The sequence below is a fragment of the Dendrobates tinctorius genome, unplaced genomic scaffold (genome assembly GCF_039654945.1).
Source record: "Dendrobates tinctorius isolate UK_male_01 unplaced genomic scaffold, ASM3965494v1 ptg000011l, whole genome shotgun sequence".
NCBI classification, from domain to species: domain Eukaryota; kingdom Metazoa; phylum Chordata; class Amphibia; order Anura; family Dendrobatidae; genus Dendrobates; species Dendrobates tinctorius.
The window spans coordinates 8,349,495-8,421,583 of NW_027361679.1; the positions used below are offsets into that span (position 1 = coordinate 8,349,495).

Below are 72,089 nucleotides of genomic sequence, written 5' to 3' on the forward strand. Positions count from 1 at the left end.
GTCTCGAGAGCCCGATGTAAGGTTGTGTGTTCAACCCCACATGTTTGAACAGAGGGGGGAAGTATGTGGTGTAGTGACCACTGTGTCCACTAGGGGGCGCTGTATGGATGTCCCAGGAGAGTGGATGAATGGCAAGATACTGAATGACCGTTATGTATCTCAAGGTGGGTGGCCTTGAGATGGAGATTTATGTGTGTGTTAATCATAGAATCATAGAATCGTAGAGTTGGAAGGGACCTCCTGGGCCATCTGGTCCAACCCCCTGCTCAAAGCAGGATTCGCTAAATCATCCCAGTCAGATGTCTGTCCAGCCTCTGTTTGAAGACTTCCATTGAAGGAGAACTCACCACTTCTCGTGGCAAGTGATCAGCAGTGATACTGCTGAGGTGTTGGTTCACTGTGTCAGGTATCATGATCCTGACAGCGCCGGCGTACAGCCTCCGCTGAGCAGGGACTCACCCACACTGTAGGGACCCCTGGGGACCAGGATAGCTAGAAAGTATAGGTGCACAGGACCTTAGTGATGAAGTTAAACAAGCTGGCACGGGACCTACGGTCATGTGACTGCCAAGGAGCGGGGCTTAGCGTCTTGCTTTCAGAGAAGACAGAAAACTCAGTCGGGCAAAACGGAGGTCATTCACAGTACGGACAGCGAGGTACAGGAGGGATAAACAGACGGGAGGTCAGACAAAGCCAAAGGTCATACACAAGAGGGCGACGCGGTACCAAGGGGACGAGCAGAGAGATGTCGGGTCACAAGCAGAGAGTCATACACGAGAGGTAGCGCAGTACAAGAGGGACAGGCAGAACTCGTAACAGGGACAGAACCGGATCAAAACTAAACAAGCACGATATCAGGCACAAGGCACACGTACGCACAAGGTCAAATAACTCAGCCGAGGGCAGGAGTATAACTGACACCGGACCTAGGTCCAGTGAGCATTAAATAGCCGACCTCTGCCAGGGAGAGGCGGAACAATTAACCCCCAATCAGACCAGGACGGGCCAAAGCGAAACCCCATCCTGGATCATGACATCTGGGACTTGTTACCTACAAACCCACCCAGGGGGTGTGTTTAATAACGCAATTGTAAAGTGTATATGTGTGGTTGAAGGACCTGTGATGAGGTCATAGTCATGTGACCCGGTGGGCGTGGCTATGGACCATATAATGTGGCCAGGGTAGGTCACATCGGGTGAATGCTGGGACCTGGTTGGTCCAGTGTGGAAGGTCCCGCTGAGATGGGGCTTCCTGGCTAACAGCCTGTGAAGTGGCTGTGAGTAATGGTGACGTGTGCCTGTTAGTTCCCTGGAGGGAATGAGCGTGTGCAGCAAGGTGAAGCAGCATGAGGAACTCTGACGGGTGAGATAACTTGGGGGTAGGAAGCCTGCGCATTGAACAGTGCACAGCTTATATGACTACAGGATAACAGAGGGAAACTCTGTAATGGACGCTATGCTGTTTATATGCTATTTTCTGTTGCTGTGATGGTTTATGATGCTGAATAAACCGAAGGGACTATGATTGTTTTGTGGAAAACCCGTGCCGAATCTGGTTTTTTTGTGGCTGCAAGCGAGTATCCCCTACTTAGATAACAGTGCTACCTCACAGTATGTTCTGTATGTTATATGTTGGGTATTCTGTATCTTATATGTATGTTCTGTATCTTACATGTATGATCTGTATGTTATATGTTGTATGCTCTGTATCTTATATGTATGTTCTGTATGTTATATGTTCCTTTTTTTTTTTTTACATTCAACACATTACCCGGATGATGGGACTACTACTGTTCCATCATTGGCTAATGTGTCACTCACTGTCAGGGTAGCAGGCATAGTCCGATGGGACTCGTAGTCCCATCGGACGATGGCTGCATACACATACAGCACCGCAGACCCCCCCGCCACAGCCCGGTAGCCCCCCCTGCTCACCCGCCGGACAGACCGATGACCCACTGAGAGCCCCGCAGCCCGCCTTGCAAGACCCTGCCAGACCCCCCCCCCCGACAGCCCGATGACCCCCGCACAGGCCCCCCGACAGCCCGATGACCCCCACAAAGGCCCAGTAACCCCCACACAGGCCCCGCCAGACCGCCCCCAACAGCCCGATGAACCCCGCACAGACCCCCGACCCCTACACAGGACCCGCACAGACCCCCAGACAGCCCGATGTGCCCCGCACACACACACGAACAGTCACCGCCCACACACCATACATGCACAGTCACCTCCCACACTCTTCCCCCCTCCCAATCTGCAGTGTTTCAACCGCAGCAAAACCCCAGATCTTTTTGAGACCTGCGGTTTTGCTGCAGATCAATGCAAGTCAGTGGGTGCAGAAACGCTGCAGATCCGCCCAAAGAATTGACATGCTGTGGAAATGAACCCACAGCTAATCAGCGCAGATTTTTCTGCAGCATATGCACAGCGTTTTTTTCAAATTCCATTGACTTTAATGGTACTGTACAACGCAGCAGAAGCTGCTGCGGACCCGCAGGGCCAAATCCGCTGCAGATCCGAGGTAGACTCCGCAACGTGTGCACATACCCTTACACTCATTTATTAGAAGACCTAATTACTTTCTTGGCCGTGACCAATTCAAGGATAACTTTTTGAAGTGAGGGGGGACATGCTCAGGTAGATTTAAAGTGCAATCGTCATTTAATTTTTTTTTCCATAAATCAATAGTACACATGAAAATTAGCAACTTTGTAATATATCTTATCAGAGAAATCTGCTTTCTCCAAGAGATCTGAATTTACATTTTCAAAGTTTTCAATTCTCGGGTGAAATCTGTATTCAGTTTAGATTGTTACATAACTGCAATAGATGACAGTTGGTGCTGGTAAGATTCTATACAGATGGGAGGTGAGGGGCTATAGGTAGAGCTCCTCCCCCATTCTATATATATAGAATCTTATCAGTAGCAGCCACCATCTCCTGTTGTGAATTCTCTTACTTCTGAGTCAGGGCTCCCTCTGGTGGTTACTGTGGGTAGTGGAGCTGGCCTGATTGACAGAAGTCTGCCACCTGATGATGATGGTTGGAGATCTGTGGTTACTGATTGGAGTATTTAAGTCAGCAGGCTTCCTTCAATCCCTGCTAGTGATTAGTTTTCCTGTGCATTCTGAGGTCTGATGTCTCCTGCCCTGATCCTGCATTTTTCAGTTACGTTGTTCATTTGCTAATCCCTTTGCACCTGATCTGGTTTTGCTTCTTTCTGCTTGTTGTGAGGGTTCAGCGAGCTCCTGGCTGGGGGCTGTGCTGGACCCCGCTCCATATGTTACAGCTAGTCAGTTTGTTCAGTCCCCTGTTATATTAGTCTCTTTTGCTTTGCTGCCAGTTCATACCAGAATGCTGATATAGTGGGGGCGAGGTCGTGAGACCTCAGTGTTTTTGGTACATCAGACGTGTTGGATTATTTAGGGTTTTTACGTGATTACAGTGTGTTTCCTATATAGTCAGTTCGGGCCCCATCATTTGCTCAGTCTATTTACTGCCTGCGTTTGTGTTTCATCTTGTCTCACCGACAATATATGTTTGGGGGCTATTTCTTTGGGGTTCTACTCCGGGGCAGTTTAGATTTCACCTTTTTTGCTTTAGGCCTAGTTAGTTCTCCGGCTGTGTCGAGGCATCTAGGGCATCGTAGGAACGCTCCACGGCTACTGTTAGTTGTGTCGTTAGGATTAGGGGTCTGCAATCTGCTAAGTGACCAACCTTTGTGGTTTCCTGGTGGCCTAGCCTATTCCTACCATCCTCCTCGGTGACCTGTTCATAACAATCTCCTATCTCAGTAATGTAAGAGTCTGTCTTCACTGAATACAGATTTTACCTGAGAATTGGGAATTTTAAAAATCAAAAATCAGTTCTCATGGAGAAAGCATGTTTCTCTAATAAGATACTGTATATCATAGAGTTGCTTATTTTCACATGTACTATATATTTTTTAAAATTAAAATGCTTACTCTTTAAGTGCATTCATAGTGTACAGAAATAGAAGTTGCAAAAAGAGGAACATAGCAGAGTATAATTAACTAATTCCTAATTAACCCATTAAAAGCAATAATGTACAGAAGAGCAAATAGTTTTACTACCGTCAAGTAGCTCCTGTCAGACTGGTCTAGGAAGATGACAGCAAACCTCTATGAAACCAGGTTCATCTTTCCAACTTGTAATTATGCAGATCTTGCTCACTTGGTAATCTTTAGATGCTGCATAGCATACGTTCTTAACTATGTTTATTCCCCCGAGTCAGCAAAGTTGCAATCAATATTGAGGAAGGAAAATCAATCAATGAATTCATAGTAAAGAAAGTAAAGAAAAGCTAGGCTGATTAGTATACAAATGAAAGCATGAAAAACAGTATTATTAGGTGAGACTGCAGAGCATAACTTCTGTTAAATGACACAGGCAGTTTAAAGGGAACCTGTCACCTAATTCATGCTGTATGGTTCAGGGGGGAAGATTGAGTGAAGTGCCAGGAAATCAGTCAAGATGGAGTCAGGATCAGGAGTGATAGCAGAACCATGTCAGTTTTAGAAGACAGGTCAAAATTAAGGACTGAGCATACATCTAGCAATTCCCAGCAGTATGCTGGAAATTTAAAGAGGGTGTGGTACTGTCCTATTGGCAGGAAGGTGATTACACTTACTGAGTTGTTGGGCGACACACACCTATTCTGACTGGGTGGTAGCACAGGTCCAGCCACACCAGTATACCAGGCTGAACAGAGCCTGTATTGCCCAGCGGTATTGGCTATAACGTCTCCATCACCAGTGCCTTCCGCCAGATTAATATGGTGGTGCCTTGTGACATAGGCAGGTTAATGGAGCTGATCAGGGGTAGAGATGTAACCATGCTGATGTCATACTCATTTTACTGCTGATACCTATACTTGCTGATATAGATAGCGGTCTCTTCCTGCATCTTCAAAAGGTCATTAGCTGTTATTTTGGATTGATTTGTATTTTTTTTTTACACCAATGTACATTCATCTCTAGATGACAGAATACATCTTTCTGAGCTGTGGCCTGGCAAATTTAGTTTAATTTTCCCATGATGACAAATAAAGAGGAAAGTAGGGCTTGAAGATAGACTTTAAGAAAACAAACAAAACACATATACACCTATAATTAAGGATGGGTTCAGAGAACTGTATCAAAAACAAGGCCAGTCATGTTCGCAAAATGTGTGCAGCTTCATGTACCTGTCCACATTGCAGACAGATTCTAGAACATCCCGCACTAAACCTTTCCTGTACTGTGGGATATTGAAGGCACTCCCCGGGTCACGGCAATGGACATCTTTTATGCAGGAAGAATGGCGTGCGAGCTGAATGAAAGAGGCAGGGGAAAGAAAACTGAGGGCACCAAGGTATTAAAGAGGACTGCACATGAAAAATATGTAGTCAGTTTTTAGTCTTAAAATGGAGGGTTGCAATATTGTGTTAACAGTAAGAAAAATGGGAGAGTGTAAGAACCTTAGTTACTTGGTCAAGGGGCAAATTGTGATAGCTAGATGATCCACAGGGTGAAAACATCACCAAATAACAGGTCTTGTGGGGTGTTCCCTATTTATTATGCTTAGGCCTGTTTCACACTTCAGTTTTTTTTGGGTCAGTTAAAATCTGCCAAAAAGGCAGAAAGCGGATCCGTTCCTAACTGATGTGAACGGATGCCACCGGATCTGTTTTTTTGACGGATCCGCCGAATGAAGAATTTTAAAGGAACCGCTGCCCGAGAAGGAGAACTTTTTTCGTCCGCCAGAAAGGATTTCAGGGTAAAATTTCCGGCAGACTTCCTTTCTCCGGGCATGCGCACTGTAAAATGCGGATCCTGCAGCAAAAAAACCGTTGCAGGGTCCGCCCAGGTATGCCGGCGGACGCAAAAAATTTGGCGGATCCGCAAAAAAACGGATGGCCATCCTTCAAGATCTGCCGGTAATGCAACTCAATGGGGAAAAAACGGATCCGCAAAAAAAAAAATGGCGGATCCGTTTTTTTCAAAAACCGGTGGATTTTGACTGATGGTCAAAAACGGAAGTGTGAAACAGGCCTTACATACAGCTCTGGCAAAAATTAAGACACCACTGCAAATTTTTCTGTTTAATATTTCTCTTTATAGGTATATTTGAGTAAAATGTAAATTGCTCTTTTATTCTATAAACTACTGACAACATGTCTTCGAATTCCCAAGCACTAAATTTTATATTTATTTTCAGAAAATAAGAAATGATCAAAAGAACAAAAAAGAATGAAGTGCTTGCAGACCTCAAATAATGCTAAGAAAACAAGATCATAATAATTTAGAAACAACAATACTAATGTTTTAACGCAGGAAGAGTTCACAAAACAATATTTTGTGGAATAACCATGATTTTAATCACAACTTTCATGCGTCTTGGCATGCTTGCCACCAGTCTTTCACACTGCTTTTGGGTGACCTTATGCCACTTCTGGTACAAAAATTTAAGCTGTTCTTCTTTGCTTGATGGCTTGTGACTATCCATCTTCCCCTTGATTACATTCCAGAGGTTTTCAATGGTGTTCAGGTCTGGAGATTGGGCTGGCCATGACAGGGAATTGATGTGGTGGTCCTTCATCCACACATTGATGGACCTAGCTGTGTGGCATGGCGCATTGTCCTGCTGGAAATACCAGTCCTCAGAGTTGGGGAACATTGCCTGAGCAGAAGGAATCAACTGATTTTCCAGGATAACCTTGTATGTGGCTTGTTTCACACATTCTTCGCAAGGATTAGCCTGCCCATTTCCAGCCTTGCTGAAGCATCCCCAGATCATCACCGAACCGCCACCAAATTTCACAGTGGATGCAAGACACTGTGGCTTGTACGCCTCTCCAGGTCTCCGTCTAACCATTAGATGACAAGGTGTTGGGCAAAGCTGAAAATTAGACTCATCAGAGATTACCTTACTCCAGTCCACTATGGTCCAATCCTTATGGTCTTTATCAAACTTCAGCTTGGCTCTCCTTTGCTTCTCATTGATGATGCAGGATAGGAAAAAAGTGGTCAGACAATCCACGCTGCGAATCACTATGAACAATTATTATTACAGTGGTCTTAAAGACTTTTCAACTCCTTTGGCATGGTTAAAAGTTATTTTTTCATTCCTGTTACTTTTGTGATATTACTAGCACTTGTTTTGCTATCCAGCTTGTCCTATTGCAAGAGGATTGTGAACACCACAGCAGGGTTTTTTATACTTTCCTTCGATAAATAAGATTTGGTTCATGTGATCACCTAATCAGAAGCACATTAAGTAGAATGAGGTGCACTCTGGTTGGAATTCAACTGACACCGGAATGGAAGTCAGACATGTAGAGAAGCTGATTTTTATAAAACTGTGCAGTGGTCTCTTAATTTTTGCCAGAGCTGTATATAGCACCATCATATTCCACGTTACAGACATCACTGTCACCATTGGGGCTCACAATCCAGATTTCCTATCAGTATGTCTTTGAAGTGTGGGAGGAAACCCACGCAAATCTGGAGAGAACATACAAACTCTTTGTGGCTGTCCTTGGTGGGATTTGGACCCAGGACCTCAATGCTGCAAAGCAACAGTGCTAACCACTGAGCCACCGTGCTGTTATACCCTGGTATACAGTGGTTATAACGTACCAAAATTGAGCCATGGAAGGAAAAAAGCATGAGAAAGATGGTGATGGACCACCAAAATCTTTCTCATCAGTGCCACACAATTGTGGAGTGCCAATAAGCTCCCAGACAGCCAGGGTTTCCATGTAGTCAGATGTTCATACTTCCATGAAGCCCAAACATGAAATCGAAATCCCAGAATTGCCATTCCCCCCCAAAAAAAAACCAAGACGATAGGAACAATTCAAAACTTTGTATGCACCTTAAAGTGGTTCCGATACAAAAAACAGCTCAGCACGCGGAAATCAAGACCTCGAAAAAAAAATATAAAACTTCTGGGCCTCACCTACGTCATTTCTTTTGACAGATTTTTGATACCACTTATGTACATACCAGTTTGGGAAACACAAAACCAATGACACAACTGCACTTAGTTTTGCCATTGCCCCCCACCTAGAGTGTTCTTTTCTTTTTGCAGCACACTATATGGTAAAATTAACGTCGTTATTCACATGGTGTCCCGCAATAAAGGAGCTCTCGGGTGGCAATGTCAGCGGAAAATACAAAAAGCTATCGCTCTTGGAACACAGGAGAAAAAACAAAAGCTCAATAATGAAAATACACTGCCTGGTTATGAGGGGTTAAAACCACCTGCCTAATATGGCATACAGTGCACCTCTGTCCTGAGGTGGCCTCACCAGCTGCTGGTTTTATTGTTGTGGCCGACTGTACACTAGGACACAGGTTGCCAGCTGTCGGGAACGGGGACTACTTGCAGGACGCCACCCTTGCGCCCTTCACCAGCCGCCAATTCTCCCTCCCCTCTGACGTCAGAAGTACTCGCAAGACCTCCACTCTCTTCCACAGGACGAGGCTGAACTACAGCTCCCGGCATGCAATGGGGTGAGACTGCGCAAGCTCAGGAGCTGCCGGACGTCACGTGACACGCCCCAAACCAACCGGGTTTGAATATTTTTTTTTTTTTTGGTCGTCTCCTCTTCTTCCCTGCCAGCGGCTGCTGTGCAGTCACATCTATCTAAAATGGCGACCGTGGAACCGGTGAGTGGCCCCGTGAGCAGAATAATGAGCCCATAAAGCGCAGTGTGGCTGTGGCGGCGGATTGGCGATGCCGATGGCTCTCTGAGGAGGGAGACGTGCCGCCGGCGGTGGTGTCTGCTCGCCGGGAGGGGAGCGCGGCGGTGATCTGGGAGGAGGAGCCCAGAGCAGCGTGTCTCTGAGCGGAGGAGCAGGCGGCTAGTGCCGGCACCGCGCTCCCCCGGCCGCGCCTGCGACGTGTCTAGGGCGGTGTGAGGGGAAGGGGGCGCGAGGAGAGGCCGCGTGGCGGGCGGTGAGGAGAGCTCGCACCCAGGCGGCGGCCTCACGGGGTGGTGGCCCGGAGACGAGCTAGCAGGGGCTCAGGCGGCCTCCATAGCCCACCACAGACATCTGGGGGGCAGTGTGTAATGTCGGCCACATCTGTGACCATACTTCACCCCTAGGTTAGGCCTGTTTCACACATCAGTTTTTCTCAATCAGTCAAGATCCGCCGTTTTGTTAAAAAAACCGGATCCGCCAATTTTCCCCACTGACTTTCATTATCGGCGGATTTTGACTGTCCGTTGCGGCCGTATTTCTGTGGATCTGCCAAAATTTTGGCGGCGCAGAGATCACCGAACGGACCATGCAATTTTTATTTTTTTTGCAGTCTGGAGCCGCACTTTTGCCTTTTAACTCTGAATCAAGTGTCGCTGCTGGTTGAAAACTCTCTCTCCTCACCCTCCATTCTTGGATCGCAAGCCTCATCATCACGTGAGATGCCCGGTATTATATTTTTTTTTTCCCCTACCGCGGTTCCTTTAAATTTTTACCATCGTTGGGTCCGTACATCTGCCGTCCCCCGTTTCTGTCAGTCTGCCTGCGGATCCGTTTTTCGCGGATTTATACTGACAGAAGAAACCGATGTGTGAAACCGGCCTTAGAGGCCACGTGTGGTCCGGACTGTGGCAGGGTCTGTCATTCACACTCTCCTGGGGCACAGCGGTGGGGGTCATGCCATCTAGTCATGGGTGCAGCCCTGTGCGCCCCTCCCCATAATCATTGGGCCATTGTGAAAACTAACTTTTTCCAATTTTTTTTTATTTAAAAAAAAAAGGTATGCGTGTTTTTTTTTTTTTTTTGTGATGCATGAAACATGTAAATTGCGCCCGTCCAGGGGCACAAGCCTGAGCCATGGCGGCCTAAAAGCACTTATCACTTGGGGTGCTCGCCACCTGGCACAGATTACTCTGGATGGTCCCCATCGGCTCCAGGGGCCAAGGCTACGCAGTTCTGATGTCACAAGACCACCGAAGCCTGGGGTGGGATGCCGTGGTCAGGCGACTGGACATTACGTCATCGTATGCCTTTCTGGAGATGGGCTGTTCTACTCAGTTACCGCTGCAGCCAATCACATGGGCTTATGCAGCCTGTGTGGCAACTGCACTAAATCCATGAGGGTGACAGGTGAGGATCGCTGTGCCATTTTATTATCAACACTTATAGGCTTCTTTTACACTTACCAAGTTTTTCGGGTCAGTTTTGCGGCCCCAATAGATTTCTGTGTGCCGCACGGCTGTGATTTCCGTTTTTGCGGCCGTGATTAAAGATCAAACTTGCTCAATCTTTTATACGGCATACGGACATGGCCCCATTGAAAAACAATGGGGCCGCAAAAACAAACAAGTTTGTTTTTGCGGTGCACCATGAATTCTGGATTTGTGGAACAGTTTTTTTTTTTTTTTCCCGATACTATTTCAAACGGCGATCCAAAAACAGTCTGCAATAACGGCCCGCGAAAAAATGCAGAAAGTGTAAAATAGCCTTATTGGCAAACATTTCTGTAACCAACTTTTTTTGATGACTTCATTCATTTTTAACCTTTTTTTTTTCTTATGAATTTAGTATTTTTTTTTGGGGTGGAGGTGGGGATAGTGGCGAAGGGAGACCTCCGACTAAAGTCCTGGATACCCTGGGGCTGCTGACTGTAAGGTGTGACGCAGTGTAGCGGCTCTCCCATTGCGCTGCTGTAAAACCGCTGCTGTGCGTAGGTGGGCGGTACTGATCATCTTTTCTGTCCCCGTTACACACAGTTAAGGCCCTGTTACACATAACGATGTCCCAGCGATCCCACCAATGATCCGACATGGATGGGATCGCTGGGACATCGTTAGCTGATCGCTGGTGAGCTATCACATAGACAGCCCCTCCAGCGATCAGGACCAGTGAGCAAGCTGGTTTCTAATGTAAACATCGGGTATCTAAGAGCCGTGCGGCTTAGATACCCGCTGTTTACATTGGAAACCAGCGTCACTGATCGCTGGTCTCTCGCTGCCACACGCAGCGATGCGCGCTGGCCAGCGGGAGACCAGTGATCAAAAAACGGCCCAGGACGATGGCGTGCGATCAGCGATACCCGGCAGGCAAGATCGCTGTGGCGTCACAAAATTAGCGATCTTGCTGGCGAGATTGCTGTGTGTGACGGGGCCTTAACGCACCAATTCCGGGCAGCACCTTTGTAGATAACTGTGCAAGATGAACTCCCCCACCGTGTGACATTTCAGAAACGTTCCCTGTACTACAATAACGTCCATAGATGTCTAATCAGGTGAACACGGTGGCTGCTCCACTGTCGCCCCATCCAACGCTGCGGGAATGTGTTGTCACAGTAGGTCACTCTTTACCTGTACAATGAAGAGAATCTAGGTAGTGATCCACTTAGTACTGTGAATCTGCTCTAGGCCCACGCCGTATACAAGGTTCTGTAGCGCCAGCGATTGGTAATGTCATATATGAGTGACACGGCCTTCGGACAGCAGTTTATAGTGCTTTTGCTTCAGTAGGTTTAGGTAGTAAAGCTATTCGCCCTCAACCTCCGATCTGACCAGCTTCATTATTCCGGATGCTATTGAATAGTCTGGTGTTTTTGGCAACATATCCAGAGTGATGGGAAACGTTCTTAACTAATGGGCTATGCCAAGATCCAACTTAGTTTTCAGCATGCTGGAGGCTAGGTCAACGTCAGTAGTGTCTGTCTCTCAGAACACCCATCTAATGTATCTAGTGCCAGTGCGGTGATGACACTTTAGGGTATATGCCCACGATCAGTAATTGCTGAGGGTTTGATTCTGCTTTATTTATGCAGCATCCAACCAGCAGCGGCCAGCTGATACAGCGCAGTGGATGGGATTTCAAGAAATCCCATGCCCACTATGCGTCCTGACACCTGCAGATCACCCGCAGAGGCTGACATGCGGTGCGTCTTTACAGACCTCAGCATGTCTATTTCTCTGGCGGAGGCTAATGAATGCGGTGAATCTGCACGGTTCAGTGATCACATGCGATTTACCTGCGTTCAGTAGACGCAGCGCTTTGGATGCAGCGAACATACTGTGTCCAAAGCACTGATAGTTCCAGATCGTGGGCACCCATCTTCATACGTCTGTCCGGACAAATGGTGTGATATCAACAGCTGATGTATTTCATTATTGATGCACATGGAAGTAGAGGAAGTTTATAAAAACCATAACGGAACAGAACAAAATGTGTAATACCTTTAGCTAGTATTCCATTCATATTGGGATGTCTGAGCGGCAGTGTGAGCATGACCTGATGTGCTGTACAACAGGATCGGTTACAGCCATACTGGAGCAGCCCGGTGATGGGGCTCAGCAACGTGCCACCAACTGGGAAACCTCATGGGAGACGTTTTGAGCAGGGCTGTGGAGTCGGTAAGCCAAACCTGCGACTCCCGACTCCTCAATTTCCCTTACACCGACTCCACGACTCCGACTCCCACACATATTGCTTATATTTAAGTGAAAAATTTATTGTAGTACAATGTGAACCTCAGACATTTAATCATTTTTATGATCCAATAATCAAGATATTTAGATAGAACAGAATATATTGGTGTACTACCCGGTTTTCATTCTTTTTGGTACAGATACGATATGGATAGACAGATATGGATAAATGGATAGATAGAGCAGATTTCTAATCTGCTTTTGCTATTGAAAACATTATCTATGAGCTCAAAAACCTTTCAGGTGATGCGGTTTTTTAAAAAGATGATCAGCTTTTGCAGCTGAAAAACGTATCCTCAAAAAACACAGGAAAAACGCTGTGTGTGAATGTAGCCTTAGATCAGGAATAGAACAGCCATTTATAGGACATTTCATAACTTTCCCAAACTCCTATGAAAAAATATTCAGCACATCCTGCATTGAATTACTGTACCCAATTATATATTTTAGGAGTCGGAGTCGGTCCATTTTATACCGACTCCGACTCCACCAAAATGAGCTCCGACTCCACGACTCCGACTCCACAGCCCTGGTTTTGAGAGGGAATTTGAAATTGAAAATGGCAACAATTGCAGTAACCAGCTTTTCCTGATTGCACATGGCCATTTCATAGTTAACCGTGGCACAACTTTTAACCCCTTCCTGACTTTGTCCTGCGCACGTGTATAGAGTTGGCTCAGAAGTTATTGTAAAGCAGTCTCCAACACTGCTTTTATTCAACCACTGAAATGCCGCTGTGAAAATTGCCTACGGTGGCATTTGGTGGGGGTGATGCCTTTATTCGCGATCACGGACTGCTTGTGGGTTAGCATGGCAGCTCGGGGTCTACTGAAGGGTCCCGTGGCTGCCATCTTAATTTCCCCATGAAGCCCCATTCACAGATTGAGCCTAATGAGAGTGAGTTTTTTGACATATAGCACATAATTGAACTGTTTCAGTAAATTGTGTAAGGGACCAAAGCCTATAAATTATGCCAATAAAAACTGTTGCTGGAATGCGAATGCTTTGAAATATAGAACTGGTAGGGGTGCTTTGACGTTGTGATCTAGCCCACATTCACTGGTCATTTCAGGGCTTGCATCCGAACCCCCTGCTAAACTGCATTCAGGCATATGATACTCCGAAGGGGCCATTGACGGATGGTGCCGACAGTCAACGTGTGCTCTGATGTGCATCTTTTTCATGTATACGCCCCAAAATAATACACGTCTACGCACATGTTGACTGTTGGCACCATCATAGTCAATGGCCCATACGCCCAAATCTCGTTTCGGGGGAGGGGGGTTCAGACGCAATTCCTGATGGGACCAGCAAACAGGCAAGAACGCAATGTGAAGAGGCCTTAATAGTTTATTTTTATCAATTACTAAAATACAAAGTGAATGAACAAAAGATAATTGTAAATCAGAGCAATATTTGGTGTGACTACGCTTGCCGCCTTCACAGCGTTGATTTACTAGGTACTCTGTTTTTGAAGGAGCTTGGCAAAGAGGGCGTACCAGGCATATAATGGAGAACAAACCACACATCTTTTGCCTAGTCATTAAATCCCTCACAGCCTCATCTTGTTGAGATCAGGGCGCTGTGGAGGCCATCTTATTTTTTCCAGCACTCGTCGTTCTTTACACTGAAGATAGTTCTTAATTACATTGGCTGCATGTTTGGGGTCGTTGTCCCACTTCAAATTACTTTTTGAGCCAATCAGGTGTCTCCCTGATTGTATTGCTTAAGGTCCCGTCACACATAGCGATCTCGCTAGCGAGATCGCTGCTGAGACACAATTTTGTGACACAACAGCGATCTCACCAGCAAGATCGCTGTGTTGGACAGCGATCAGCGACCACCCCCCCCTGCCGGTATCACTGATCGCTGCAGGAAAGGCCAGGACTTTTTTTTTGGTCTCTGGTCTCCCGCTGGCCAGCACGCATCGCTGTGTGACAGGTGGGAGACCAGCGATCTGCTCGTAACTAATGTACACATCGGGTATCCAAGGGACGTGCGTCCCTTAGAAACCTGATGTGTACGTTAGATATCAGCGCGCTGATGCAGGGAGCTGGTAACTAACGTACACATCGGGTATCTAGGGACGTGCGTCCCTTGGATACCCGATGTGTATGTTAGTTACCAGCTTCCTGCATCAGCGCGCTGGTTACGGGCGCTCGGCGTCGCTGTGCTGATCGCTGGTGAAGCTGTCTTTTGACAGCTCACCAGCGATCACATAGCGATTCACCAGCGATCCTGACACATTGATATCGTTGTCATGATCGCTGGTGAGTCGCTATGTGTGACTCCAGCCTTAATGGATAAGTATCTTCCTGGATATCCCCATCTTCAAGATCCTATCCCAGTATGTAGTAGGTATAATGATATTATCAAATACCTCTAATTAGAAATGTGGTATAGTTTTTTGATTTGTCTCTTACCCATTGTGACAGCATTGCAGGACCTTAGGTATCAGTGGTTACAACCACTAGCAACTAGCTGGCACTTCGAGTGGATGTAACCATGATTCCTGAGGTCCTGCACGAGGAAAGAGACATAGTGAATCAGAAAAACTATACTACATGTCTAATTGGTGGTATTTGCTAATATTATTTTCTTTATCGCTTCATTGGGGGACACAGGTAACCATGGGTGTATGCTGCTGTCGCTAGGAGACTGACCAAATCAACAACTCAGTTTACTGAAATGCAGCCCTCAACGTGCAATGAACCTGCACTATCATTGTGAAACTCCAGTCTACTTGAAATCTTTGCCTGGGAGATTCCTGGCTGATGCAAGTAATTTTAAAGGTAAAGAGTGGTCACTATCAATTTAGATTTCTTTTATTTGTTCACTTTGTACTTCAACTGCTAAAAATAAAGCATTGCCCCTTCTATTTTTGAAGGCATTCTTTGCAGTATTTTTTCCACACCCATGAAGACATTTGCACAGAGTACTGTATAGGATTGAGAATAGTGTTAATCAAAACTACAAGTTGACTTGAAAAAACAGTGTCAGTGGGGTGTACAAAAAAAAAGTTATGGCTCTTGGAAGAGGAAAAACAATTGTTAAAATGAAAATTGCTCTGTCACAAAGGGGTTAAATGTACATCCAAGCCGAGATTTGTAGATATAAATTTGACTCGCATATATTTTTATACATACTCATAACTAGAAAGATAATGTTTTTTTTAACCCCCTTTATGACCCAGCCTATTTTGACCTTAATGACCTGGCCATTTTTTGCAATTCTGACCAGTGTCCCTTTATGAGGTAATAACTCAGGAACGCTTCAACGCATCCTAGCGGTTCTGAGATTTTTTGTGACATATTGGGCTTCATGTTAGTGGCAAATTTAGGTCGATAATTATTGCGTTAATTTGTGGGGGGAAAATTGAAATTTGACAAATTTTGAAAATTTCGCAATTTTAAAATTTTGAATTTTTATTCTGTTAAACCAGATAGTTATGTGACACAGAATAGTTAATAAATAACATTTCCCACATGTCTACTTTACATCAGCACAATTTTGGAAACAAATTTTTTTTTTCTTGTTAGAAAGTTATAAGGGTTAAAAGTTGACCAGCGATTTCTCACTTTTACAACATTTTTTTTTAGGGACCACCTCACATTTTGAAGTCACTTTGAGGGGTCTATATGGCAGAAAATACCCAAACGTGACACCATTCTAAAAACTGCACCCCTCAAGCTACTCAAAACTACATTCAAGAAGATTATTAACCCTTCAGGTGCTTCACAGGAACTAAAGCAACATGGAAGGAAAAAATGGACATTTTAATTTTTCCAACAAAAATTTTCTTTTAGCATCAATTTTTAGATTTTCACATGGGCAACAGGATAAAATGGATCCTAAAATTTGTTGGGCAATTTCTCCTGAGTACACAGATACCTCATATGTGGTCATAAACCACTGTTTGGGCGCATGGCCAGGCTCAGAAGGGAAGGAGCGCCATTTGACTTTTTGAATGGAAAATATGCTGGAATATTTAGCGTTTGTAGAGTCCCTGTGAGCTTAAACATTGGAGCTCCCCCACAAGTGACCCCATTTTGGAAACCCCCCACAAGTGACCCCATTTTGGAAACTAGACCCCCCCCCCCCCAAGGAACTAATCTAGATGTGTGGTGAGCACTCTGAACCCCCAAGTGCTTCACAGAAGTTTATAACGCAGGGCCGTGAAAATAAGAAATCATTTTTTTCCTCAAAATGATTTTTTAGCCTGCAATTTTTTTATTTTCACAAGAGTAACAGGAGAAATTAGACCCCCAAAGTTGTTGTCCAGTTTGTCCTGAATACGCTGGTACCCCATATGTTGGGAGAACCACTGTTTGGGCGCACATCAGGGCTCGTTTTGAAATGCCTACTTGATGTAACATGACGCCCGCAGAGCATTCCGTTTGCAGAGCCACTGATATGCCTAAACAGTAGAAACCCCCCACAAGTGACCCCATTTTGGAAACTAGACCCCCCCATGGAACTTATCTAGATGTGTGGTGAGCACTTTGAATCCCCAAGTGCTTCACAGAAGTTTATAACGCAGAGCTGTGAAAATAAATCATTTTTCTCTAGCAACCTTCCACGACAGCATAGGAGGAGGTCGTCTCCACGCCCTAATGGGGGACAGGAAGCACGAGAGGTTAAAAGGTCCCTCCCTCCTCCCTCTCACCAGTGTCTTTCCTGTCCCCCATGGTGCATGGAGAGGTTTGGTGTGCTGTGTGGCCGGCTGCTATAGCATACCTGTAGATGTTTCAAAGCCGGGCAGTGGTGGTCGGTGGCGCAGCCTCCCCTCCTCCGTTCTGCTCCTGCATTCGGGACCGTTCCTGGCCCTCCCACGCTCCCCTTTGGGCAGTTAAGCTGGCCAGTGATCCCCGCCGAAGGCCTCCCGCAGCTCTCCGGTGTCTCCTCCTCCCCTGCATGCTGTGCGAAGACCCGGAAGTGACGTCACGCGCGTGTCACTTCCGGAGTATGTGGAGGGCGCGCTGTCATGGCGGCCCCCATCCTGCTGCCAGCGCGCGGAGCTCGCCAGCACCTGCTGTGCCTGCTCCAGGACCCAGGGAGGAGGAGGGGGAATCGAGCTGAAGCGCTGAGGACGGGGTTAACCCTTCATTAACCCGCCGGAAGACGCCGACAGGTAAGGCAAATCCCCTGCTGTCATGGACGGTTCTTCCTGCCCTGCATCTGCAGAGCCCAGCGATGCCACAGTGAGTGTTACCTGGGGTGGGTCCTAGTGGTGCGATCCGGGATAGAGGTCCTTAAAATACTTCTCCCCCTCTTTCTTATAGGGAGAAAAGTCTGACCATAAAAGCACCAATATATCCAGCAAAACAGCCAAATGTGACATATGCAGTACGAAACTTCCCTCTAATTGGGAGAAAAAGTTATTTCAGGCATGCACGGATAAAGTGGTCAGGGCCGAGCACCCGTCAATTGACGAGATCCGCTGCTTGGTCACCCGTCAGGTTCAGACCTCTTTAGCCGCCCTGTCCCCCCCCCTCCACCCCCTCCGATTATGGGCTCACCACCTTCAAAAAAACCGGAGGATTCAGAATCCGAGTCGGAGAGATCATTCAACTCGAGCTCCGAAAATTGGGAGCAACAAGGGACCTCTAAGGCACCAGACGTTAGAAGGTATCTCCTTTCCACAGAATACGTGGAGGAGTTGATTAGCGCAGTACGCGCCACTATGGGCCTAGAAGATGAACCTGTCACGCAAACAGCACAGGATCGCATGTTTGGGGGATAAGAAGGACCTAAACGAGCAGGCTTTCCAGTTCATAAAAGCATAGCGGACATGATCTCCCAGGAATGGGAATACCCTGAGAAACGCTACTCAGCCCCTTCAGAGCTCCGTCATAGATTTCCTCTGGAAGGAGAGGAGTTTAAATGGGACATCCCGTAGGTCGATGTCCAGGTGGCAAGGGTGGTAAAGAAGACTGTTCTACCATTTGATGATGCGTCTCAGCTTAGAGACCCGATGGACCGTAAAGCTGAAAGCCTCCTGAGGAAAACATGGGAAACCTCTGCGGCCACCTTAAAATCAGGAATTGCGTCCACTTGTGTCTCTAGGTCCCTCTTTCAATGGATTGAGGAGCTAGAGAACCATATTTCGCATGGTACCTCAAGGAGTGACCTCCTTAACTCACTCCCTATCTTGCAGAGAGCTACGGGCTTCCTGGCAGATGCATCAATGGAGATGATCCATACTTCTGCCAGAGCCATGGTACAATCAAACTCTGCCAGACGAGCCCTCTGGCTTAAGACGTGGAGCGGAGACATTACATCCAAAGTTAAACTATGCTCTTTACCTTTTAAAGGTGAACATGTCTTCGGCCCTGCCTTAGACGAAATTCTGGAAAAAGCCACTGACAAAAAGAAGGTGCTTCCAGAGCAGAAAACCACAAGAAAACGTCTTTTTCGAGCCCCCCAGAATCAGTCATCCCAACCACGAGGGAAGGGAAAGATGGGAAGATGGAGCTACACTAAAGGGAGAGGCAGGAACATCCTGGTCCCCCAGCAGCAGCAACAGCAGTCCCAAGAAAAACAATGACTCGATCCCGGTGGGGGGAAAGCTTTCGAGTTTCTTTCCTGCTTGGCAGTTGATTTCCAACAGCCCCTGGGTCCTCAGTGTGATCAGAGAGGGCCTACTGCTAGAACTCGAATCCTATCCCCCGCGGGGTATAAGAGTCACCTTCCTACCATCTTGGGAGACCCCATCTCTAAATTCCGGCATTCTGCAGCTTCTGCAGTCAAATGCCATCTCTCGGGTCCCTGTGAAGGAGCAAGGAAGAGGGCATTATTCCAGATTGTTCCTAGTAAGAAAGCCCACAGGTGAGTCGAGAATAACAAACCTAAAAGGCCTCAACCGACACATTGCATACCACAAATTCAAAATAGAGTCGGTAAAGACCGCCATTCCTCTAATAGGGCAGTCTTACTTTATGGCAACTATAGATCTGAAGGATGCCTATTTCCACATCCGCATCCATCCTTTCCACAGAAAGTATCTGAGGTTCGCGGTCCACCAGGGTCCAGAAATAAGACACTTTCAATACAACGTGCTTCCATTTGGGATATCATCTGCTCCTCGTGTATTCTCCAGGGTCATGACGGAGGCTGTGTCCCACATCAGAAGCCAGGGCATATGTATTGTACCCTACCTCGACGACCTACTAATAGGAGCCTCCTACCGGACTCTGGAACTACAGGTGACTCAGACCCTGAGTTTTCTCCAGTCGTTAGGATGGATCCCGAACATAAAGAAATCACAGATCCAACCCTCCCAGGAGGTGAAATTCTTAGGAAGCCTGCTGGATTCAAAAAATGTCCGTCCTCCCGGAGGAGCACCAGAGATCCATAATATCAAGGATCTCAGAGTTCAGGGAACAGAGATCCCCGACCCTCAGGTCAGCTATGTCCATACTAGGGTCTATGACCTCCTGTATCCAGTCGGTACCTTGGGCACAGGCCCACTCCAGAACGCTCCAGTCCTATATCTTAAGAAACTGGAATCGGGATCACACCTGTCTGAACAAAAAGGTCCAGACCCCAGGGGTAGTGAGAGCCTTGCTGGCATGGTGGATGGAACACAAGAACCTGTGCAGGGGAATCAACTGGTCTCCGACCCCTTTAGTCACGGTAACAACAGACGCCAGCAAAAAAGGCTGGGGAGCTGTAGTGTCTCGTCACCCATTCAAGGGGTTATGGAGCCAGAAAGTGAGCGCAAAGTCCTCAAACTTCAGAGAGCTGAAGGCAGTGGAAGAAGCTCTACTGGCAGCAAGACACCTGCTCCGGGGCCAGCACATCAGTCTACTCAGACAATATAACAGTGGCCCATCTCAGGCACCAGGGGGGTACGAGATCCAGCAGCCTGGAGGGCCTCTCAAGCCGAATATTTTCCTGGGCCGAAAAGCACCTCCGTTCTTTGACGGCAATTCACCTGAAGGGTACCGCCAATCTTCAGGCATATTTCCTAAGCAGAAGATGTATCCAGCCTGGCGAGTGGACCCTGAGCAAAATAATCTTCCAGAAACTGGTCGACAGGTGGTGCCTCCCGGAGGTGGACCTATTAGCCTCAGGAGAGAATGCTCAAGTGGAAAACTACTTTTCACTGAACCCCAGGGACAGGTCCCTGGGAGTGGATGCCTTCGCCAACAGGTGGAGGTTCCATCTAGCTTACGCCTTCCCGTCAGTCCCAATCCTTGCCGCAACCCTGAAGAAGATTCGGGACGATCAAACTCCAACCATCCTAGTAGCTCCGTTATGGCCAAAGAGGAGCTGGTACTCTCTGATCACGGAGCTGGTGGTAGACGGACCATTCATCCTACCCATGGAAGACTACCTTCTCTCGCAAGGCCCCCTACATCACCCAAACCTCTGGGGAATGAGGTTGGCGGCCTGACTACTGAAGCCCAGATCCTGAGGGCCAGGGGCTTATCAGAGGCGGTAATAAAGACCCTCCAGAAATCCCGAAAACCGGTCGCTATATATAATAAAATATGGAAGAGGTTCTCTTCGTGGTGTCTACCAGACTTGCCTGACCCAGAGAAGCCTAACATTTCTTGTATCCTGGATTTCTTGCAGAGGGGGCTAGAACTAGGTCTAAAACCTACCACATTGAAAGTACAAGTGTCAGCATTAAGTTCTGTGTTTCACTGTGACTTGGCCAACCACAGGTGGATAAGAAGATTCATGACATCGGCCACTAGACTTCATCCAAAGAACCTAATAGCGGTCCCAACATGGGACTTGAATGTGGTGCTTACGGGACGCACTCAATCTCCCTTTGAGCCCTTGTCATCCTGCACTTCTCAGCTCCTCACCTGTAAAGTGGCCTTCCTTGTGGCAATAACTTCAGCAAGGCGAGTAGGAGAGCTCCAGGCGCTCAGTTAGGGAACCCTACCTAACTGTTAGAGATGATTCCATAGTTCTCTGTCTTGACCCATCTTTTCTGCCGAAGGTAGTGTCCGACTTCCATAGGTCACAGAATATAATCCTTCCGTCATTTTCTCAGAACCCAGCAAACCCCAAAGAGGTGTTTCATACGCTGGATGTAAGACGTATAGTTCTCCACTACCTGGAGTGTACCAAACCCTATAGAGTCGACCACAACGTATTTATCCATACATCTGGCTCAAACAGAGGGAAGAAAGTGGCGAAGAACACCATTGCCAATTTGATTAGAAGGGCTATCTCTGAAGCTTACCTGACGCAAAACATCACTCCCCCTGCTGGAATCAAGTCGCATTTAACACGATCTACCTCTACGTCATGGGCTGAGAGGGCAGGCGCATCTTCAGAGCAGATTTGTAGGGCAGCAACTTTGTCCTCCTTACATACCTTTACTAGACATTATAGATTAGACCTTGCATCCAACAGGGATTTAGTCTTTGGCCGAAAAGTTCTTCAGGCCGTTGTCCCCCCTAGTGCAGTATAGGTTGTTATGCCTCCTATGCTGTCGTGGAAGGTTGCTAGAGAAAATAGAATTAGGCTTACCGGTAATTCGGTTTCTACAAACCTTCCACGACACCACTATTTCCCTCCTTGTGTTCTTGGACAAATTCTGAGAATCTTAAAGGTAACCGGTGCTATGGTAATCAGTTGTAAGTCACTGGTGAGAGGGAGGAGGGAGGGACCTTTTAACCTCTCGTGCTTCCTGTCCCCCCATTAGGGCTTGGAGACTACCTCCTCCTATGCTGTCGTGGAAGGTTTCTAGAAACCGAATTACCGGTAAGCCTAATTCTATTTTTTTTTCCACAAAAATAAATTTTTAGCCTCCAATTTTTTATTTTCCCAAGGGTAACAGGAGAAGTTAGGCCCCCAAAGTTGTGCAATTTTTCCTGAGTACACTGATACCCCATATGTGGGGGTAAACCACTGTTTGGGCACACATTCAGGCTCGCAAGGGAGGGAGCACTGTTTGACTTTTTGAACGCAAAATTGGCTGGAATCAAAGGTGGTGCCATGTCGTGTTTGGGGACCCCCTGATGTGCCTAAATAGTGGAAACCCCTCAATTTTAACTCAACCCTTACTCCAACCCCAAAATAAATATATTTCTCTTTAGCTATAGGGGTGATAAAGGGGTGGTTATTTACTTTTTTTATTTTGATCACTGTGATAGGGCAGATCGCCCCCGTCAGTTGGGGGGGGGGGGGGTCAGATCGCAGTTTCCACCCATGGTCGATAATACTGCAGCATCGGCCATGGCTGAATTGTAATATTTTACCAAATTTCACTGGGGAGATATTACAATTGCTCTGACTGTTTCACTTTCAACAGCCAATCAGAGCGATCATAGCCACGGGGGGGGGGGGGGGGGGCAAAGCCACCCTTCCGGGATGAAGTACAAGTCCCCCTGTACCTGCAGGTCGGGTGACCCGTCAGTGACCCCGGTCTCCCGACCCGCAGGACGCGATCTCCCCATGACGCCACATAGGCTTCACACGTTGGATTGGCACAAATTTTCATGACGCCTACGTGGCGTCAAAGGTCGGGAAGGGCTATTCCTATCTCAGTATGTAGGCGGTGTAAAAATATTAGGAAATGCCTCCCATTAGAAAGGTGGCTTAGTTCCTCTGATTCAGTATGTTGCTTGCCAGGACATTGTAGTAGTAATCCATGGTTGCGACCGTTAACCCCTTCACCCCCAAGGGTGGTTTGCACGTTCATGACCGGGCCAATTTTTACAATTCTGACCACTGTACCTTTATGAGGTCATAACTCTGGAACGCTTCCATGGATCCCGGTGATTCTGACATTGTTTTCTCGTGACATATTGTACTTCATGTTAGTGGTAAAATTTCATTCAAATAACTTGCGTTTATTTGTGAGAAAACGGATATTTGGCGAAAATTTCGCAGTTTTCCAACTTTGAATTTTTATGCCCTTAAATCAGAGATACGGCACACAAAAAACTTGATAACTAACATTTCCCACATGTTTACTTTACATCAGCACAATTTTGGAACCAAAATTTTTTTTTTGTTAGGAAGTTATAAGGGTTAAAAGTTGACCAGCGATTTCTCATTTTTACAACACCATTTTATTTTTAGGACCACATCACATTTGAAGCCACTTTGAGGGGTCTATATGATAGAAAATACCCAAAAGTGACACCATTCTAAAAACTGCACCCCTTAAGGTGCTCAAAACCACATTCAAGAAGTTTATTAACCCTTTAGGTGCGTCACAGGAATTTTTTTGAATATTTAAAAAAAAATGAACATCTAACTTTTTTTTCACAAAAAAAATACTTCAGGTTCATTTTTTTTATTTTACCAAGGGTAACAGGAGAAATTGGACTGCAAAAGTTATTGTGCAATTTGTCCTGAGTACGCTGTTACCTGATATGTGGGGGGGAACGACTGTTTCGGCGCATGGCAGAGCTCAGAATGGAAGGAGCGCCGTTTGACTTTTTCAATGCAAAATTGGCTGGAATTCAGATCGGACGCCATGTCACGTTTAGAGAGTCCCTGATGTACCAAAACAGTGGAAACCCCCCCACAAGTGACACCATTTTGGAAACTAGACCCCCTAAGGAACTTATCTAGATGTGTGGTGAGCACTTTGAACCCCCAAGGGCTTCACAGAAGTTTATAATGCCCGGGCATGAAAATAAAAAAATCGTATTTTTTCCACAAACATGATCAATTAGTCCCCAATTTTTTCTTTTTCCCAAGGGTAACAGGAGAAATTGAACCCCAAAAGTTGTTGTCCAATTTGTCATGAGTACGCTGACACCCCATTTGTGGGAGAAAACTACTGTATGGACACACGTCGGGGCTCGGAAGGGAAGCAGTGACGTTTTGGAATGCAGACTTTGAGGGAATGTTCTGCGGGTGTCATGTGCGTTTGGAGAGCCCCTGATGTACCTGAACTATTGAAACTCCCCACAAGTGACCCCATTTTGGACACTAGACCCCCCCCACGGAACTTATCTAGATGTGTGGTGAGCACTTTGAACCCCCAAGTGCTTCACAGAAGTTTATAACGCTCGGACGTGAAAATAAAAAAATCATTTTTTTCCACAAAAATGATAATTTTGCCCCCAATTTTTTATTTTCCTATGGGTAACAGGAGAAATTGGACCCCAAAAATTGTTTTGCAATTTGTCCTGAGTAGGCTGATACCCTACATGTGGGGGTAAAACACTGTTTGGGTGCATGGCAGAGCTTGGAAGGGAAGGAGCACCATTTGACTTTTTCAGCTCAGAATTGGCTGGAATTGAGATCAGACGCCATGTTGCATTTGGAGAGCCCCTGATGTGCCCAAACAGTGGAAACCCCCCAATTCTAACTCCAACCCGAACCCCAACACACCCCTAACCCTAATCTCAGCCCTAGCCCTAACCCTAATGGAAAAATGGAAATAAATACCTTTTTTTTTTTTTCTTTTTTTTTTTTTTCCCCTAACTAAGGGGGTGATAACGGGGGGTTTGATTTACTATATATGGCGGTTTTTATATTTGGCAGCTGTCGCACGCTAAAAGACGCTTTTTATTGTAAAAATAGTTTTTGCATCACCACATATTGAGAGCTATAATTTTTCTGTATTTTGACCCACCGAGTCATGTGAGGTCTTATTTTTTGCGGGACGAGTTGTCGTTTTTATTGGTACCATTTTCGGGCACGTGACATTTTTTGATCGCTTTTTATTCCAATTTTTGGGACGCAGAATGAACAAAAACCAGCGTTTCATGAATTTCTTTTGGGGGAGTGCGTTTACACCGTTCCGTGTGCGGTAAAATTGATAAAGCGGTTTTATTCTTCGGGTCAGTACGGTTACAGCGATACCTCATTTAGGTCTTTTTTTATGTTTTTGTCGGTTTTATGCAATGAAAACTATTTTATATAAAAAATAATTTTGCATTGCGTTATTGTGCGAGCTATAACTTTTTTATTTTTTCACTGATGATGCTGTGTGGCGGCTCATTTTTTGCGGGACAAGATGACGTTTTCAGCGGTACCATGGATATTTATATGCGTCTTTTTGATCGCGCGTTATTACACTTTTTGTTTGGCGGTATGATAATAAATTATTTTTTGCTTGGTTTTTTATTTTTTAAGGGGTTCGCTAAAGGGGTTAACTAATGGGACAGTTTTATAGGGCGGGTCGTTACGGACGCGGCGATACCTAATATGTGTACTTTTATTGTTTTTTTTTTTGTTTTTTTTATTTCCAAAAAATGGATTTATTTGGGGGAATATATATATTTTTTTTTTTTAATTTAACACTTTTTTTTTTTTTTAATTTTTTTTTCACTTTATTAAATAGTCTCAGGTGGGACATCATTGTCCTGTGACAGATCACTGATCTGTCACATCACAGATCACTGTGACAGATCAGCGATCTGTCACAGGCAGTGCCGAAGGCTTCCTCATGCCTGCGCTTTGCAGGCACTGAGGAAGCCAGCTTCCTGCAGGCCCCCGAAGGCCCCCCCGTCGCCATCTTGGTTTCGGGGGCCTGCAGGAAAGGAGCCCCCCGCAGCAGCGCTGCACATTGCGCTGCTGTGGGGGGCTCAGGGAAGCACGGAGGGAGTCCCCTCCCTGCCGATGCTGCCCTTTAACCCTCGGTACACCGCGATCATGTTTGATCGCGGTGTGCAAGGGGTTAACGTGTCGGGGGCGGTCCGTGACCACCCCTGACACATTGTGCCGGGTGTCAGCTGTGACTGACACCCGTGTAACTGTGACTGAGTGGTGGTAACCATGGATACTTAAGCTTTTGCAATGCCCTGCACATGGGGTAAGGGACTTAGTGAATCAGGAGAACTATACTACATTTCTAATTGGAGATATTTGCTAATATAACATGTCATGGCAACTATGGGGCCATGTTTAATAGCGTATTCCAGTTGTATACAGAATTTGGAGCTTGAGATGGATATATCCTCGCAATAAGTTTGTCATTTACAAGAAATTTAGGATGGAAACGATCAGCAGAAAAATTGACTGGAAACGAAGCAGTAGTTACAACAGTAGATCAAAAGGATGTTTATCTTCCAAGCCATCAGTTTTCTCAGCAATTTCTTGTTCCCTGAAGGCAAGATTAGGGCTTCTCCACTGTAAAGGGGGTTTTACACATAGCGATATCGCTATAACGTCACCGATTTTGTGACGTTATAGCGATATCGCTATGTGTGATCCTTACCTCCGACCGGCTCCCCTGCTGTCCATCGCTGATCGCGCGAGAATGTCCGGCTCCATTTCTCGTCGGGAGCTTCCTGCTGGCGCCGACGAGCGTCGCGTGGAGGCGACGGGAGGACGTCAGGATCGCTGTGTGTGGAAGGTGAGTATCGTGCGCTGCGTCTGCCTGTGTGGCAGCTCACTAGCGATCATTTAGCGATGCACCAGCGATCCTGACCAGGTCGGATCGCTGGTGCATCGCTAAATGTAAAGGGTCCTTAAGGGCTCGTGCACATCACACTTGGGCCAATGTTATGTTATAGGGCCGTGCACACTTGTTTTTTATTTTTATTCCTCGGACAGATCCAGTCCAGGGGGGAAAAAAAAATCACAGCATGCCCAAGTTGGATCTGTTTTTTGGGTCGCACTCAGCCATGCATGTCGTCCATGGGAAAACCTCAGACTTCACTCCGATGACATCTGAGTGCAGTCCAGTTTTCACAGACTGACAGAATGGAGAAGACTGAGTATCTTTTTTTTTTTTTTTTCCATCTCCTCATCTGAAAGAATTTGAGCAGAGTGGGATTTGCATAGTCAACCCAGTTATCTCACATGAGGGAATATCCGGGCGTTTGACCCTGGTCTAAGTTTGTTGCAAGTCTGCTACTACGGTTCCAGTGGTGGGAGCATAGCATTAGTAGTACAAGGCACAGCCTCCCAACCTGTTCTCCGCATCGATGTCTTGGTGTCTAGGAACTGTTACCACTACATTGCTCAGCTGTGAAACCATTATGGCTGCTGTGCTCTGAACACTGAGCACCACTTTGTCGGTGTAGCTGCTGCCTCTACAAAGCGCAGCAGGCGAGATGACTTTGTCACTGGCTGTTGCATTATGCATGTTCATCTTCATTGTGCTGAGCGCGGTAGCCGGTGACCGTCGGCTCACTCAGTGCAGTATCTGTAATAGTTTGACTACTTCACTTTTGTTAGGTCAGTAAAAAAAACAAAAAAAATTGACTCCAATGCATTTTCACGATTAACCCCTTCGCCCCCAAGCCTGTTTTCACCTTCCTGATCACGCCAATTTTTTTTTCTATTCTGACCAGTCACTTTCTGAGGTCATAACTCTGGAACACTTCAATGGATGGTGATTCTGAGATTGATGTTTCTTTCGTGACATATTGTACTTGATGATAATGGTACAATTTCTTCGATATGACTTGCGTTTATTTGTGAAAAGATTGGAAATTTGACCAAAATTTAGCAATTTTCAAACTTTTAATTTTTATGCCCTTGAATCAATTGTCACAGAAAATAGTTCATAAATAACGTTTCCCACATTTCTTCTTTACATCAGCACAATTTTTGACCCTTATAGTTATAACTTATATAATAATTATATTATACACATACACATGTTTGCATAAAAAATTTTATCAGAACGTCTGTAAAAAAAAAAAAAAAAAATTGCTTCTTGTGGTTTCTGTATAGGAGTTGGAGATAGAATAATGTTTGGTGTATAAAATTTCCTGATTTTACAGTACCAGCAAAAATCAATGAAATTTATAAAAATTTGATGCAAAAGTTGCTTTTACTTTTTCCTTGCTTACTTGGAGCGTTTTTTACCCATTCAAATGAATGGAAGAATTAATACATATCGGTCTCGCTCCCAGTACACGCAGTCCAGGTTGCTGCCCTCTGTGCTGGATGATTTCCGGATTCAGTGATTGCGAGGTTCATTAAACCTTCTCTTTAATTGGGTCAAAAATGTAAAATCTTTTTCCTCAACGTTATATCTTCTCCTTTTGAATGTTGATTCAATATCCGACAGATCTTTTATTAAAAACAATTTTCCTAGCAGCTGTCTCTCCACCTCGCAGAAGAATGGTCTGTTTACATGAATCGGCCTGTGGCACGATACAACCACCGTTCGGCAGACCTAAGTAAACCATGAGCACTGACTGACCCCACAGCACCGGTCACTACTGAGCATGTGCATAAAGTGCAGAACAGATTCATCTCCACTCCGACTCCACAGCACTGGTCACTACTGAGCATGTGCATAAAGTGCAGCACAGATTCATCTAATCTACGACTCCACAGCACTGGTCACTACTGAGCATGTGCATAAAGTGCAGCACAGATTCATCTAATCTACGACTCCACAGCACTGGTCACTACTGAGCATGTGCATAAAGTGCAGCACAGATTCATCTAATCTACGACTCCACAGCACTGGTCACTACTGAGCATGTGCATAAAGTGCAGCACAGAGTCATCTCAGCTACAACTCCCCAGCACTGGTCACTACTGAGCATGTGCATAAAGTGCAGCACAGAGTCATCTCACCTACGACTCCACAGCACTGGTCACTACTGAGCATGTGCATAAAGTGCAGCACAGAGTCATCTCACCTACGACTCCACAGCACTGGTCAATACTGAGCATGTGCATAAAGTGCAGCACAGATTCATCTCCACTATGACCCCATAGCACTGGTCACTACTGAGCATGTGCATAAAGTGCAGCACAGAGTCATCTCAGCTACAACTCCCCAGCACTGGTCACTACTGAGCATGTGCATAAAGTGCAGCACAGAGTCATCTCACCTACGACTCCACAGCACTGGTCACTACTGAGCATGTGCATAAAGTGCAGCACAGATTCATCTCCACTACGTCCCCATAGCACTGGTCACTACTGAGCATGTACATAAAGTGCAGCACAGATTCATCTCCACTACGTCCCCATAGCACTGGTCACTACTGAGCATGTACATAAAGTGCAGCACAGATTCATCTCCACTACGACCCCATAGCACTGGTCACTACTGAGCATGTGCATAAAGTGCAGCACAGATTCATCTCATCTACTACTCCACAGCACTGGTCACTACTGAGCATGTGCATAAAGTGCAGCACAGATTCATCTCCACTACGACCCCACAGCACTGGTCACTACTGAGCATGTGCATAAAGTGCAGCACAGATTCATCTCCGCTAAAAGCCAAGCTCATTAGATCAGGAACAGAACAGACATTTATAGGACATTTCATCACTTACCAAATTCTTAAGAAAAATTTACAGCATATCCTACATTGTACTGCTGTACCCAACTTATTATTTTAGAAGTCGGTCCATTTTATACTTGGACTCCGACTTCACAGCCCTGTTTTCCTGTTTACACCACAAGATAATCATGAAACGAGCATTTTTAACAACTCGTTCAAGAACTTTTTTTGTAGGACCTCAGACTGAAAGTTATTCTGGTTTTCTACCAGGTTTCCACCTTTCATAGCACTGAAGGCATTATTCCTTTTTATGCTAAATCCAAAAATGAACTAGAAGAGAAATATAACCTGGACGATTGATGCTCTTTCAATAAATTGAACTGATCTTTGGCCCTTTTATAGAATTGATACAAATTAGATAATTCAATGTATGGGGAAAAAACGAGGGGAAACAAGCATCCAAAAGGTGGATTCAAGAATTTCTGGTTTAATTTGGGCATCTGTGAAGCCAAATTGCTTTTTTGTTGTTGTTTTTTAAGCTGTTCCATGAACCTCAAAGTTCATTCTGTTCCGACCATTTCTGTTTCCCAGCCGAGAGAGAGACTTATGGCTCTTAAACAAATTGGCAAAGCAGCAACATGGAAGAGTTTATACATGGCTTTGGGCAGGAAAGTCCTTAATGCCAGTGTCTGACCCTAATTTTTTTTTTCTTACTGTATTGTTTTAAAGTTTTTTATTTTTCAGTTTTCACGTGTGCTGGCACACAAGTTGTGAAATGAGGAATTGGACTCGCTGCGTGTCTTGGAGTCTCAATGACTGCACAGGTCCATTCCCTCAAGTTCGGTGTTTTGTTCGTTTTCTGATACAATCTTAGAAGTTAGAGCAGGGCTGTGGAGTCAGTAGAAAATGGACCAACTCCTAACCTGTATAATAAATTGGGTACAGTAGTTCAGTGCAGGATGTACTGTATATGTGTTCATAAGAATTTGGGAAAGTGATGAAATGTCCTATAAATGTCGGTTCTGTTCCTTAGCTAAGGATCTGGGCTTTTAGTTGATGAATCTGCACTGCACTTTATGTACATGCTCAGTAGTGACCGGTGCTGTGGGGTCAGAGTCTGGGAAGTGTCGGAGGTTTGGCTTACCGACTCCACAGCCCTGATTTATAATCCTAGTTATTTTATTATTTGGTGTATAGTTAAAATTGCTATGTCTGAGTGTCCACCTCCAGTGTGTGTACACTCCTGAAAATGATGCACGGCAGAGCGTACGATCACTGTTGGCACCATTAGTCTATGGCCTGATCTGCGCTTACGCCTGAATCCCGTTTTGCTGGGGGTTCGGATGTAAGTCCTGACAGGGCCACCGAACAGAGGTGTGAGATCACAGTGTAAAAGCGCCCTTAGGATTTCATCCTTCTGCTTGGTCACCTTTCACCTTACACCTGTAACACTGATGTCAGGAATCTGCCTTATAATGTAATTCTAGAAGTGTCATTTTTTGGAAAGAGGCACACATTTAATGGTTACCTGGGTGGTGCGAGCTGATGTATATGTGGGCTTCTCTTCATTTTTAGTCAATTGTCATGCTCCTCTGTTAGGACTATTAGCAGCTGATGGCATTAAAAGGTCGTTCTAGAGGTTTTCAGAAGTGCCGTAGGTAAAAGCATTGTGTGGAAATCGTAACGTCTGCAACTTTACAGTAGATGTTGCTAAGCTAATAATTTTTAGTCATTTTGTGTTTTGCTATTGTCATGTACGGCCTTGTGAATGTTTTTGTTTATTTGTTAGTTGTATAAAAAAGTTGCTTTTTGAGCTGTAAGTGTGCACATCTTGATTCAGACCAACGTTGGCTTCAAAGTAGCTCTCCAGCAATTTTTGTGTGTGCAATAAAGCTAAGTCGCCAGCCATATTCAAGGCTTGCTGTGATCTCTACCATTCCAGTACATGCTTTTCTGTGTAGACAAGATGACCGTCTGACTTCCAGTGACCTGCAGGATGACCTATACTCTTTGGGTATGTACCAATGGTCAGTAAATGCTGCAGGTAGTTAAGGGTGCTTAAACCACAGCGCCATTACTTAACGGCGCTGTGAAAGTGTATAGCGCCCCCAGAGTCAGATTTTCTCCGGGTTCTCGGCATCCGAGACCCCAGAGAACATGATTCAGGTTGGTTTTTACCAACTTTGCTTTTGCGATCGCCGTTATTAACCGTATAACGGCAACCGCAAAAAAGTCTGATGTGCCATTTAATTTCTTTCTGATGTGCGATCACATCAGAAGGGAGAGGAATGGGGTCATCGATCACCCGCCCAGTACCTCCCGGTGGTCCTCAGCCCGCGTGCTTTCCCCTCCATGGGCGCCGCCATCTTCCGGGAAGAAAATGGCGGGCGCATGCGCAGTGTGCCCGCCGAGATCTGCCGGCCGGCACCCTGCAGCAAGGAGGATTTTTCCTATTGGTTCATTTTGGTCACTGTGATAGGGTCTATCATCACAGTGATCAAAATAGAAAAGATAGCAAATAACCCCCCCTTCATCACCCCCATAGGTAGGGAAAAATAATGAAATAAAGAAAATATATTTTCATTTTTCTATTAGGGTTGGAATTTGGCCTCTTTCACACTTCAGTCTTTTGAAGTCAGTTACAAACCATCAAAGTGTGAAAAAACTGATCCGTTTCCGCTTTGCAAAAAACGGATGCATCGGATCCGTTTTTGGACGGATCCACCAGTGTATGAAATTTAAAGCGACAGGACTCTGGAAAAGGGAGAGAGAGAGATTCGCCTCTGCCAGAATGGCGTTTAGGGTTATATTACATGAATAGAAGATTTTTCTTTATAGGCGCAGTTTAAAAAAGTGGCTCCGACACAGAGAAACGTTACTATGTCCATCTACTCCGCATGGTGGACGCTGAAATACCAATGGATCCGTCAAATAACGGATGCAACGGATGACCATCCATCACAATCCGCCACTAAGTCTATGAGAAAAAAACTGATTCCGCCCAAAAAAAAAATCTGTTTTTCAAAAAAGGGCGGATTTCGACTGAGGTCAAAAAACTGAAGTGCGAAAGAGGCCTTAAGGTTAGGGTTGGAATTAGGGTTAGGGGTTTGTTGGAGTTAGAATTGAGGGGTTTCCCCTATTTAGGCACATGAGGGACTCTGCAAACGCAACATGATGCCTGAAGACCATTCCATTAAAGTCTGCATTCCAAAACGACGCTCCTTCCCTTCTGAGCTCTCAGCGTACTCGGGACAAATTGCGCAACAACTTTTGTGGTCCAATTTCTACTGTTAGCCTTGTGAAAATAAAAAATAGCGGGCTAAAAAATCCTTTTTGAGGAAAAAGTTTTTTTTTTTTTTTTTCATGGCTCTGCGTCATAAACATCTGTGAAGCACTTGGGGGTTCAAAGTGCTCACCACACATCTAGATAAGTTCCTTGGGGGTCTAGTTTCTGAAATGGTGTCACTTGTGGGGGGGTTTCTACTGTTTAGGCACATCAGGGGCTCTCCAAATGTTACATGGCGTCCGATCTCAATTCCAGCCAATTCTGCATTAAAAAGTCAAACGGCGCTCCTTCCATTCTGAGTTGTGCCGTGCGCCCAAACAGTGGTTTAACCCCACATTTGGGGTATCGGCATATTCAGGAGAAATTGCACAACATATTTTGTGGTTCTTTTTCTCTTTTTACACTTGTGAAAATAAAAAAATTGGTTCTGAAGTAAAATGTTTGTAAAAAAAAAGTTAATGTTAATTTTTTCCTTCCACATTGCTTCAGTTCCTGTGAAGCACGTGAAGAGTTAATAAACTTCTTGAATGTGTTTTTGAGCAGCTTGAGGGGTGCAATTTTTAGCATGTCGTCACTTTTGGGCATTTTCTGTCATATTGACACCTCAAAGTGACTTCAAATGTCATGTGCTCCCTAAAAACAAAAAATGGTTGTGTAAATTTTGTTGTAAAAATGACAAAGCGCTGGTCAACTTTAAACCCTAATAAGTTACTAACAAAAAAATAGTTTCCAAAATTGTTCTGATGTAAAGCAGACATGTGGTAAATGTTATTTATTAATTATTTTTTGTGACATATCTCTGATTTAAGGGCATAAAAATTAGATGTTTGGAAATTACAAAATTGTAAAGATTTTTGCCATTTCCGTTTTTTTCATAAACGCAAGTCCTATCGAAGGAATGTTAATACTGTCATTAAGTACAATATGTCACAAAAAACAGTCTCAGAATCAGTGGGATCCAGCAAGCATTCCAGAGTTAAAACCTCATAAAGTGGCAATAGTCAGGATTGTAAAAATTGGCCTCGTCATTAAGCTGCAAAATAGCTCTGCCACTAAGGAGTTAAAGATTTAAATACCAGTGGAGTGTCCTCTTGACCTGTGAAAGGACTATTGTGTTTCTAGCAGGCACTAACACTTGTTAGGCAGTGAGAAACGAAACTTAGTTTCTGGGAATTTGGACTGAATCCTCCCATTTTATATTGCTTCCTGTGAGTCTTTCCATGTGTTAAGGTACTGTCACACTTAGCAATGTACCAGCGATCCCGACCAGCGATATGACGCTACTTACCTGTCACACTAGGCGATCCTGCGTCCTCCCGCCCGGCTCCACGCTCGTCTCTCCACAGGAAGCGCCGCAGGAAGCTGACGACGAGAAGCGGCCCAGGACGTTCTCGCGCGATCAGCGATAACCAGCGGGGGAGCGGGTTGTAGGTAAGTATCAGACACAGCGATATCGCTAGCAATATCGCTATAACGTCACAATTGCTAGCGATATCGCTTAGTGTGACAGTACCTTTTAGAGTATGGGACTGAATGCGAAAGTAAACTCTAGACCATTGTCTCACTGCACATGGCTGGTGTGTAGCATGTCTGACAACCCCTGAAGCAGTTTAGAGGTAACCAAACACTACATTGTGCTATTCTGGTGAGAACTAAATGCCACCTAAACTTCTAAAGGATGTTTCTTTCAAGTTTGTACCCAGTTCTTTTCTTGCAGTGTGGCATTTAATTCTGATTTTTCCCATGGGTCTTGTCTCATAAATGTTATAATGATCTTTTCCACGTCTCATACAGTACTAAACTTTCCTAATTCACGTGGACCACACCTTGTATAGCAATGAACTCTCCTACCGTATATCCTAATCGCATGGTCTGCATCTTGTACCGTACTGCCCTCCTATATCCTATTGACGTGGTCCACACCTCATACAGTACTGCTCTCCTATATCCTATTGATGTGGTCCACACCTCATACAGTACTGCTCTCCTATATCCTAATCCCGTAGTCCACACTTCATACTGTACTGAAGTCTCCTATATCCTAATGACTTGGTCCACACCTCATACAGTACTGCTCTCCTATATCCTAATGACGTGGTCCACACCTCATACAGTACTGCTCTCCTATATCCTAATGACGTGGTCCACACCTCATACAGTACTGCTCTCCTATATCCTAATGACGTGGTCCACACCTCATACAGTACTGCTCTCCTATATCCTAATGACGTGGTCCACACCTCATACAGTACTGCTCTCCTATATCCTAATGACGTGGTCCACACCTCATACAGTACTGCTCTCCTATATCCTAATGACGTGATCTACACCTCATACAGTACTGCTCTCCTATATCCTAATGACGTGGTCTACACCTCATACAGTACTGCTCTCCTATATCCTAGTGACGTAGTCCACATCCACACCTCATACAGTACTGCTCTCCTATATCCTAGTGACGTAGTCCACACCTCATACAGTACTGCTCTCCTATATCCTAGTGACGTGGTCCACACCTCATACAGTACTGCTGTCCTATATCCTATTGACGTGGTCCACACCTGATACAGTACTGCTGTCCTATATCCTAATCCCGTGGTCCACACCTCATACAGTACAGCTCACCTATATCCTAATCCCATAGTCCACACTTCATACTGTACTGAAGTCTCCTATATCCTAATGACGTGGTCCACACCTCATACAGTACTGCTCTCCTATATCCTAATGACGTGGTCCACACCTCATACAGTACTGCCCTCCTATATCCTAATGACGTGGTTCACACATCATACAGTACTGCTCTCCTATATCTTAATCCCGTGGTCCACACCTCATACAGTGCTGCTCTCCTATATCCTAATGACGTGGTCCACACCTTGTTTAGCTCTGAACTCTCCTATATCCTAATCGCATGGTCCGCATCTTGTACCGTACTGCTCTCCTATATCCTAATCCCGTAGTCCACTGCTCATACAGTACTGCTCTCCTATATCCTAATCCCGTAGTCCACACTTCATACTGTACTGAAGTCTCCTATATCCTAATGACTTGGTCCACACCTCATACAGTACTGCTCTCCTATATCCTAATGACGTGGTCCACACCTCATACAGTACTGCTCTCCTATATCCTAATGACGTGGTCCACACCTCATACAGTACTGCTTTCCTATATCCTAATGATGTGGTCCACACCTCATACAGTGCTGCTCTCCTATATCCTAATGATGTGGTCCACACCTCATACAGTACTGCTCTCCTATATCCTAATGACGTGGTCCACACCTCATACAGTACTGCTCTCCTATATCCTAATGACGTGGTCCACACCTCATACAGTACTGCTCTCCTATATCCTAATGACGTGGTCCACACCTCATACAGTGCTGCTCTCCTATATCCTAATGATGTGGTCCACACCTCATACAGTACTGCTCTCCTATATCCGAATCCCGTAGTCCACTGCTCATACAGTACTGAACTCTCCTATATCCGAATCCCGTAGTCCACACCTCATACAGTACTGAAGTCTCCTATATTCTAATCCTGAAATCCACACCTCATACCAGTGTTGTGGAGTCGGTAAGCCAAACCTCCAACTACCCCATTTCAGTGACTCCCGACTCCAACCCCACAGCACTGGTCACTACTGAGCATGTACATGAAGTGCAGCACAAATTCATCTCAACTAAAAGCCCAGACCCTTAGATCAGGAACAGAACAGACATTTCATAACTGTAGAAAATTTTTATTTAAAAAAAATTAAGAGCACATCCCTGCTTTTTGTTCTACTGTACCAAATTTATTACATAATTTAGGAATCTTTTACTCGGTCCATTTTAGGCTATGTGCACACACTGCGGATTCATCTGCGGGTTTTTCTACGCGTATCCGCAGGTAAAGTGACCTGCGGTTTGACACCTGGACAATGGAACAGGTGCCAAACCGCTGCGGAATCCGCAGAAAGAATTGACATGCTGCGGATTTTAAACCGCAGCAAAACCACGCGGAAAAAAACGCAGCGTAGGCACAGCGGTTTTGAAAACCCATAGGATAACATGGTGCTGTACCATGTCTGCAGAACTGCTGCGGATCTGCATGGCCAAAAACTCTGCGGAACCGCAGCAGAATCCGCAGCGTGTGTACATACCCTTAGACTAACTTATGTGATCACAAACTGATTCATCAGCCCTGCCTCGTACAGTACTGAACTCTCATGTATTCTAATCACGTGGTCTTCATATCTGCCATAAGGTTCCAGAAATTTTAATTTTTTAATTTTTTTTTTTAATTTAGTGCTAATTTTACTAAGGTGGTGTTTCTCGGAGAAAAATAATGCAAAGAAGCCTATGAACACTCCCTCAGGGAGTCCTGTGAGCATCACCATCTTCAAAAAACATAAAAATGAATCCTTAATAATAAAAAATGCTTGAATGTGGAACTGTATGGTAGCTTAAAAAAAGCAATACTCTAGGGAAGCAACAGGAATGAAATAAGGGCAAGACCTGGTCTCTTCTGGCCTGGTGACAAGTCCTCTTTAATAAAGGGAACCTACCAGCAGGATTTTGCAAGGTGAAGTACACCCATGGCCCTACTGGCTCTGTGATTAAAACGATATGGGGGACAGTGTGATTGCGTTAACGATTCCGAAAACCAGTGCATCCTGTGAATGGAGGAAGACTGGTACTACTTCTTCCCTGGTCCTCCTTTGTTCTAAGCAATGCATGCTACTCTATGAATTGACTCTTGACAAAAAAATGTAAAATGTCTCCAGTTGGATCGTTCTCAGTATATATTCTAGACTGAGATTGGAAGACCTCTGAAGAGCTGTAGGAGTTTTTCTAACATTGACATTTTGAGGGACTCCTCTAATTCCATGTAACATGGTGGCAGTACACGCATGGAGAGGACAAAGCATTGAGGCGTCTTCCTCAACAGTGTGTGAATTTATTCGCATGGCGTTCATACTCTATACCAGTGGTCCCCAACCTTTCTGACCTTGAGAGCCACATTCAGCTTAGGCCTCTTTCACACTTCAGTTTTTTGCATCAGTTCAAATCCGCCAAAAAGTCAGACAAGCGGATCCGTTGTCAACTGATGTGAACGGATGGCACAGGATCCGCTTTCAGACGTATCCTGAAAATGAGGAAATATAAAGGAACCGCTGGCCGAGAGAGAGAATTTTTTTTTTTTTTTTTGTCCGGCACCCAGAAAGAATTTCGGGTTAAATGAGTGTCTGAGAAAATAACATTACAAGCTCCGTTTTGAAATCTGAGGATGGTGACGGACAGCAACTTTTGGCGGATCCTCAGAAAAAAAAAAAAAAGGATGCAACGGACAGCAATCCGTCACAATCCGCCATTAATGCAAGTCAATGGGGAAAAAAAACGGATCCTCAAAAAAAAAATTGAGGATCCGTTTTTTTCAAAACCTGGCGGATTGTGACTGATTGTAAAAAACTGAAGTGTGAAAGAGGCCTTAGACTGAGGGTCGTGAGCCATATTCAGCACTGAGAGAGGGGCGCGAGCCACATCCAGCTCCCACCCCCCGCAAAGTAGTGTCAACCAAACCCCCATTACAGGTATACTGATAACCAAAGCTTTTGCACAGAAATCACTCCAAAGCAGTACACTGAGATCCAGGGGTTCCCACAATACCCCCATTCAGTATTCTCCCATCAAGGACTCCCAACACAGTCACATCCAGCTTTGAGCACCTCCTCTGACAGGTAGTACCATCCTCCAGCGTACCATACCTAAAACATCTCTAAACCCCTAAGACCAGTACATGTGCATCCAGATCTGCACTTCTGTGCAGGGCTACTCACGTAAATCACTATTTTGTGATATGCTCTTCATACCTGTTTGCTAGACCTGGAGCTAATGCACCAAGCTGTCAGACAGTCGCGAGCCACAATTCATGGGACCGCGAGCCACATGTCTCCCCCGAGCTACAGGTTGGGGACCCCTGCTCTATACTGTATAAATTGAGGTTTTAAAAACGTATCCATCTTTTTTCCCCATCATACCATCTATTTTATGATTATCTTAATTCCACAACTTTTCATTCTTGATGATAGGCTCAATGATGAGTGTATGTGTGCTAGTTTTAGGCTTTACTGACATTGATGGTGACAAGGCTGTGGATACAAATTATTTTCATTTATGTCAAATTGTTACTTTCTTTGTAGGAAACTGTCAGTACTCAAGAAGAAGAAAAAGCAGAGACTGGTCAGGAGATTGTAAACCCCGAGCACTACATTAAGCATCCACTACAGAACAGGTATGCAATAAGTCTCATTAAGGCTGGAATATCACTTCCTGTTGATGCCTTTGAGCCAAATGCATAAGTGAATCCCAAAAGATGGAGAAATTGACTCTTCAATTGTATATCCATTTCTATGCTTGGCCCCATAAACTGCCTCAACTTTTTTTTTTTTTTTTTTTTCAAACCTGCGTCATACTATTAAGAGGATATTGTTATGCTTTCTCTCTAACCAACCTAAGAGCATGTCACCGTGAAGGCTCTTGTGAGTGCTGGATGAATGCTATAACGAACACCCTGCTCTAATAGATGAACACATATATGCTGTGGTCTGTGCTGATCATAGCATCTAAGTAGTTAGAGTGGGGGGCTTCCTCTGTCAGCCCAACCACCTCAAAATAGCATCCAGAATCTGGGCCTTGATAGGCTTCCTGTAAATGTAATGACCAGCATAATGCATTCTAATGCAAAAGTATTCTAGCATATTCTACAAGCAGTCAGAATCATATTACCTACTAGGACAAAATAAGGTTTTGGAAATGTAAAAGAAAAGTCTGACACTACTGCCTTTGTCATAAAAGGGACCTTATTGCCAGGTTTTCCTAATATAAGATTAAACCACCCCCTTTAACTCCTCTTGAACCACAGTCCAGCAATCTGTATGTAAGTTCCCCTAGATTTCCAAAAAATACCTTTTACATTTCTCCCGTGCTATAGGTTAATTGGCACGCTGTGGTCCAATGAATGTACCTGGTCTTCGCTTTGCTCTGTTACAAAAAAAAAGTGACAGGTTATCTTTATATAAAAAAACAAAAACAAAACTTACCACTGGAGTCCCCTGCCACACCAGTGCTCTCCATCTGGACTGGAAGTGATGACGTCCCAATTCCCAGTCACCTCGGCCTGCAGCCTGTCCCGAAATATGCTCTTTACATACATGTTCAATGTTTTTCACTCCCACTGTCTAAAATTTTGTTTCCAAAATGTTGAGAACCCTCTAACTGTAGTACAGTACAGTAACAGTTATCTTGAACTGGTGCTATGAAGTCTCATAAAAAAATAATCTACATCTTTATTAAACTTAATTAAAAGTACTTGAAAGTACAAACAAAAACAAGGCTGCCCCAAAAAGAAAGAGGACTAATACACACAATGTCTTATAGATCGAACAAGATAATAAGATGAAGTACTAATATCCCCAAGTCTATAAGGTACATTCCATTACTGCCAAAGAGGACTATGTCTATTTAGGAGGCCTATACGTACATCCAGTGATGTGACAGCGAGGGGATGTGTGTGGCTTGGTCATAAATGGAAATAAATGGAAGAACGCATCATTTTGTAAAGCACAAACAGCAGTGGTTTGTGCAGCGAGTACATTCCTGCTGAGCGCTGATGGACATGCACAGTTGGTGTATACAGTATATTGTTTTCAAGTTTAGGAAAATTGTGTATTTTGCACTTTTAATCAGTTGCATTAACTTTTAACACGACACTCACGCTGCCCTATTCCATTAATATTTCACAGATGGGCCTTGTGGTTCTTCAAAAATGACAAAAGCAAAACCTGGCAAGCCAACCTTCGTCTAATTTCAAAGTTTGATACAGTTGAAGATTTTTGGGCGTAAGTATCCACGTATTTGATTAAGACGGCCTACTTTTCTGAATGTCTTTGCTGTTGTGGCAAAAAACGAGCGGCTAGTATAAGTATACTGCTCAAAAAATAAAGGGAACACTCAAATAACACATCCTAGATCTGAATGAGTGAAATTTTCTCATTGAATACTTTCTTCTGTACAAAGTTGAATGTGCTGACAACAAAATCACACAAAAATCATCAATGGAAATAAAATTAATTAACTAATGAAAGCCTGGATTTGGAGTTACACACAAAACTAAAGTGGAATGTAATGTGGAAAGTGGAATGTAATGTCCTTAAAACAAGTCAAAATGATGCTCAGTATTGTGTGTGGCCTCCACGTGCCTGAATGACCTCCCTACAATGCCTGGGCATGCTCCTGATGAGGCAGCAGATGGTCTCCTGAGGAACCTCCTCCTAAAGCATCCACCAACTCCTGGACAGTCTGGGGTGCAATGTGACGTTGGTGGATGGTGCAAGACATGATGTCCCAAATGTGTTTAATCGGTTTCAGGTCTGGGGAACGGGCGGGCCAGTCCATAGCTTCAATGCCTTCATCTTGCAGGAACTGCTGACACATTCCAGTGACATGAGGTCTGGCATTGTCCTGAATTAGGAGGAACCCAGGGCCAACCGCACCAGCATATGGTCTCACAAGGGGTCTGAGGATCTCATCTCGGTACCTAATGGCAGTCAGGCTACATCTGGCGAGCACATGGAGGGCTGTGCGGCCCTCCAGAGAAATGCCACCCCACACTATTACTGACCCACTGCCAAACCGGTCATGCTGAAGGATGTTGCAGCCAGCAGATCACTCTCCACGGCGTCTCCAGACTCTGTCATGTCCGTCACGTGCTCAGTGTGAACTTTCATCTGTGAAGAGCACAGGGCGCCAGTGGCGAATTTGCTAATCCTTGTGTTCTGTGGCAAATGCCAAGCATCCTGCACGGTGTTGGGCTGTGAGTACAACCCTCATCTGTGGACGTCGGGCACTCACACCATCCTCATGGAGTCGGTTTCTAACCGTTTGCAGACACATGCACATTTGTGGCCTGTTGGAGGTCATTTTGCAGGGCTCTGGCAGTGATACTCCTGTTCCTCCTCACACAAAGGCTGAGGTAGCGGTCCTGCTGCTGGGTTGTTGCACTCCTGAGGTCCCCTACACATGTACTGGCCTGTCTCCTGGTAGCGGCTCCAGCCTCTGGACACTACACAGACACAGTAAACCATCTTGCTACAGCTCGCATTGATGTGCCATCCTGGATGAGCTGCACTACCTGAGCCACTTATGTTGGTTGTAGAGTCCGTCTCGTGCTACCACGAGTGTGAAAGCGCAACCAACATTCAAAAATGACCAAAACATCAGCCAGAAAGCATTGGTACTGAGATGGTGTCTGTGGTCCCCACCTGCAGAACCATTCCTTTATTGAGGGTGTCTTGATAATTGTCAATAATTTCCATCTGTTTATTCCATTTGCAATACAGCATGTGAAATTGATTGTCAAGTGTTGCTTCCTAAGTGGACAGTTTGATTTCACAGAAGTTTGATTTAGTTGGTGTTATATTCTGTTTAAGTGCTCCCTTTATTTTTTTGAGCAGTGTATAACATGACTAACAAGTGCAGCTATATAGTGTTGTCTGTCGTTACACTTTCTGCCACATTTATGATCAGTACAATGTCAACATCGCATTGTGTCCCTTTTATTACAGTAGTTTAGTACCCATGTCAGGGGGAAAGACTGATAAAACTGGTGTTAAGTCACGTTAGCCCAAAGTCTTGTTCTTTTTTCCATTATGAAGATATCTTGTTATGGGAAAGATACCATGGTCCTAATCATTAAAGTGAAGTATGCATCTCATAGGTTTTGTCATTGCAGTCCTGACTTTTTTTTTCTTCTCCCTCCTAGGCTATACAATCACATTCAGTTGTCTAGTAACTTAATGTCAGGTTGTGACTACTCCCTCTTTAAGGTAAGTTTTACACTCTATAGGATGGCTGATTACTGATTAGCGATTTTGTGCATAGCATAGAAATGTTAAAAAAAATTATTTTAAAAATCAGCATTTTTGGTTTAGGCACTATGAACCATCTGACAAATTCCCTTTAAATCACTACTTTAATTTTTAGTCATGGGGGATAAGTGCCCTCTAAAATAAAGTAATTTAAAATAACAATGGATTAAAGTATACATATTGGCTATTTAAGAAACATTTCTGTGATAAGGTTGGTAAAATTGTCTTCCTTTACAGCATACTTGTCAAACTCTAAACTTGAGGCCAAATCTAGCCTGCATGGTGATTTATATTTGGCCCGGGATGCCGGCATCACCCCCTTCCCCCTGTCTGACATCACAATTTCAACTGTATCAGTATCCTGGATGCCGCTACAGGTGAAAGCAATGACGGAAGAGGGAAGCTGTCCACTCCCTACTACATCCTTCTCCCTCTGCATTTGACGTCTCAAGTATAGGGGGACATGTAGAGCCCCTAGTATTGTATGGTGTAGACTGTTATACTGTATGGGGTGGAGGGCAATGTGAGGATCACCATACTTTACCATGGGGGGTTACAGTAGGGTGATCATACTGTCCATATTGAGGGTATCATACTGTGTGGGGGGGCACTTTTGTGGGCATCAGCAATCTAGGGCTTCAATAAATTGAAAATTACTTTATAAGGGCTGGAAAGTTGAGAGATGCTCTTGTGACCCACCAAATTTTAAAGGGGTGTTACCATTTCCAAGATCCTATCCCAATATGTAGTAGGTGTAATAATATCAAAAACCTCCAGTTAGAGATGTTACCTCTTTTGAAGTCCTCTTTGTCTGCATCTACTCTCCATCCAGTCTCCAAGTGTCCGTCATATACCGACCTCCGGGCCCAGCCACTGCCTTTATTGACCAATTCTCTACCTGGCTTCTTCACTTTCTTTACACTGACATCCCCATTATCATCATGGGTGACTTCAACATCCCTACTGATACCCTTCAGTCAACAGCCTCCAAACTCCTGTCCCTTACTTCATCTTTTGCACTTGCTCAGTGGTCCTCCTCAGCCACCCTCACAGTCGGACATACATTAGACCCCTCCCCTCTGTACCAGTCTGTCATTATAAATTTGTTTACTGTTAATGATATCTATAACTCTGTATATAACCCCCCTTCTCATGTACAGCACCATGGAATTAATGGTGCTATATAAACAAAAAAAATAATAATTAGACCTGGTCTTCACCTGTCTCTGCTCTCTATCTAACTTCACCACCTCCCCTCTCCCTCTATTCGACCACCATCTATTCACTTTCTCATCCCTGTCATTCTCACCTGTCACCCATGTCCAGCAACTTGCGCACCCCCACAGAAACCTCACACACCTAGATACCCACTCGTTCTCTGACCCTATTCTTCCACTGGTATCCATATCCTCACATCGCGACACACAGTGCCACAGATTTCTACTGTACAATGCCATTCTCGCATCAGCTATTGACACGGTCGCCCGTCTCATTCATGGCAAGAGTGCGACGTATCAACAGACAACCCTGGCACAATAACACCACTAAAAAGCTCCGGCAAGTGCCCAGGGTTGCAGAGCGGCGTTGGAAGAAAACAAATTCGCAAGACAATTTCACTGCATTCAAACAGGCAACACTCGCTTTCAAATCTGCCCTCACCTTTGCTAAACAGACTTAATTCACAACCCTTTTATCTTCCCTATCCTCCAACCCCAAACAGTAATTCAAAACTTTTAACTGCCCCCTCCAACCTTCCTCATCTCTGCTGAGGACTTTGCCACACACTTCAAAAATAAAATCGACCAAACAAGGCAAGTCTTCATTGTTCAACCACCACAGCCCCTTTGTATACCAGATCAGTGCCCAAACCCCATAACCTCCCTCTCCAAATCAGACCTCACCACCTGTGCACTCTACCCCATCCCACCTCTTCCCCCACCTCACCACCACTCTTATCTCATCCCTTACCCACCTCTTCAACCTTTCACTAACTTCTGGTACCTTCTCTTATGCTTTCAAACTTGCCACAATCACGCCTATTCTTAAAAAGCCAACCTTCGACCCAAACGTTATGTCCAGCTATCACCCAATATCGCTGCTCCCATTCGCTTCCACACTCCTGGAGCAGCATGTTCACGCTGAACTTTCCTCCCACCTCTCATCTAACTTGCTCTCTGACCATCTACAATCTAGTTTCCGCCCCCATCACTCCACTGAGACAGCCCTGACCAAAATTACTAACGACCTACTTACAGCCAAAGCTAACAGACAATACTCTATACTCCTTCTAGATCTGTACTCTGCTTTCGACACAGTTGACCACTGCCTCCTACTACAGATCCTCTCCTCCTTTGGCATCAAAGACCTCGGCCCTATGCTGCATTTCCTCATACCTTTCCAACCGCTCACTCAGCATCTCCCACACTACCTCCTCATCCCACCCTCTCTCTGTTGGAGCCCCCAAGGCTCTGTTCTAGGACCTCTACTCTTCTCAATCTATACACTTGTCCTGGGGCAACTCATAAAGTCCCATGAATTCCAGTACCACCTTTATGCTGATGACACTCAGATCTACCTCTCTGGCCCAGACGTCACATCTCTGCTGTCCAGAATCCCAGAGTGTCTATCAGCCATATACTCCTCCTCCTCTCGCTTCCTCAAATTCAATGTGGACAAATCTGGACTCAACATCTTTCCTCCATCTCACAGATTTTCCTTACCTGACCTATCTATCACAGTTAATGACGTCACGTTTTCACCCGTACCAGAAGTCCACTGCCTCAGAGTAACCCTTGACTCTGCACTGTCCTTCAAACCGCACATCCAAGCTTTCCACCTGTCGCCTCCAGCTCAAAAATATTTCCAGAATCCGTCCTTTCCTCAACCCTCAAACTACTAAAATGCTTGTGCATGCCCTCATCTCCCGCCTCGACTACTGCAACATCCTTTCTGTGGCCTCCCTGCTAACACCCTCGCACCTCTCCAGTCCATCCTTAACTCTGCTGCCCGACTATTTCTTCTCTCGCCTTGCTTCGCTTCTCCCCTCTGCAAATCTCTTCACTGGCTCCCATTCCCTCAGTGTATCCAGTTCAAATTAATAATAGTGACCTACAAGGCCATCTATAACCTGTCTCCTCCATATATCTCTGAATTAATCTCCCGATATCTTCCCTCACGTAATCTCCGGTCCTCCCAAGACCTCCTTCTCTCCTCCACACTTATTTGCTCCTCATCCAACCGCCTGCAAGACTTCTCCCAAATATCCCCCATCCTCTGGAAATCTTTGCCCCAACACGTCCGACTATCAACCACATTTGGATCCTTCAGACAGAACCTGAAAACCCACCTCTTCAGGAAAGCTTACAGCCTGCAATGAACCTGCTGCCTCCTCACCAACACCAGAGCTGCTGCAAGCCCCCCAACCTACTGTCTCCTTCCCCACCATCCTGTAGAATGTAAGCTCGAAAGGGCAGGGTCCTCTCCCCTCTAGATCAGTCTGTGATTGTTAGTTTGTTTACTGTAAGTGATATCTATTACTTTAAATATATGTGTATACCAATGGCGCTCAAGCGTACACCCACAGAACACAAAGCAGCAAGTAATAAGACAACACACCACTCAAGTTGTCTCCATAAAATAATAATAATAAATAAACCTGATAGAAACTTGCGCTAATTAAATGTGTCTTGGTTAAATAAAGATATCTTATGAAGAAATCTATTACCTTTACTGAAGCTAAAAACTGGCGAGGCAGGGAAAAAGGTCTTCAGAATGCAGGGTGGATTTCCAGGTCCTTTCCCAATAATACTCCCCGACACAGGTATATAAAAACTTACTGGAGCTAAAGGGTGCTACCTCCTAGCATGCCGCCGTCCCGGCCAGTGACTGGCGCGCAGCTGGAGGTGTATATCGGCAGGCTGTAAGAGTACCAGCCGCCGCTTGCAAAAGCAGGCCTGCAAGGTCCAAAAAAGCTGAAGGACCTTGCGTGACGTCACAGTCACGTGATAGATCACGTGACAGGCAAGAAAGCCCTATGGGGCGCTGATGGGGCCAGAAAGCAATGGCAAACCTACGCGTTGCGGAATTCACTGATTCTTTCTTCAGGGAAAGAAGAAAGAATCAGTGAATTCCGCAACGCGTAGGTTTGCCATTGCTTTCTGGCCCCATAGGGCTTTCTTGCCTGTCACGTGATCTATCACGTGACTGTGACGTCACGCAAGGTCCTTCAGCTTTTTTGGACCTTGCAGGCCTGCTTTTGCAAGCGGCGGCTGGTACTCTTACAGCCTGCCGATATACACCTCCAGCTGCGCGCCAGTCACTGGCCGGGACGGCGGCATGCTAGGAGGTAGCACCCTTTAGCTCCAGTAAGTTTTTATATACCTGTGTCGGGGAGTATTATTGGGAAAGGACCTGGAAATCCACCCTGCATTCTGAAGACCTTTTTCCCTGCCTCGCCAGTTTTTAGCTTCAGTAAAGGTAATAGATTTCTTCATAAGATATCTTTATTTAACCAAGACACATTTAATTAGCGCAAGTTTCTATCAGGTTTATTTATATCTATTACTTTGTATGTAACCCCTTCTCATGTACAGCACCATGGAATCAATGGTGCTTTATAAATTTATAATAATAATCTTGGATTATAAGGAAAAACACTTCCTCAATTGTATACATTTTTTTTTTTTAATAAATATCAAGGTTGTCACCATACTTTATCAAAGTTTTTAATTTTGGACCTCTGTGTACTTTAATTTGACATCCTTGCTTTAAAGGGAGTCGGTCACCCCCAAAACACAAATTGAACTATTTAGACATGCATGAAGGGATGCTTGACCTAGTTTTTTGTAAAGTGGGGTCCTTTGGCTGCACCTTTGGTGTGGCCAAGATTCGGCATACCTTTCCGCCCCCTCACTTACCATCCTTCGATCCCTTCCGTTATGGTGCTTGACTGTGGTTACTTTAATACATTGCCTGATCTAAATTTCCAGCCCTTAATGCACTGACATTTCTGGGACCTGAGACTAGACCGTGTCAGTGTGGGCATGTTCTCATCTTCCTCTCCTGACAGCATCTGCTACTGAGTAATCCTTTGCGCAGTGATCACACAGGAGAGGGATGAGAAGGCGCCTGCACACTGACACTGTGTGCAGGGCTTTGGGGACTTGGGTCAGGCAGCCCTTCTTGGCAAATGCTGCCAATTGCTATAAGCTATACCAGGTGAGACTTGCAGGCAATCAGTTGCTTCCCTTGGCCTGCTTCTCTTATTTCTCTTGGAGGTATGTTCAAGAAATGGAAGAGGCAAAGCTCACTTGGCATAACAATGCCACGCAAACCCCGTCATACCCAGCAGATGAATGTTACTTTTATAAGGAGGACAATGTCATTTATAAAGTGCTTATATAGTCTACAGCCCCTTTAAGCGCTTATTCCTGGTTATGGTTCATGCAGCTCATAAGAATGTTAGATGATTTGCTGCTATAAGGTTGAAGACCAGTCATGTCTTGTTTTAACTCACTGTATTACGTCAACCTGAAATTAATTTTTCCCCTCCAGGATGGAATTGAGCCCATGTGGGAAGATGAGAAGAATAAGCGTGGAGGCAGATGGCTAATTACCCTGAATAAGCAGCAAAGAAGAAATGACTTAGATCGCTTTTGGTTAGAAACGGTAGGTTTTTATTGCCATGATACTTTATACACTGGTTTGGCGAAAACCCTACATCCACCAAACATTCCTTTGAATGACATTCCCAATTTGCCAAGAGTAGAAAGATTCCTCACTTACAACCTTCTGGTTAATGGCCAGATTCCTGTATTTATTAATACCTGTAATCCTATATATTGGGTTTTTAAAAAGGTGGTTGTTTCATTTCATGAAGTCCTCTACTTTCTAGAGAGAACCTGTCTGCACTCTTTTATGCTGCCTCTGAGAAGGGTAACAACGCTGTGGCAGATTCAATGGTGTCAGTAGTTTGCCTCAGAGTAGAATTTGTGCACACGTATGTGTACAACCTTTCCTCATAGTTAAAATCTGCCACATCCCATAAAAGGGGTGTCCAGTGAACAGCCAAGTTATCAGCTATCCGCAGGAATGGTGGGTGACCCACTGATGGGTCCATCACCTATCGAAAGACCAAGGAATATTTATGCTACTGCTGCTCCATGAATTCTTTCTGAGGCCTCCAGAAAAAGCCGAGCGCAGTGCCACCGTCTGCTGATGGCTGCAGATCCCATCAGTCAGACCCACCCCCACCAATCTGTCCTGTGGTTAGGTGATAAGTTGTTTTCGCCTGAAAACCCCTTTAACAGCTTTGTTGCCATTTTTGATGCTCTAAACACATGTAGAAAGAATCATGGTAATGGTTTTCACCTTGGCCTGACCACGATGGACATTTACTGCCAAATGTTTTTAACATCTTTCTAAACTGTATTTATATATTCGTGCCTAATTTGTCTTCTGCACGCATTGGAGGACTAAGAAAGTAAAGCTAAAGCAGTTGTATGGCTTTTACTGATACTATCCTCCTATAAAAAACAATGGTAGAGGAACAGGCCTGGTTTCAAGACCGACTCAAGGCCTACTTAATCTACCAACATTATTTTCCGAGTATTGGTTACATTAATGTATTTTTATATCAAATATTCTGATGAATTTGCATCATTTAAAAAAAAAAAGTACACATTTAATATACCATTCCCACTTGCCAAATTGCTTTTCTCATGCCCTAAAAAGTCAGATAAAAATATATTATGTAAACCATATGTTAACCCCTTTACGACATGCGGCGCATGTCGGATCTCCCCCTTTTTGATTTCAACAGCTGACATGTTCCCCTAACAGCCGTGAGCGGAATCACGTTCCACCCGCGGCTGTTAACCTGTTAAATGCTATTTTCAATCTCTGACAGCTGCATTTAACACTGCACCAGAAGTGCGTCGGTGATCCCACCCATTGGTGCCCGTGTCACATTACCCCGCGGGTCACCGATTGGTTGGCATGACAACCCGGGGTCTGCATGAGACCCCTGTGTTTGTCATTGCCGGATAGCTATGAGCGCTACCTAGCAATCGGCGTTCATAGCAAGTGAGCATTTCTGCTACACTGAGCAGGGCTTCAGCACAAGGATGATCGCAGCTTCTAGTCTCCCATGGTGACTATTGAAGCTAGTGAAAAGTAAGCAAAAAAAAAAAAAAGTTTTTAAAAAAATGTAAGTTTAAATCACCCCCATTTGCCCTATTCAAAAAAATAAATACACATTTTTGGTATCGCCGCTTTTAGAATCTTCCGATCTACCAATATTTAAAAATAATCCAATTGGTAAACGATGAAGTGAGAAAGTCAAAACTCCAACATTACGTTTTTTTGTTCTCTGCAAAATTATATTAAAATGCAATAACTGGTGATCAAAAGATCGAGTCTACTCCAAAATGATATCAATAAAAACTTCAGCTCGGCACGCAAAAAATAAGCCCTAAAGTCAGCCCGAGAACCTGAAAAATGGAGATACTGCAGGTCTCGGAAAGTGATGCTTTTTTTTTTTTTTTTTTTTTTTTTTCTTCTTAAGCAACACATTTTTGAATTTATACAAGTTCGGTATCTACGAACTTGTAATGACCTGGTGAATCATAACAGCAGTTTTTGATTTTGGTGAACATGATAAAAATTGTGGAAACAAGTTCATTTTAAAGTGTAGTGTGTTGTGTGTGTGTGTGTGTATTTATTTTATTTACTTATTTTTTTAGCTCATGTGCCTTATTGGAGAGTCCTTTGATGACTACAGTGATGATATATGTGGAGCCGTTGTAAATGTTAGAGCAAAAGGAGATAAAATAGCAATTTGGACTACTGAATGTGAAAACAGGGACGCTGTTACACATATAGGGTAAGTGATAACATATTTAAGCATTATGTGATTATGCTATAGCAAATGTGATGTGTTCAGCTGAGTTTTTTTTTCTTGTGGTTTTTATATATAACATCAATTTTTGTAAAGCTGGAAAAGTTTTTAAAATGTGTGTACGCATGCATATAGCACTTGTTTAGTGCCGGGTATAAAGGGTATGGGCACTCTGGCTGTCTGACAACTGGATCCTTGCTCCCGCAGCTACATGATCGTATGGAGCTGTGCTACTATGCAGAGACGTTTTAGGCTGTCACTGCACAGAGACAGTGAAAAATGAGGATGAATGAACTCATGGAGATCAACATCCAACACTGCGGAGACACCATCACATGTTTCTCAACGCACTGATTCTAGAGCAAAGCCTCCATCCCTTATGGGAAATATGTAAAAATATGCAAAACACAAGCCGCGGAGACACCATCACATGTTTCTCAACGCAAGCAATGACTAGCCAGGTCTTTCCCCGGGAAGGGCAGTCTCCAATGAAGGAAACCACCTATGCCAAAACATGGTATCCATCCACAGACAGCTGTTTAGGGGTATTGCCCCTCATCAGTGTGGAGTAGGAAACTGGCCAGTAGGAGCAATGCCTAGTAGAAGACTGTGAAAATGTGGATGAATGAACTCGGAGATCAACATCCAAAACTGCGGAGACACCATCACATGTTTCTCAACGCAGTGATTCTGGAGCAATGCCCCCATCCCTTATGGGAAATATGCCAAAACATGGTATCCATCCACAGACAGCTGTTTAGGGGTATTGCCCCTCATCAGTGTGGAGTAGGAAACTGGCCAGTAGGAGCAATGCCTAGTAGAAGACTGTGAAAATGTGGATGAATGACCTCAAGGAGATCAACATCCAACACTGCGGAGACACCATCACATGTTTCTCAACGCAAGCAATGACTAGCCAGGTCTTTCCCCGGGAAGGAACAACCACGGGAAGGGCAGTCTCCAATGAAGGAAACCACCTATGCCAAAACATGGTATCCATCCACAGACAGCTGTTTCGGGGTATTGCCCCTCATCAGTGTGGAGTAGGAAACTGGCTAGTAGGAGCAATGCCTAGTAAAAGACAGTGAAAAATGAGGATGAATGAACTCATGGAGATCAACATCCAACACTGCGGAGACACCATCACATGTTTCTCAACGCAGTGATTCTAGAGCAATGCCCCCATCCCTTATGGGAAATATGCAAAAACATGCAAAACGCAGGCCCGGGAAGGGGAGTCTCCCAATTAAGCTGTTTCGGGGTAGTCATTGCTTGCGTTGAGAAACATGTGATGGTGTCTCCGCGGCCTGCGTTTTGCATGTTTTTGCATATTTCCCATAAGGGATGGGGGCATTACAGAATGCCGTAGATAAGCCCCTGATGGCGGTGCAGGCAGCTGATAGTCGAAAAAATAGGTGACATTCCCTTTAAGGGGGAAAGCCAGAGTAGGTGATGAATTGTATACAAGTAGCAGTGAAGTCACACTATTCTGATAGACCTGTACAACTATATGCTTCTGAGCTGATAGTGGGGAAACAGAGTGTGCAGCATGGGGTGATCTGGGCCGCTATTATATACACTGCAGTGTAAGAAGCATACAGCAGTAACAAAGTGTGGAACAGCCAGTGTGCAATAAGGAGCGGCGGCTGCTGGCATTGCTCTAGTCTGCTACATAGAGCAGTCCCTGCTCACATTTTCATAATACAATACCTGTTGAAATTGGTGAGCAGAAATTGACCCACTGAGAAAATTTTAAAATTTGAAGCATGTCAATTCGTTGTGCAAAATTCAGTGCAGGTTTCACCCTGTCCCATGGAACAGTGAAAAATCTCAGGCTATCTTGCAGAAACATCCACCCCAAAGGCACCAGATGTGTGAGCAGCTTACAGGGATTTTACAAGGCTTGACAAGAGCAGGAATGTTATAAAATGAAGGAAAATAACCACTACTTGACTGTTGAATCCCTTCCCTGTGGTTCCCACAGTTATGTTTATCATTCCATTGATTTTTAACCCCTTCACCCCCAAGGGTGGTTTGCACGTTCATGACCGGGCCAATTTTTACAATTCTGACCACTGTACCTTTATGAGGTCATAACTCTGGAACGCTTCCATGGATCCCGGTGATTCTGACATTGTTTTCTCGTGACATATTGTACTTCATGTTAGTGGTAAAATTTCATTCAAATAACTTGCGTTTATTTGTGAGAAAAACGGAAATTTGGCGCAAATTTTGAAAATTTCGCAATTTTCCAACTTTGAATTTTTTTGCCCTTAAATCACAGAGATACGGCACACAAAAAACTTGATAACTAACATTTCCCACATGTTTACTTTACATCAGCACAATTTTGTAGCCAAAATTTTTTTTTTGTTAGGAAGTTATAAGGGTTAAAAGTTGACCAGCGATTTCTCATTTTTACAGCACCATTTTATTTTTAGGACCACATCACATTTGAAGCCACTTTGAGGGGTCTATATGATAGAAAATACCCAAAAGTGACACCATTCTAAAAACTGCACCCCTTAAGGTGCTCAAAACCACATTCAAGAAGTTTATTAACCCTTTAGGTGCGTCACAGGAATTTTTTGGAATATTTAAAAACAAATGAACATCTAACTTTTTTTCATAAAAAAAATACTTCAGGTTCAATTTTTTTTATTTTACCAAGGGTAACAGGAGAAATTGAACTGCAAAAGTTATTGTGCAATTTGTCCTGAGTACGCAGATACCTGATATGTGGGGGGGAACGACTGTTTCGGCGCATGGCAGAGCTCAGAATGGAAGGAGCACCGTTTGACTTTTTCAATGCAAAATTGGCTGGAATTCAGATTGGACGCCATGTCACGTTTGGAGAGTCCCTGATGTACCTAAACAGTGGAAACCCCCTAGAAGTGACCCCATTTTGGAAACTAGACCCCCCCCAAGGAACTTATCTAGATATGTGGTGAGAACTTTGAACCCACAAGGGCTTTACAGAAGTTTATAACGTACAGCGGTACAATTAAAAAATCATATTTTTTCCACAAAAATGATCTTTTCACCCCAATTTTTATTTTCCCAAGGGTAACAGGACCCTAAAAGTTATTGTGCAATTTGTCCTGAGTACGCTGATACCCCACATGTGGGGGTAAACCACTATTTGGGCGCATGGCAGAGCTCGGAAGGGAAGCAGCGCCATTTGACGTTTTTGGCTGGAATTGAGATCGGACACCATGTCGCGTTTGGAAAACTCCTGATGTACCAAAACAGTGGAACCCCCCACAAATGACACCATTTTGGAAACTAGACCCCCTAAGGAACTTATCTAGATGTGTGGTGAGCACTTTGACCCCCCCAGTGCTTCACAGAAGTTTACAACGCCCGGGCGTGAAAATAAAAAATTCGTATTTTTTCCACAAACATGATCTTTTAGTCACCATTTTTTTATTTTCCCAAGGGTACCAGGAGAAATTGGACCCCAAAAGTTGTTGTCCAATTTGTCCTGAGTATGCTGATACCCCATACGTGGGAGAAAACTACTGTATGGGCACAAGTCGGGGCTCGGAAGGGAAGTAGTGACGTTTTGGAATGCAGACTTTGATAGAATGGTCTGCGGGTGTCATGTTGCGTTTGGAGAGCCCCTGATGTACCTAAACTATTGAAACTCCCCACAAGTGACCCCATTTTGGACACTAGACCCCCCACGGAACTTATCTATATGTGTGGTGAGCACTTTGAACCCCCAAGTGCTTCACAGAAGTTTATAACGCTCGGACGTGAAAATAAAAAAATCATTTTTTTCCACAAAAATGATATTTTTGCCCCCAATTTTTTATTTTCCTAAGGGTAACAGGAGAAATTGGACCCCAAAAATTGTTTTGCAATTTGTCCTGAGTAGGCTGATACCCTACATGTGGGGGTAAAACACTGTTTGGGCGCATAACAGTGCTTGGAAGGGAAGGAGCACCATTTGACTTTTTCAACTCAGAATTGGCTGGAATTGAGATCAGACGCCATGTTGCATTTGGAGAGCCCCTGATGTGCCCAAACAGTGGAAACCCCCAATTCTAACTCCAACCCGAACCCCAACACGCCCCTAACCCTAGCCCTAACCCTACCCCAACACACCCCTAGCCCTAACCCTAATGGAAAAATGGAAATAAATACATTTTTTTTATTTTATTATTTTTCCCTAACTAAGGGGGTGATAACGGGGGGGTTTGATTTACTATTTATGGCGGTTTTTATGTTTGGCAGCTGTCGCACGCTAAAAGATGCTTTTTATTGTAAAAATAGTTTTTGCATCACCACATATTGAGAGCTATAATTTTTCCGTATTTTGACCCACCGAGTCATGTGAGGTCTTATTTTTTGCGTGACGAGTTGACGTTTTTATTGGTACCATTTTCGGGCACGTGGAATTTTTTGATCGCTTTTTATTCCGATTTTTGGGACGCAGAATGAACAAAAACCAGCATTTCATGAATTTCTTTTGGGGGAGTGCGTTTACACCGTTCCGCGTGCGGTAAAATTGATAAAGAGGTTTTATTCTTCACGTCAGTACGGTTACAGCGATACCTCATTTAGGTCTTTTTTTATGTTTTTGTCGGTTTTATGCAAGGAAAACTATTTTATATAAAAAATAATTATTTTTGCATCGCTTTATTCAGCGAGCTATAACTTTTTTATTTTTTCGCTGATGATGCTGTGTGGCGGCTCGTTTTTTGTGGGACAAGATGACGTTTTCAGCGGTACCATGGATATTTATATGCGTCTTTTTGATCGCGCGTTATTACACTTTTTGTTTGGCGGTATGATAATAAATCATTATTTTTTGCTTCGTTTTTTATTTTTATTTTTTAAGGGGTTCGCTAAAGGGGTTAACTAATGGGACAGTTTTATAGGGCTGGTCGTTACGGACGCGGCGATACCTAATGTGTACTTTTATTGTTTTTTTTATTATTATTTCCAAAAAATGGATTTATTGGGGGAATATTTTTTTTTTTTCTAATATATTTGGCGATTTTTTTTTTTTTTTTTTTTTTTTTTTTTTTTTTTTAATTTTTACTTTTTTTTTTATTTTATTTTTTTACTTTATTAAATAGTCCCAGGTGGGACATCACTGTCCTGTGACAGATCGCTGATCTGTCACATCACAGATCACTGTGACAAATCAGCAATCTGACACAGGCACTGCAGAAGGCTTCCTCATGCCTGCGCTTTGCAGGCACTGAGGAAGCCAGCTTCCTCAGGCCCCCGTCGCCATCTTGGATTCGGGGGCCTGGAGGAAAGGAGTCCCCCGCAGCAGCGCGCTGCACATTGCGCTGCCGTGGGGGGTTCAGGGAAGCACGGAGGGAGCCCCCTCCCTGCCGATGCTTCCCTTTAACCCCCGGTACACCGCGATCGTGTTTGATCGCGGTGTGCAAGGGGTTAACGTGTCGGGGGCGGTCCGTGACCGCCCCTGACACATTGTGCCGGGTGTCAGCTGTGATAATCAGCTGACACCCGGCCGCGATCAGCGGCGCTCACCACGTGGGCGCCGCTGATCGCGGTAGATGTACTATCCCGTCCACGGTCATACGGGCCCGGGTACCGTGGACGGGATAGTACGTCGGATGTCAGGAAGGGGTTAAGGGCAGTCACTGATATGCATGCAAAAGGCACTATATATATATATATATATATATATATATATATATATATATATATATATATATATATATATATATATATATATATATATATATATATTTTTTTTTTTTTTTTTTTTTTTTTTCCTGAATGTGTAAGATGCTCCGGATTATAAGACTCAACCCAAATTTTGTAGAGAAGAATAGGAGAAAAATAAATTTTCTTATATAATTGTGCTGCTTCTTACAATCCATGCGTCTTATAGCTTACTGGGGATGGTGGGTGCGGTGAGGTGGGGTCCCAGGGTCGCTGCTGGAGGAGGCAGGAGTGGGGTGATGCTGCAGGCTGGGATGAGGGGGTGTCCGATGTGCAGTGCCCTGCTGCCTGGGGCGTCTGCTGCCCGGGGTCCCCCTCATCCCAGCCTGTAGCAACGGTACCTGTAAGGTATATACGTATTATAAGAGGCACCCCCATTCCCCCCCCCCCCCCCCAAATTTGGGGGGGGAAAGTGCATCTTTTATAATGTGTAAAATACGGTAAATAAGAATACTCTTGTTTTTTAAACAATGTCTTGTCTAATATTCACATATTATATCTTTATTTTTTTTTTCCAGGAGAGTTTACAAGGAAAGGTTAGGACTTCCCCCAAAAGCAGTGCTTGGATACCAGTCCCATGCAGACACGGCTACTAAGAGCGGCTCCACCACTAAGAATAGATTTGTTGTTTAAGAAGACGCCTTCTGAGTAGGAGACTGCGTCAAGCAATCACGACTTGGGAGCTGTACCAAAGCCTCTACAAAAGCAGAGTGGACTGCATAAAAAATTTGATTTCCACCTCAATATTGCTAAGAATTGTGAAGTCATTCGCCTTTTGTCTTGTGCTATGTTCAAATTTCCTCACGTTTTATTTTTTTTTAATCTTATTTTTCGTAAAATAAGTTACCCAATCAGAACATTTCAATGCGCAAAATGCCCTTCCTCCCAGTTCTCTCATAGATTGCCCAGGTTAACGCTGTAATAGTCCTTATTTTTGCCTCTCTACTATTACAGACACAGTATCCAGAGTGTGCCGTTGCAACTCCCACAGGAAAATGAATCTTTACATTTGCATTGTATGCAGTTACAATAGTTTGCTGATTTGCAAGGCGGAGGATTAAAATGCATTCAAACTTATTAGCGATTCATGGTTTGTTTTATTTTTTTTTTCTCATTTTAACAGCATTGTTCTGGCTGTATTTTGTGCTGATGTTGGCTGCTAGGTTTAATTTATTTGTTCCCTCCTTGATAACGTTAGTAATATTCAGATTTTTTTTCTTTTTTTTTTTTGTTCATGTAACATTTGGTGATGGATCTGGGGGATGAAAAAAAAGCAAATTGGTTAAATAAAAGTGTTATTTTTTTTGTGCGTTTAGAAACCTTCTTTAATTTTTTTATTTTGTATGCCATTACAAAGCTTTGCTGCAAGTTTATGCATTTCAGTAGAATCGGTGATCTGTTTCTGTGATTTCTTAAACATAATTGTGGATTATTTTTTTTTTTTAATGTACATCATAATGACATTCCTTAATCCTTACTAGAAATAGTATGCCTTTGTTTTCGTTTTTCTTTTTTCCTTTTTTTTTGTATCCTATTGCATATTTTAACACATTGTATTAGACTATATTTTGCTTTGGTTATACAAGAAAAAATGGCTCAAGTAGCAAAGCAGTCACCATTCATATTAAGACAGTGTACAAAACTGTAAATAAAAGATGTACAGTGAATTGTCTTTTAGACAACTAGATTTGTCATTTTTTTTCTTTCTATAAGAGAAATCACTCCCTTCAAAATGGCTACAGAGTATCCTCATATTTCTAGCCTTTTATACACATTGGCATACATCAGGTGAAATGAGTATTGAACACGTCACCCGTTTTCTAAGAAAATATATTTGTAAAGGTGTGGTATTGACATGAAATTCTCACCAGATTTGGATAACAACCCATCCAATCCACACAGGCACAGAAATCAAACAATAGACGTCCAGAAATTGTGTATTAAGGAGATATGACACTGGAATGTATTGAGCACGCTTACTTGAAATGTATTTAATACTTCGTCCATAAGTCTTGGTGATGACAGCTTCAAGATGCCTCCTGTTTGGAGAAACTAGTCGCATGCATTGCTCAGGTGTGATTTTGGCTCATTTTTCCTCACGCTTCTCAAATTAAGTTCCCGTGGGCTCCTTCTATGAACTCTGAACTTTAGTTCCTTACGTTAAATTTTCTATTGCATTCAGGTCAGGTGATTGACTGGGCCATTCTAACCGCTTTACTTCTTTCTCTGAAACTAACTGAAAGGTTTTTTTTTTTGGCTGTGTTTGTGATCATTGCCTTTCTGAAACGTTCACCCTCATTTTTTCTCTCCATCATGTTAGATAGCAGGAGATTTTTATCAAGAATATCTTGTTACAATTGTTCATTCATCCTTCTTTCAATTCTATGATGTTTGCCACTACCATATGCTGAAAAACAACTTCACTGTTGGTTTGGTGTTTTTGGGGATGATGTACAGTGCCTTTTGGCCAGTGGTGTGGAATTGGAGGCGGTGTCCATTTTGGTGTTGTCAGTATATAATAGATAATTGTTGAAAACTGTGAAATAAAGGAGCGTAAAATAGGGTTTTAACTGTAAAACAGGCACAGTAAACCGAAATGGATCTGCTGCAGGACATGAGTTCATGGTACTTCGAAAACAAACCTATCCGGGTGAAGTGTGACGAAAAAAGTCAATACGTTTCAAGGTCAACGCAGGACCTCTTTATCAGAACTATAACCTAGTCACTAGGTTTTTGTCCTGATTGTAGAGGTTCTCTGACTTTTAAACCTTAAACATTTTTCAAGGATATTCATTTGTGTATGTTCTGTCCCTGATCTGAGGATCTCCGCTTTTAGTTGAGATGAATCTGTGCTGCACTTTATGCACATGCTCAGCAGAGTTGAGCGAATTTGTTCAGGTCCCTGCTTATTCGTCAAACTATAGCGCTTACTGTATAAGCTGCAGCTCGAACCTGGATACGTTGAGCGTGCTGGCTGATCGGCGCCACAGCTGCATGTGTCGTGGCTGTCAGTCACAGCACGTGCATGTAGAACCCAACGCACAGGCTCTCCATGCATGTGCTGTGACTTACACAGCCACGACATATGTAGCTGCGGCGCTGATCAGCCGGCGCACTCCATGTATTCGGGTTCCTGTTGTCGTTTATTTGGTAAGAGCTATAGCTTTCTAAGTAAGCAAGGACCCGAACAAATTCGCTCAACTCTAATGCTCAGTAGTGACCAGTGCTGTGGAAGTCGGGGGAAATTGAGGAGTCAGTGTTTTGGCTTACCGACTCCACAGCCCTTCTTTTGGCTTCCAAACATATTGTGTATTATGGAATCCAGAGAGTTCAGTTTTAGTGTCACCTGACCATACTATATTCTCTTGAGTATTTTACAGGCTTGTCTAAATGTTCTTCAGCAAACTTTAAACTTGCTTTAACGCTTTTTGTTCAGCACTGGAGTCTTGCGTGGCCATGAAGGTTGAGTGCATTACTTAGTTTTCTTTGAAACACTTGTACCCACTGATTCCAGGTCTTTATGGTGGTCCTTTCCTCTGCATCAACCCTTATTCTTTTCACTCTTCTGGCTCAAATCTTGCAGGGGGAGTACCTGGTTGTGTCCGGTGTATGACGAAATGATCTTTTCTCTTCTGGATTATGGCCCAATAGTGCTCATTGGAGCCATCAGCAGTTTAAAAACTGTTTTTATACTCCATACCTTCAGTATGTTTTGCAACAATAAGTGAAGGTCTTGAGACAGCTCACTGGGTTTACCCATCATGAGCTGTTTCTTGCGTGGCACCTTGGTAATGAGACACTTTTTATAGGCCATTAGTTAAACCTGCTGATAATATTTTTCACTAAGTGGCAGGATTGCTCTGAAATTACTGATAAGATATGAGTGAACACGAACTTAAAAGTTAGGCCTTCCTTACCGGACACTGACTTTTCCCGGAAGTCCATTTTAATGTTTGTAAGTCCAGGAGGAGGAGAGCGAGAATGGTCAAGCTCCAAAGTACGGGTCCACATTGATTTCATTGGGGTTCAGAGTCAAGTTCGGATACAGTTCTGCTACCGGAACTATGGAATAAAGTTTGGTCAGGTACCAGAACCCAAACTTCCACGGGTCCGCTCATGCCTACTGATTACAGCTGGTGTCATGAATTTTTTTTCTCACATTCTATCACCCCCGTGTCATTTCTCATTATTACACAAGACTTAATTTATAGACATCAATGGTTTTATTTCTTTCCTTGTGTGGATTGGATGGGTTACTGACATCTGGTGAGAATTTCATGTCAATGGCACCTTTAGAAATTAATATACTTAGAAAATTGATATGTTCAATACTTCACCCGCTGTAGAAATCTAACGTAATGCTCCTCTAAATATGGCAAGAATGGTTTTGAATCTGGCGACTGCGTATCTGCCTTTTTTTGTTTTTTTTTTTTAAAAAGAGGCTTACGATTACGATGTGTCCACTTTGTGAAAGGACTATTCACTATAAGCACTTTTTAAAATATGCCTTTATTACCCGCGCAGTTTCAATGAGTGCATTTCTTTGTGGGTCACCTAACCCTTTGTCATGTAGCCGCAGCTTCCTGCTCTTACTTCTGCTTTGTGCAGCGGAATTAGGTGAAATGACAAGTGGGTGTCAATTTGGGCAGAGGTGCCTTTTATTGACTGACAGGAGTCTTGACTTCACTGTCCTTCTTTGCACAGATCCTGCAGATGCTTTGGAGCACCGGCCCAGTCAGGGTGGCAAGCGATGCGCTATGCTGCTTGTCATTAGAAAGCATATTACAGTGTTCGTCAGCTGAAAGGGCCAGCGCTCTGTAGCATTGTGCATTGCCAAGCTCCGATCAGGCTTCACTGTCCCCTGTACGGACCCTGCCGATACTTTGGATAGTTTGGATCTAAGCAGAGGACTGTGAAGTCAATGATCTGAACATGTGTGCACAGACTCCTGTCAATCATTGAAAAGCTTCTCTGCCCACATCCCTGAGGTCGTCTTATCATTTCTTCCGATTCCGGTCACCAAATTGGCACGAACAGCAGGAAGCTGTGGTGCAAGACAAAGGGTTATGTGATCCACATAGAGATGCGTGAATAGGAGCAGTGCAGGTATAAAGGTTTATAAGAAAAAGGATTGTTAAGACTTAGGAAAGAGGATCAAATAGTAGTGGAAAAGTCCTTATGACAGATTTCTAAAAATCCTTTAAAACACTTTAAAAGCTGTCAGGGACCACCGAGCCACACGTGCTACTAGTTGGACAGCCAAGTCTCCAGCAGCTTCTCGCTGCCGACTCCCCTTGAGTGACTGCTTATTCTGCATCTGCACATAGAGAGAGACCTGTCAGTCATTGACAGCTGGTGGGGAGAAACTGCCAGAGATCCATCTTTGCAACTAGTGTCACCTGCCTTGGTCCTCAGCGGCTTTTAAAGTCTTATCAGACTGTATCTGCTATCAGGTTCCTGTTGATCACTTCAGTACTCCATGAGAAATGGCAATGTCCTCCAGCGATGTCAGCAGCGGGTAACATGATGTCACATGGCTGCTGCAGCAGCATTTAATATTACCTCCACTCTGACAGAATGTTTAGTTTTTATCCTGTTGGGGTCATAAAGTGATTTTGCAGGAATTGCTCAGTAGTAGACAACAAATGTGCTACTACTGAAGGTGCTGTGTGCCCGAAGAATTGTCATGTTTTGAAGACTTTTTACATAGTAAGAAAACTTTACTGGTTATATTGTACTAGGAATGAAGAGATGAAACTGTTGCTTTGGGAGTAAAACATGGATATTTAAATAGAATTTTTTACAATTCAGACCACTGTTCTACATATTTTCAAAAGTTTTATGGCCCAGTTATGAAATGAGCCATTTCTTAATGATTTTGACCTATTGAAATCAAATCTTACAATGAAAATTACTCTGTCGCCTTATTGGGGGACACAGAACCGTGGGTGTTATGCTGCTGTCCACTAGGAGGCGACACTATGCATAATCTGAAAAAGATTAACTTTGGCTCCTCCTCTGCAGTATACACCCCTGGACGGCGTCGGCCTTCTCCAGTTTTTGCTTAGTGTCGCAAGGAGGCACACCTAAGAGTTTTTACTCCGTTTTTTTCCTTGATTTTTTTTTTTTCAACGGATTACAGATGAAGAAAAGCGGGTCCCCAGCGAGACTCCCGGCATGGCTCCCTCCTCGGTCCCCTATTAAGGGGTACCCGGTTGAGGTCGAGACGGCTATTCCCCATGTCGCTCCTTCCCCAGTCCCTTGGGTACTGGCTCGAAGTCGAGACCCCCCCCTCCTTCCCCAGTTCCCTTGGGCTCTGGGTTGAGGTCGAGGATAGGATGAAGCCCCCCTGACGGTGACAGCAGCACCCTCCCTAATCCCCCTCTGGGGGCATTAGGTTGAGACACCGCAGGTAGGGCCTGTATCAGGCACCATTCGGCCACTTACAAGTCCAGGGACCCCAGCCCAGCTGCGTGCTCCTGTTGGGACCGGGGGAGGTGCAGGCAGGCATGGCACTTGTCAGAGACAGGGCTCCCTGCGCCCCTGTCTCTGTGGCAGCACCAGCTGCATAGCGCCTCAAAGGGACCCCCCACAGGGCACAGGTGGCGCTCATGTCCCCACCGCTAGCCTGCCGTTCAATCCGGGGGGGTCTGGTTTGAATCCGACCCCCCCCCCCCCTGGACAACCGTGCCGTCCTGGAGCCCTTCTGGGCATGAGGTATCAAATTTAGGCCGCGGCTTCGGCCTAGCCGAAGTCGCCGCCCTATTCCCGCCCCCTGGCCCGCCCCCCGGATGGCGAAAATGACACTCTGCAGTGTCATAGAAGGGGCGGATCGAGGCAGGAAGGGCGCGCTTTTACATAGCACAGCGCGCCCTTTTCAGCTCTCCGCCCCCTTCCCCCTCCACCTCAGAATCCCGGTGGCCATCTTGCTGCAGCAGGAAACATAGCTGACAGCCATACAACAGTCTCCGGGGGGCACAGGACTGTGATTTGTCGGCGCTGGACTTAAGGGCACACTGGTGGGGTAAGATCACAGCTGGGTTCTCTTTACTCAGCTGTGCATTCATATTACCTATAAGTTCTCCCCTTTGCATAGCCCCTGTAGGACCCCCTGCTAGCCAGCCTCTGTGCATGATGCCGGGCTCAAGGAAGAAAACCAGGCAAGAGCATTCTGCACAGCCTGCAAGACCACTCCCCAGGGGCAGCACGGACCCACACTGCCGGGACTGTGTCCAAAACACTGGGTCAGAACCAACGCTTCTGCGTCTTCTTCCATACCGGAATGGGCTACTCAGATGTTGCAGTCTATAACACAGTCCATACATAGCCTGACCTCTACACTACTGCAGGCTTTGCAGGGTCATGTCTCGGCTATGAACGTTACCCAGGCCACCGGCCGTTCTAGGCCGAGCATGACTGCATTCGTCAGGTGGCAGCCGCTAAGCAGCTTGAACCTTGGCCGGAATCCAAATGGGAGACCAGCCCGCGCTAGCAGGTCCGGGGTCATGCGTTTAAATCTCGGGGACATGCCACTTCCGACAGTCTCAGACGTAAGCGGACCCACAGGTCGCATTCATCTGCGTCCTCACATAGCACTCGGTCGTCCCCCTCCAGGAAGAGACACAGTGGCTCCAGGTCACCTAGTCCGTCCCCTGACAGACAGACAATGCGGATCTCCGCAACGATTTCCGACCACAGACTCGGAAGGCATATGTGACTCTAACCCAGACAACGAAACAGAATTATCTTGTCTCTTGTCCCCCTAGCAATACTGCAATAGTTGAGGCTATCGTCTCTTCCATCCTTCGGGTGCTGGACATTTCAGATCCAACCCCGGAAGCACCAAAACACAAGATTTCCTTTGAAAGTGTTCAGAAACCATCGAAGGTCTTCCCTAATCACCCGGAATTTCAAAAAATCCTTTCTAAGCATTTTTTGCAGCCTGAGAAAAAATTCGCCAATCGCAAGTATTTGGAAGCAAATTACCCCTTTCCACAGAAAGACACCAATGATTGGACAGATTCGCCTGAAGTGGACCCTCCAGTCTCTAGGCTGGCAGCACAAACGCTTCTCTCGCTGCCGGACAGTACAACCCTCAAGGACACAGCAGACAGACAAGTCGAACGCATGGCTCGTTCAATCTTTGAAGCGGCAGGTGCCTCTTTGGCTCCCGCATTTGCTTCAGTTTGGGCAGCCAAGGCCATCATGGCTTGGGCTGATCTATATTGCAAAAGGGCCTTCAACCGTCAAATCCTCAGCTGGCGGACCAGGCGGTGCAAATTGCAGTGGTGGCAGATTACATGGTCCATGCAGCGTTGGACTCTGCAAGAGGAATAGCGGGAATAGCATCAAACGCCATCACAATCCGGCGTATTCTCTAGCTAAGAGAATGGAAAGCGGACGCGGCCTCAAAAAAGTCCTTAACAAATCTCCCGTACTTCAGTGGCCGTCTTTTCGGTGGAAAGCTGGATACAATGATATCCAATGCTACGGGGGCAAAAGTACTTCCCCAACTAAGACCAAAACACACGTTTAAAAGGCGTAATCAATTTAGTTTCCGATCCTTTCGGAATTCTTCAGGCTGGTCCGTCTCACGCCCAGCACAAAACCGTAATCGTTCCCCCCCCCGCAGGGACAACACACGTGCAGCACAGAGGCCGGACAGGAACTGGCAATCAAAGATAAGCCAGGCAAAACCTAAAGGAGGAAAACCTCAGATTTTTCCCTCATCCTGACTCATGCCCTCTGGAAGACACCCCACTTGTAGGCGGACGACTGCTACTCTTTCAGCAGGTCTGGCTGCCTATTACAGAAGACAAGTGGGTCAAGGAAATAGTGTCTTCAGGATACAAAATCGAGTTTACCAGCCCACCGCACAGGTTTTTTCCCTCTGTCCCTCCAAAATCCCCGCTCAAAGCTCAGGCCTTCCGTCAAGCGGTTTCTTTCCTCCTGCGAGCAGGAGTCATAGTGCCAGTCCCAGCAGAAGAGCGCTTCCGAGGGTTCTACACCAACCTGTTCGTGGTGCCCAAGAAGGGAGGCAGCGTCCGACCCATACTAGACCTCAAGCAACTCAACAAGTATGTTCGAGTTCGTCACTTCCGCATGGTATCCCTCCGGTCAATCGTTGCGTCTATGGAAAAAGGAGAATATCTTGCCTCCATAGACATACAGGACGCATACCTGCATATACCGATTGCTCCCACCCATCAGAGGTTTCTCAGATTCGCAATCAACCAAGACCATTACCAGTTTGTGGCCCTCCCGTTCGGTCTCGCCACGGCTCCCAGAACATTTACAAAGGTCATGGCAGCTACCATGGACGTTCTGCACTCCAGAGGCATAGTAGTCGTTCCATACCTGGACGACCTTCTCATCAAGGCCCCCACCCTCAAGGACTGCGAGGTCAACGTCTCGATCACGATCGACACTCTGACGCGCCTGAGATGGTTAGTCAATTTACAGAAGTACTCGACTACCCCGAGTCAGTCTCTGACCTTCCTGGAGATGCTATTCGACACCTCCAAGGGTCTGGTGATCCTCCCCAGGGACAAGGCACTGGCTGTCTGTCTGGGAGTTCACACAATCCTCCAAGTCCCCCAGATCTCTCCGGTATGCCATGAGAGTACTTGGCAGGATGGCAGCAGCAATGGAGGTGGTACCATTTGCCCAGTTTCACCTCAGACCCCTTCAACTGGCCATCCTCAAGTCCTGGGACAGGAATCCGTTCTCCCTCGACAGGGAGTTCCGGTTATCAGCAAACACCAGGAGGTCCCTGCACTGGTGGCTCAAGCCAACCTCGCTTGCAAGGGGAAAATCCTTTCTCTCCGGTCAATGGAAGGTTTTGACCCCCTACGCAAGCCTTATGGGTTGGGACGCGGTGCACCTACATCAGAGCGCAAGGCAGGTGGTCACCAAGGGAATCGACCATGCCCATCAACATCCTGGAAATTCGGGCCATCTTCCTGGTGTTGAAAGCCTTCCGTCACTTGCTGGCAGACTCTCATATCAGAGTACAGTCGGACAATGCCACGGCAGTGGCATACGTGAACCATCAAGGCGGCACCCGCAGCATCCAGGCGATGACCGAAGTAACGCGTATCCTACAATGGGCGAAGGCTGCAAGGTCGGTACTCTCCGCGGTCCACATTCCGGGTGTGGACAACTGGGAAGCCGACTACCTCAGCCGACAAGGAATGGACTCGGGGGAATGGTCTCTCCATCCTGAAGTCTTCTGTCAGATCTGTCATCGTTGGGGGACCGCGGACGTGGATCTGATGGCATCCCATCTCAAGGCCAAGGTTCCCAATTTCATGGCCAGGACGCGCGATCCGCGGTCGCTCGGAGCAGATGTCCTGGTTCAGGACTGGACCCAGTTCCAGCTTCTGTACATTTTTCCACCCCTCCCCCTGATCTCCAGAGTCCTGAGCTAGATCAAACAAGAGGGTGTGCCCACCATTCTGATCGCTCCAGACTGGCCCAGGCGTACATGGTACGCCGACGTCGTGCAACTCACCGCAGACGCCCCCTGGCGTCTCCCCACACGTCCCGACCTCCTGTCACAAGGCCCGTTCTTCCACCAGAACTCAGGGGCTCTCAATTTGACGGCGTGGCCATTGAGACCTGGGTTTTGACCCAAGCAGGTTTTTCACCGGACGTTGTTAAAACCATGATCAGGGCTCGAAAGCCAACTCCAGCCAGGATTTACTATCGTACCTGGAAGATTTTCTTCACATGGTGCGACTCTCGTGGGCAGATTCCACTTCCCTATTCTCTTCCAAAGGTCCTCGGTTTCCTTCAGTCAGGCCTGGACGCCGGGCTATCTCTGGGCTCGCTGAAGAGCCAGGTGTCAGCGCTCTCAGTGCTCTTTCAGAGGCGTATTGCTAACAAGCCGCAAGTGAAGACTTTTCTCCAAGGGGTTTCCCGATTGGTTCCCCCCTACAAACGTCCGTTGGAGACGTGGGATCTCAACCTGGTCTTGACAGCACTACAGTCACCTCCTTTTGAACCCCTTAGGGTAGTCTCACTCCGCTTTCTATCACAGAAAGTGGTTTTTCCTGGTGGCAACCACCTCGCTACGCAGGGCGTCTGAACTTTCAGCTCTTTTCCTGCAGACAACCCTTCCTGGTTTTTCACCAGGACAAGGTGGTTCTCCGTACAGTACCATCCTTCCTTCCGAAGGTCATGTCCAGCTTCCACCTCAATGAGGAAATATCACTACTGTCTCTTTGCCCGGCTCCCGTTCATAGGGTAGAGAAGGCTCTGCATACGCTTGACCTTGTCAGGGCATTGCGTATTTACGTGTCTAGGACTGCTCCCTTCTGGAAGTCTGATTCACTTTTCCTTCTTCCAGAAGGTGTTCGCAAGGACCTACTGGCTTCCAAAGCCATCCTTGCTAAGTGGATCAAGTCCACCATTCAAGAGGCTTACCGCCTCAACAATTCTCCCCTTCCGGCCGGTATCACGACACACTCTACGCGGGCGGTAGGGGCCTCTTGGGCCATTCGGCATCAAGCCTCAGCACATCAAGTGTGTAAGGCAGCCACTTGGACTAGCCTGCACACATTTACAAAACACTACAGAGTGCATACCCAGTCCTCAGCGGATGCGAGCCTGGGTAGACGGGTCCTGCAGGTGGCAGTACCCCAAGTCTAGAGGACTGTCAGCACAATATTCGTCCACTGCTTCCCACCCAGGGACTGCTTTGGGACGTCCCACGGTTCTGTGTCCCCCAATAAGGCGACAGAGTAAAGGAGATTTTTGTGTACTCACCGTAAAATCTTTCTCTTAGCCTTTAATTGGGGGACACAGCTCCCACCCTGTTGCCCTTGCGGGCCGTTGTTGCGGTTGGGTTCTCATATTGTTGTTTGAGCCTGTTTATAGTAGCCTTTTTTTTACAGGCATGGTTATGTTTCTGGTATATTCCTCCTAATGCTTTTGCACAAAACTGGAGAAGGCTGACGCCGTCCAGGGGTGTATACTGCAGAGGAGGAGCCAAAGTTAATCTTTTTCAGATTATGCATAGTGTCGCCTCCTAGTGGACAGCAGCATAACACCCACGGTTCTGTGTCCCCCAATTAAAGGCTAAGAGAAAGAGATTTTACGGTGAGTACACAAAAATCTCCTTTTTTTGTTGGCTCTTGTTTCTATATCCGTATTTTCCTTTCACTGCTATATATACCGTATTTTTCGGACTATAAGATGCACCGGACCATAAGACGCACCCCAATTTTCAGAAGGAAAATAGGGGAAAAAATGTCAAACTGTCTTACAGTCTGAATTCAGCTTACCTGAGAAGGGATCCGGCACAGGTTGAGGAGTAGTCACAGGGGTCATTCAGTGGTCCAGGCTCGTGCGGTGGCGGCTCTGCTGGGGCAGCTGTTCTGGGGCTGGGGCAGCTGTGCTGGGGCAGGTGGGCTCTGCGGGGTGAGGGTGGCGGCGGGCTGTGCTCCGGTGCAGGGGTGAGATCTGAACCTGCGCATGCGCCGTCCCCGGACCGGCGTCCATGTTCCCGGAGGCCACCGCAACATGGCGGTGGCCAGCAAGGGATGTGCGGGGGCCTCCGGGCTGCGAGGAAATGCCGTCGGAGCCGCCACCCCTGCACCGAAGCACAGCCCGCTGCCACCACCGCACCGCAGAGCCCCGCCCGCTGCCACCACCGCACCGCAGAGCCCCGGAGGTTAGTATATTGCGACCATAAGACGCACCCCCCACTTTCCCCAAAAATTTTTTGGGGAAAAAAGTGCATCTTATGGTCGGAAAAATACGGTAATTAATGCATAAACGTTTCAGTACGTTGAAACATTATTTTCTTTATCGCCTTATTGGGGGACACAGATTACCATGGTGTATGCTGCTGCTGCTAGGAGGCTGACACTATGCAAAACAAGAAAATTAGTTCCTCCCTGGCAGTATACACCCACCGACAGGCACCAAGTACCTCAGTTTGTGCTTAGTGTCTAGGAGGCGGACCGGGATCTCCCCAGATCCGCATTTAACATTTTCTTTTTCCCTTTTAGGGTGTAGTTGTGTGTATTAATCTTTTACATTTATTTTTTCAGATTCCGCATCGGGAAGCAGGGTGTAAGTTCATCCTGCTTTCCCATATCAGGCGGCTGAGCGAGCAATGTGGTATTGTCCACATCGCAACTCTCAGGACCGCAGGCAGGACCTTTCCCCTATCACCCTCGGGTGCTATGGGCGGATGACGGGTGGCCGGTCCTAGCCGATTCCCCTCCTCACCCCTCTCCCGGGACAGGGCTGAGAGGAAGACAGCGGTCATCAGTGGTGACGTTTCCCCTCCCAGCAAGAAATCGGCGGCGTCTTCTGCGCTATGGGGACATGGTGCGGGTACAGAGGATTTTCTCTCCCAGCGACCTGCTCTATTCGTGGGTCCCTGCGGTCATCCTCTTCAGGGACATCAGGTAAGCTGTATGTCCCCTTCAGCCCCGCAGTCAAAAATGGACCAAAGCTGACCCATTCAGCCCCGCAGCCGTCCCACAGGTGCCTCTGGTAGCCAGTACAGCCCCCCGGTTTGAATCTCCCGGCCTGCATTCGTTTCTCATTGAAGTTATCAGGGTTGGCTCCTCTTAGCCGGTTTGAAATTCCTGCCCCTGTTTTCTTCAGGCGCGAGCCTCGCCGCCCATCGCATCTCTGGGGGGGGGGCTCAGCTGCGTTTTTCTGTGGGCAACAGTTACCCGGTACCTTCATATCCCTGCGGCCTCACGGGCTCCGGGTGCACCGTCCGACATTAGACTCGGGTGGGAGATGCATTGTTAACTTCCACTTTTGCTATGAAAGCTCCTGCCTCCCTCTGCGCCCGCTTTCTTCGTGCCTTTTCTTAGCCCATCACAGGGCTGCCTTCTCTTTGGCGTCATCAGTCTCTCCCTTTAGCTGCACCCCCCTCGGTCTTCAATCACGCGGCTCGGCCGTTAAGCTCCGCCCACCGCTAGCGTTAGCCTGTCATTTCTGGGATCACTCTCTCCCTTCAACGGATTTCTGCTTGGGGGACACAACGCCTTTCTGCTGCGCATCTGAACCTCGGTAGGCTCTGCTCTGCTTTTGTCTGAGGCTACAATTAGCTATCTACAGCCACCTGTCTGCCGACCGCCTCTCACGGTGAGTCGCCTGCACCTGACCGCGACCTTCAGACGGACAGGCCGGGTAGGAGTTCTAGGAAGCGGGCTGTTATGAATGAGTCACTGGAGGAGGAAAAATGCAAGCTAAGTCCAGAAAACCAGAGAGGTTGGTAGCTAGCGGATTGCAGACCCCTGATCCTATTCACAACAACTAACAGTAGCCGTGGAGCGTTCCTACGGTGGTCCTAGACGCCTCTTCACAGCCGGAGAAATAAATAAGCCTAAAGAAAGAAGGGAAATCTAAACTGCCCCAGAGCAGACCCCAACATGAATTGTCGGTGAAAGCACAAACACAGACAGACAGGCAGAGCAAACGATGGAGCCCAACTAACTAGATAGGAAAGGACAGAAAAGATGCTGGCTGCAATCCGCAAAAATCCTACCAAAAATGTCCCAACACGTCTGATAGGAAAAACGGCCCTGAAGTCACTAGACTTCAAAATCCCTATATCAGCACTCTGATATATTCTGAAGAAAGAGCAAAAGAGATTTAACTGATCAGGGACAAAAAATGGAAATTCAGCAGAGCCCCAGCCGGGGCTGGCAGAACACAAAACTAAGCAAATCAGACAAAATCTCATGGAACAATAACAGAGCAAACTTAGCTTTAGAAGACAGGAACTGAACTGGAGGCCAGAGCTCAGCAGAGAAATCACCAGCAACCCTACAGGGCGTCGGCTGCCTTATATCCACTCAGAGATTCCAGATGTCCAATCGCAATCCACCTGTTCAGGTGACAGGTTTCTCCCATCCAAATCAGTTTCACCAGCAGAGGGAGTTCATAGGACATCAAAGGAGAATGAGAAAATGAGCTCACAACAGTACCTCCCCCTTGAGGGAGGGGTCACCGGACCCTCATCCACGCCACCAGGCCGATCAGGATGGGTCCGATGAAAAGCACGAACCGATCTATCGGTATGAATATCCGATGCATAGACCCAAGAATTAACCTCCTGGCCATAACCCTTCCACTTAACCAAATACTGGAGTCTCCGTCTAGCCAGGCGAGAATCCAGTATCTTCTCAACCTCATATTCCACATTACCTTCAACCAATGTGCCACCACATGAACTACTGGCTCAACAAACCTCTTCAACAGAGACTTATGAAACACGTTATGGATCTTAAATGTAACAGGAAGAGCCAATCGAAAAGAGACCGGATTAAGAATCTCCAAAATCTTGTAAGGTCCAATAAATCTAGGTTTAAAATTTGGAGAAGCCACCTTCATAGAGATATTCTTTGGTGACAACCAAACCATATCACCCACCTTAAACCGGGGACCAATGGTCCTATGCTGGTTGGAAAACCGCTGGGCCTTTTCCTGGGAGAGAGACAACTTATCCACCACTTGGTCCCAAATCTGGTGCATTCTCTCCACAACAGTGTCAACACCAGGGCAGGCAGAAGACTCCACCTGCCCTGAAGAGAATCGAGGATGAAACCCAAAGTTACAAAAAAAGGTGACATCAAAGTGGCAGAACTAGCTCTATTATTTAAAGCAAATTCGGCCAAGGGCAAAAATGAGACCCAATCATCCTGATCAGCAGAGA

At 45.4% G+C, this 72,089-nt stretch overlaps 1 protein-coding gene and 1 non-coding gene across 2 annotated transcripts; both read left to right on the forward strand.

Annotated features, from left to right (window-relative positions):
• The first annotated feature begins 8,519 nt into the window (after window positions 1–8,519).
• EIF4E (eukaryotic translation initiation factor 4E) lies at window positions 8,520–58,083 on the forward strand. Its single transcript, XM_073589716.1, has 7 exons — window positions 8,520–8,678; window positions 39,070–39,161; window positions 40,672–40,767; window positions 42,690–42,753; window positions 48,349–48,462; window positions 50,538–50,677; window positions 56,920–58,083. The coding sequence occupies exons 1-7, from the start codon at window positions 8,661–8,663 to the stop codon at window positions 57,032–57,034; spliced, it is 639 nt and encodes a 212-aa protein (XP_073445817.1). The 5' UTR covers window positions 8,520–8,660; the 3' UTR covers window positions 57,035–58,083.
• Window positions 49,261–49,393, forward strand: LOC141054470 (small Cajal body-specific RNA 15). The gene has a single exon (XR_012221422.1).
• Window positions 58,084–72,089: the final 14,006 nt, after the last annotated feature.

Bases quoted from the DNA above. Each gene is read 5' to 3' on its own strand.
- EIF4E (XM_073589716.1), top strand. The intron at 40,768-42,689 runs GTAAGTATCCAC...TCTCCCTCCTAG, and splicing joins ACAGTTGAAGATTTTTGGGC to GCTATACAATCACATTCAGT. The intron at 48,463-50,537 runs GTAGGTTTTTAT...TTATTTTTTTAG, and splicing joins ATCGCTTTTGGTTAGAAACG to CTCATGTGCCTTATTGGAGA.